We start from the raw sequence: 66,291 nt of genomic DNA, 5'->3' as shown, positions 1-66,291 counted from the left end.
AGCTTTTATCCAGTTGTTAGCCACATCCAGTTGTTTTTTGTTTTATTTTTTTGCACAGCGCCACACGGCATGTAGGCTCTTAGTTCCCCAACCAGGGATGAGACCCGCGCCCTCTGCAGTGGAAGTGCCGAGTCTTAACCACTGGACTGCCAGGGAAGTCCCACCACGTGCATTTGTGTTCAAAAGTTTTAAATGTTTTTTTTTTTTGACAGGGTCATATTAACTCTGATGACATTCTTCAATAAGTCAACAGATATTTTTGTGAGTACCTTCTGCTAAATACTGTGTATTATACAAATATGAATTACTAATGGATACTATTCTCTAGGAGCTTGTCTTGTAGGGTGGATAAAATAAGCATGTTGCTACAATATGAAGTAGAGAGTGATGTCTTAAACACAGTTCTGAAGGGGCAGTAATTACCAAGAGGAATGAAGGAAATGCACATTTATTGAAGGCCTGTTATTTGGCAAGGGATAAAGAGCCTTCACAGACGTTATCTCCTGATCTTCAGACCAACTCTGCAAGGAATGTTATTATTATTCCCATTTTACTGATACAGAAACTGAGCTTGAGTAATCATCCAGTATAACACAGGGAGAGTTGAGATTTGAACCCAGTTCTGCCTGATTCCAAAGCTCATGCTCTTTCTCTGCTACATATATTACCTCCTGCGAGCTTGAGTCAGAGAAGGCTTGATGGGGAAAGCGGCATATGAGCAGGTGCCTTGATGGGTAGGCAGGTTTCCAGGTGGGAGTAAGAACTGCAAATCCATGCCTAGTATTTTTCTCAACTGAGGGACAGGTGGGTTTTAAATCTACTGTCAAGAAACTTCTCGTTCATTTGGAGATCCAGTTCTGAGGGGGTAGCTATTACCGAATACTGGAAAGAAACACCACGTAGCCCTCGTTCTTGAGTTTCCTGGCATTCTTTTCTTTTTTTTGGCCGCACCGTGCGGCATGCGGGATCTTAGTTCCCCAACCAGGGGTTGAATCTGTGCCGCCTGCATTGGAAGCTCGGAGTCTTAACCACTGGAACACCAGGGAAGTCCCCTTCCTGGCATTCTGTGATCTTGGATATCTACTTCCTCATCACCCCTCTACACAGACACACAAGGATTAATGCTTCCAGGTGCAAAGATTTACCCTTCCTCTTGGACATTTCTAGAATAGTATAAGCTCTTCAAAACAGCATGGGAGATAGAAAGTAGTTTTCAAACTTAAATTCCATGCCATCAGTGCACTTCAACATTTCAGTGAGTCAAAACTACCATTTTTTTAAAAAAATAAATTTATTTTATTTATTTATTTTTGGCTGCGTTGGGTCTTTGTTGCTGCACACGGGCTTTCTCTAGTTGCGGCGAGCGGGGGCTACTCTTCGTTGCCGTGTGTAGGCTTCTCATTGCGGTGGCTTCTCTTGTTGCGGAGCATGGGCTCTAGGCGCGTGGGCTCAGTAGTTGTGGCGCACGGGTTTAGTTGCTCTGCGGCATGTGGGATCTTCCCGGACCAGGGTTCGAACCTGTGTCCCCTGCATTGGCAGGCAGATTCTTAACCACTGTGCCACCAGGGAAGCCCTACCATTTTTTTTTTTTTTAAAGGGACAGAATAGCATAGAAATAGCAGAAAGCATTGCATACAGTAAGGGTGAGTACAGTTTCATGACACATAGTTATGTGTTTGTGTTTATGTACTGGGCTATGATGTAAAATATATTTCTGATAGTGACAGACATTTCTTTAGCAGTAACAAGGCCTATTTACAAACCTAGTACACCAGGGAGGCCTGAAAGCCCCTTCCAGCTGGCATGGAGTGGCAGCTGGGGATACGGTCAAGTCTAGGAAACAGTATGACAGACTGCTTGCTCACAGCAGTTTAAAACTGCCAAGCATTCTTTCAGAAATGTGGAGAGAAAAGAACAAAACAATGATCTCTTAGCAGAGGAGCTGCAGGGAGGAGCAGGCTTATCCAGCTGAAGGATACCCACGGCTAAACAGTCCTTCTCAGAAGAGAAGGCAGGCTGCAGGGCCTCTCTAGATCAAAGGTTCCTATCCAAATGGGTAAATATGTCGCCAGGCCTCAAAGGACAGAGTGGGAAAATGCCTTTAATCAGCAAATTTGAGTCCTTATAGTCTTCCTTCTTATTCCCTGAATCTGTCTCTTGCCCGGTTTTTGACAGTGTTTGGAAAGCTGGCGGCTATACTTGATAAGGTTCAGCTGTGGTAATATGCTGGCGCTGTTTCAAGAGCTGGTAGGGAGAGGAGGAAGCTGGGATTGTGTGAGGCTGGAGTGCTAATCAAGCTTGAAGGCCGATCACACAACTGACTCCAATAACCAGAAGTCAAGAGCCTTGGCTAAACATCAGGCTTGTTTTGTGTGTGCATCAGTACGCTAAGAGGTCCAAAACTGCCTCATTGACCCTATCGTCAAATCTCCAACCCATATTTATACGTAATAATGAAATTGTAGCTAACATTTAACACTCATTTAATAATGGGCCAGCTGCTATGCTGTTATCTCATTTAATCTTTACTATTAACTTAAGAAGCAATGAATATAGTAACTACTCTGGTAATAATAACTACCATTTAATGAGGGCTTACTGTGTGCCAGTAGGTACTAAGTGCTTTAGCTAGAAAATAACATTTAATTCTCACAACGACCCTAAAGGTAGGTACTATTATTACCCCCATTTTACAAATGAAGGAAGTCAGCCACAAGATTAGGTAATCTGCCTGAAGTCTCACAACTGTGCTGGGCTTGGAACCCACAGTTTTTAATGCCGAAGTCCATATATCTAACCACTATAGTCTACTATGTTTCCCATCCATTTCTACTTACCAAACTTGTTCATGTGTAGTGGACACCGTCCTGATCAGTTCTCTTATTGACAGTTCACTCACACTTGCTGGCATTTTGGCCATCACAGGGGGTCTCTGGCTTCTTGGTCAATTCTTAAGTGTAATAGTATTGATTCCCTCCTACCCAAATTTAAGATCTGCTCATTGTTTTTGAATCTATCTTGCTGGATTGTGTTGTTTATATAAATACATCATGCTAGGTTTTGTTTATATGCTCTTTCTTCACTGTTACTCTGAACGCTTACTTTCCAAGGTTCTCTACAATCATACCTGATTTTATTTTTCAGTGCTCCCAAACATGGATCAACAGTACCAAGTGAAGCTGACCACTGTCCTGTTCAGAGCTATGACAATTCTCACACCCGTGCCCTTGCTCCTTCTTGTTTGATGCGCCTCTTTCATCGCTCTCCTCATCTTCAAATGCTATCCTGTTCATCAAGGGTCACTTTAAATCCCTCCGTAAAGCCTACCTAACTGCCCTCAGCTCTACTGCTCATAATTTGCTCTGAATGTAGGTAGCACTGCATTCTCGTGAAACACTTAGACTGTAATTCCGTGTTTTAATTATTTCTATAAATGCTAGCCTGTATGGTCCAGGATGTAGGGACCATTATTTATACAGTTCTTGCCTTCTGCAGTCTCAGGCACTACAGGGTGATAACAACTAAAGGAGTATTAAGGAGGGACTTCCCTGTCAGTCCAGTGGTTAAGACTCAGTGCTTCCACTGCAGGGGCTCAGGTTTGATCCCTGGTTGGGGAACTAAGATCCCACATGCTGCACGGTGCAGCCAAAAAAAAAAAAAAGCATTAAGGAGATGAAGGTTATTGCCCTGATCTGGTATTTAGGAGTCTCATACAAGCTCTCTGATATCCATCCTCTGTTTTTTATAGGTAAACAGTGCTATGTAAATGCAAGGTCATCAAACACCTTGAAGAGCGTTAGCTTATAATTCATAGGCTAGCAGATGTCTATCAGTAAGATGAAAATATGATATGCACCTTGGTGTTTCCGATAGTCCACTATGATGACGTTTCATTTTTATAAACCTTAGGACAGTACCAAGCTACAAAATAAGTATAAATGTTGACTTTCAATAAAGAAATTGTGACTGATTACAGTACACAGGTTACCAACAATGGATACCAGAGGGCAGTAATAAAATATAAGTCTATATACAGTTTCACTTATCAATTTAGGTGAAGAAATTAATATGTCACTCTGCTACTGCACTGGTACAGTGAGGCAACTACAGTTAAGGGGAAAGTGAATATGGAGCACAGGTGCTTAAAGCAATGCATAAAAGCAGCAGAGGTCAAATCAAATAATTCAACAAATGTTTATCTAACATTTTATCAACAAGAAATCTAAAGTAAGTGAGTTTCCTTTCAGTAAATTTTCATAACTTGATGCACCACAAAATGCTGACACAACTTCTGACTTACATATTATATTATGTAAAACACAGTTTGCAGGCTCTTTTTTTATTCTAATTCTTTAAATATTAACATCAGCAGACACTAATATTATTATTCTGAACCTGGATTTGCATCATCTGAAGTATGGCTGATAGGCTAAATATGAGGATAGGAAAAAATAAAAAGAGCACTTCTTAGGTGAAAACTACCTTCTTTTATACCCCAAATTGGTGAAAAATGCCTGATCATATCAGCACTGTATTTAGAGAAATAGGGAGGAATGGGAGAAAGGTTAAGCTTCCCCCAACCTGCAAAAGAAAACAAAAAATGCCCAGCAATTGAAAGCATCTTGAAAACCACTTAGTAATAGAGAAACTTACATTTTAACAAAAGCAGGAGTAATGTTGATTCACAATTCTCCTTAGTTGTGAATGCACCTAAAAACCTGTTTATAAAGCTGCAGATATAGTGGGAAAGTCTTTAAAAAGATCCCAGTAAAACATTCAGCAGATAACACAGAATACTTATAGGATTATTCATCATATTATTATTCAAAGCTCTTACTGTTTAACTATACAGATAGAGCACATCGCTACACATACTTTATTCGAAATTCAGCACCATGAAACCACTTCTCTAAGAGGTCAATACAATAATCTCTGATTGATCCAGGAACTCTGGCACTGAAAGCGTGCATAACACAAGGTAATGATGTCGTCACCGAGGGACGACAAGAATAGAACCCAAATCCCTTGACTCCCCAGCTTGTGTTTTCCACTAATTGTGCTCCTTCCTACTCATTCGGGAGCATCAAGTGTGAAGGGCTGGAGAAGGGAGTGGACACAGATGCGCCAGGGTCGCGAGGTAGAGACCGCCCTGAAGGTCCTCAGGAATCACTCTTGGGCATTTGCCTTTTGTTTCGGCTGAGGACGATGCAAGCGGCAGCAACCACCAACCCCTGGGACCAAGAACTGGAACTAGGTACTGCCCGTGGCGGTAACTGTCTCTTCCTCATTTTAGGCCTTTCCTCTTTTTACCGCTCCCTCGCGGCCAGCCCTAACGTGCTCTCCCCATGCTCAGCTCCGCTCTGCACTGGAGTCCCCGCTGTCTCCTAACAAGACGCGGCTACGCTGCATCCATCCTCCACCTGGCCCCGCGTCCAGTCCTTAGGAGGGGTGTTGTGTGTGTGTGCGCGTGTGTGTGTGTGCGCGCGTGTTTGGTGGGGGAGGGTTTCTAGCGCCACAAGAGCTTGCCCTAGAAAATGAGCGCTAATCAAGCGTTAGAAATGGGCTTCAACTGGTAGCAACTTTAGAGATGGGAACGAGGGTAGATACCCGTCAGCTCTGCCTGGGTCTATGCAGCTTGTCACGACAAAGCAAAAAGGAGAGCATATGCACAGAGCCTCTCTCTCTAGCTGGGAGCCTCATACAGCTCAACCATCCCCCGGGCAACCTCCCGCTGGAGGACGCCTTCTAGAGCGCGCGTGTTTACACTTTTCCTGGCCGGCGGGGGGGTCGGGGACCGTAGCTCGCGGACTCTGGGGGATTCCAAACCGTTACTCCGCCCGCCGAGGTGGGGCCAGCCCAACGGCCGAGCCTGCGCAGTGTGCCTGGCAGGCTCCAGGGTCCCGGCGCACTACAAGTCCCAGAAGGCAATGCTCCGCGGGGCCGGCAGCCGCCTTACCTGCTGCGAATTAGTCCTACGGATACTACCGGCTTTCCCCCTCCCCCGTTCCCGTCGGTCTCCTCTCCACAGTTAAAGGCTACTTCCTTTAGAAGCACATAAAAGGAAGCCTTAGCAGCCTCCACATTGAAGCTCTCCGCGTATTCGTTCTTTCTTTCTCTGCTCGAATTATGCCTGACTCCCTCACCGGAGTCGGCTAGCGGACGCAAGACAAGGAAGCCTTTGGAGGCCCCAACCCGGGGAACCTGGTCGCACTTCCGCCTCCCAGGCTCCGGAAGGTATCGCGCACGCGCTCCCTGCGACTCCGGCGCGGTTGACTTCCGCTCCCACTGTGCCCTGCGAGCCGAATCATGGATCACACTGGTAAGGAGGCGGAGGCAGTGGGGGTCCTGGTTCCATGCCCCCTGGCCGGCCTGGGACTGGTCGCCCAGCGAGCATAGAGGGTTTACGCTCGCTCTACAGCATTGGGGTGTGGCGGCGAGAAAGAAATCTCACAGACCCCTCCGCGTGTCCGACCAGGGCCTGCTACTTCCTGGCCTACCCTCCGGTGTGGTACCTACAGCCTCGGTACCGGCAACAGCCGTTCCTTCTCTGCTTCTGCCGGTCTCTGAGCCAGGACGGCGGGCGGCGCGGGCTTCGCGGGGAGGAGAGAGCGCCGGCTCCTTTTTTCTTCATTTTGGGTGCTCTGCCCTACGTTATGGGGACTGGCGGGTAGATTCCAATCTCGGAGTCGGGGAAGCCTCATTACGCTGGGAGTCGATGCGCGAGAGTGGGTTGGAGACTTCCTGCTGTCTCAGTCAGCTTTGGGCGGGTGCTGCGGTGGTCACCGCCTGTCGTTTTTGTCTCTCCGGTCTTTCATGGACTAGAGGTGGGAGAAGGGAGTCAGATACGGTTTTCGGAATCATACCGAGAGCAGCTTTTCTGCTTAAGCCCAAAGCATGCCCCGCGCTTCGGCTGTGGTCCTTAACCATCAATCTTGAGCTTAAAATCAAGATAGTCTCATTCCTTTCTCCAAGTAAGAATGGCTTCACTCTTTGTTATGTGTTTTTTTGCTTTTGCTTCTTTGTGGTTTTTGGATATTGAATGAGTGCATTTGGAGTTAGATACTGCTCCATTCAGTTGTATCAGCCATATTACAAGTAGGGGGGGAAAGGCTTTTTCCAGTATTAAGTATTGTTTAGGATTCCTCAGTCATCAACTGTCTACCTAATTTTATATATATATGTATACTTCTATATATAAATACGTTATGTGTGTATGTATACACACACATAGATATATATACATACTCTTCTAGGCTTGGAGATGGAATGGTAAACAAGACGGACTGAGTCCCTCTCTACTTGGAGGTTACGTTCTATTGGGAAAGACAATAAACAAGTTTTTAAAAATACTTAAATGTTTACAAATTATGATGAGTGCTTTGAAGAGGGTAAACGGGTGCTCTGGTAAAGACTATTAGGAGGAAGCTTCAGAGAGGGTGGTCAGGGAAGGTCTTTCTGGAAAAGTAACATTTGTAAGCTGAGATCTGATGGATGAGAAGAATCCAGCGTGGAATAAATCACGAGGAAAGCATTTAGAGCAAGTACAAAGACTCTGAGGGAGGAAAATTTAGAGAAGACCAGTCAGCTGCACCTAGTTAACTAGAGGGAAAGAACCGGAAGATGGGATTGGAAAGGAAGGCAGGAGTCGGGTTGTGCAAGACTTTGAAGTCCATGGTAAAGATTTGAATGTTATGTTAAGTGCAATATGAAGCCATTGAACAGAAGTAGAGGAGGAACGTAATCTCTTTTTAAAAACATAATAGGTTATTTTATGGGGAATGGTGTAAGAGAAGGCAAGAATAATAGAAAATAGAAAATTTAGGAGGTGATTGCGATAGATCAGAAGGGAGGCTTGGCTTAGTGAAGGTGGCTGGTTTAGTGAAAAAGGGAGTGGGCAGATTCAGTGAATCTTCAGGTGATAGAACTCAAACAGGCACTGGTGGATTGGTTTGGAAGCATGTGAGAGAAAGGAAAGGTGCCTAGGGTTCTAGTTTGAGTGGTGTCCATTACTGGAAGACTTGGGAGAAAAACACTTTTTTTTTAAAGAGCAGAGGTGAGAAATTGGAATTTGGGAACAAGATTTTGGACTGCTAAGTAAGAGATGTGTGTTGAGACATACAAGGGGAGATGTCAACTGGAGATCAGAGGGAAGTTTGTTTGGGACTTAGTACCACAAATCACTTAAGGCAGAAGAGAAGAGGGCCTAGAACCAGGCTCTAAGGAACTCTAGTGTTTGGAAATTTTATAGAATCGAAACTCTGGAATTTTGGTGTTAGGGTAGCAAACATGCCACATTAGCAAATGTTTTTCATTTGAGCCTCTTACTGGAATTTTGGGAGTCAAGCAGCTTCCACAGTTTAGAGAATGTTACGTTAGGAAATTGTAATGTGGGTGTGTGTGTATCTCCATATTTATTATCCTAGTTCTCTAAGTTAAAAGTTTGCCTAAGTAAGTAAAAGTCATCTGAACATGAAAATATTCACTAATGAACTGACCACTTAAAAAATTAGTTCCTGCTCAGATATTCCTGCTTAACACCAGCTTCTTTTTTATTCTTTTAGTTAATTTCATTATAGGGCAGTGTCCTTAGTGTTTCATATCAGGAAATGGTATAAAATGCTGTACATTGATTGTGATTACAAAAGATTCCGATTTTCATGAAATTCGTAAATGTGAATTCGGTAATTATTTGAATCACAAATAAAATCATTGGCAAGTGAGGAAATGCCAGTTAGCCAGTGAATTGAAGACATTATGACAGGATAGGCATCTCAAAAGGATGTTTCTAATATCAAAGGATTAATAGAGGCCCTTGGGGAAATGATGAAAACCTCTAATGTTATGCAAAAATGACTGGTTTTGTAATCTTGCTGAAAAAGTCAGTCATAAAATAAAGGCTATCGTGTGGTGTTTTTATAATAGAATTTTGCTGGAAAAATTACCCCAGGAAACTCCTACTTAACACTTGATTCATTCTTTGGCTATTCTAAGAATTAGCACTTAGTTGTAACTATAACCTAAATTTTGTAAAAATATTTCTTGATTCCTTTAATTCAAGATAAAATTCTACACAAATCTTTTAAAAACCTGTATAATATAATATAAAAGTGTTATGCCTTTTTAAAGTGGATTTCACTTTATATGGCCAGTTCTATCCTGAATTCTCACTTTGTGTAATATCCAAAGACTTTTGTTGTTAGGGCTTTATGTTTGTAGTTGTCTTATTCAAAAGGAAATTATGCTGTATGTTTTGATTCTTAATAAAACTCCCAAAACCCTAAGACAAACCCAGAGTGATGTCACTATTAACCGCTGTACTTTGCTTATGAACTTGCAGTCTGAGGCAGGCTGCAAGGTGTTAGAGGGCAGCAGGCTCTGGAAAGCCGTAATAGGCTAAACAAGCCACAGTAGTGACCACAGGTGTCCAGGGTGGTGTGAAAAGGACTTGTAGTAATGAAGTGTTGGTATTTTGATCATTCATCAAGGTGAAACCGTTAAGAGTCCTTTTAATGCCTGAAGGACAGCACTGAACTGTCTACAACAACTTGCTTTTTTTAGTTCATTGGAAAATTAGGAATACCTATTGAGCAAAAAAAAAAAAAAAAAAAAAAAAATTCTGTCTTATCTGTCTTTTTGCTATTACATTGCTTGTAGGTATTTTTACATAAATAAGCAACTAGAGTGAAAGCAGATGAAATACATTATTCAAATTGTTAATACATTTTGTGAAGTGTTGAGAGTTGATCAAGTTGGATTTATCCTAACTTGACTTTAACTATCCATGTTAAAGTTATCCACGTTAGGGCTTCCCTGGTGGCGCAGTGGTTGAGAATCTGCCTGCCAATGCAGGGGACACGGGTTCGAGCCCTGGTCTGGGAAGATCCCACATGCCGCGGAGCAACTAGGCCCGTGAGCCACAACTACTGAGCCTGCGCGTCTGGAGCCTGTGCTCCGCAACAAGAGAGGCCGCGACAGTGAGAGGCCTGCGCACCGCGATGAAGAGCGGCCCCCACTTGCCGCAACTAGAGAAAGCCCTCGCACAGAAACGAAGACCCAACACAGCCATAAAAAAAAAAAAAAAAAAGTTATCCATGTTAAAGTTAAAATCCCTTTTCCATTAATTTTTTTTTTTTGAGGGTTAGCTATTATGAAAGTAATAATAGAAAGTAGACTGAAAGATATTTAAATTAATAATTAAGGACCGATTTTGAATTTTGTTCTGTCCTTCAGAAAGAGTGCAAATCGATGTGAGTTCAACATGTGTCTGTAATTCTAGTACCCTTGGCGATCATTAGTACTAATTAGGATACTACTTCCAAATTTGGCTTTACTGAATTTAATGTGGACAGTTTGGCTATCACTCTGGATTGTACTGTCTAATGCAGTGGCAATTACACAGCCTTGTTCACTAATTGTCATGTTTAAAACATTGCTATTTAAAAAAATTATTTGCATTTCCTATTTTAGGGCATTTCCCTTTCTTCTTTAGTAGGTAAAGGTAAATATTTTCTGGATTGTAATATCTTGTCATGGACTTGAAGAAAAGGTGGCTTTTAATCTTCAAATAGAGTCAGTTCTATGAAATAATGCTCCTATTACTCATGGGATATGAGTGAATTTAATTCATAAGCTAATAACAGACAGGGACGTAGAAAGTTTCAGTTATTTAGGCCAAGTACAGAAAACTTGCATCCTCCTAAACTGTAATTTTCCATTACAGTGGTGACCAAGAATAACACAGTCACATGTATACATCTAGAAATGTTATAGCACAAGTACATTAGTGCGTGTTTTTACTACTAAATGGTGCAATAATTTTTACTATATTCCTGAATGCTTTTTAGAAAAACAATTTTACACTTATTTAATTTTACCATTGTCAGTGTTAGTTTTGTGTTTCCAGTATTATTGATTGTCCTGATATCGATGCAGATTACTAAATTTACTGAGTGTCTACTTTGCATACTTGATGGAGGTAGTGATGGTTTTCTTTCTTTTTGTTCTTCTTCCTTTACTTTTCTTTTTCTTTTTAAAAAAAATCTCTTATAGTTCCAAGACAGAGGTTCTTATCTTAGGCTCATGAAGGGTTTTACGTTTCTGTAAATCCCTCTGGAAAAATGGAAAATTTTTTTGTCCATTTTTTTAGGGAGAGGTTCTGTAACTTTTGTCAACTCTTTAAAGGTTCCATATCTCAAAAAGCATTGCTTTAAGGGTTTGTCCAAAATAGAGAAAATTAGTACTTGAACTTATATAGCATAGTATTTAAAATCAGAAACCAGATATTCAACCCTTGATAATGTGGGGTATGTTGCTTTAGTACCTGTGGCAGAATAATCTTCAAAAAGAAAAACTAAAAGAAATTACAACTTTTTTTCTAACATAGACAATGAGTTACAAGGCACTAATAGTTCTGGATCATTGGGTGGTCTTGATGTTCGAAGACGAATTCCTATAAAGCTCATCTCCAAACAAGGGAACAAAGCCAAAGCTTCACCTCGAACTCCAAGGACTATAAACAGGATGCCTGCAAAGGCTCCAGCTGGTGATGAAGGTAATTTGTTTAAACTAATAGATCCAAAAGTCTTTCTTTTATATCTGATTCCACCAAATAAGCCATGTGATTTTATTTACCTTGAGTCACCTCTTTTTTTATCTTTTATACTCTCTTCCTTCTTCAGTCTTTGACTTCTCATTTTGGCATATTTTACTTTTCTCTCCCTTTATAAATATTTTTGGTTTATTTTCTTGTTGAAAGTAACACTGCTTATTGTTTAAAAAAAAATCTAAACAATATTGCAGAAAACATAATATTGAAAGTAAAATTGTCCCTCTCCCCCCATAATTATTCTCTTCCCAAATAATCCCTGGTATGACTTTTTCATAGTTACTTTATAACTGCTCTTTTTTCATGCAAGATGCATGTGAGATTTTGCCTTCTCAGTACATACAGTTGTATCTCATTTAAGAAAGTAGGTTTAGGTATTTCACTTACGGATATACCATAATTTATTTAACAATTTTAATAATTTTTTGCTGTTAAAAACAATTTTGTAGTAAATATCCTTGTATATGTACCTTAGTATGTATATTTTGTAGAATTTAAACTTTGCATGAATTTGGGCATCTTAGAACTTGGTGGATTTTAGAATTTGTACATTTTAGAATTTGACAGATGTCACCAAATGGCCCTTTAAAAACAGTACATCAGGGCTTCCCTGGTGGCGCAGTGGTTGAGAATCTGCCTGCCAATGCAGGGGACGCGGGTTCGAGCCCTGGTCTGGGAAGATCCCACATGCCGCGGAGCAGCTCGGCCCGTGAGCCACAATTACTGAGCCTGCGCGTCTGGAGCCTGTGCTCGGCAACGAGAGGCCGCGATAGTGAGAGGCCCGCACACCGCGATGAAGAGTGGCCCCCGCACCGCGATGAAGAGTGGCCCCCGCTTGCCACAACTAGAGAAAGCCCTCGCACAGAAACGAAGACCCAACACAGCCATACATACATACATACATACATAAAAAGAATGTAAACAGACAAGAATAGCATTAAAAAAAAAACAAACAAAAAAACAGTACATCACTTTATACTCCCACACCAATATTGGTACTATTAACTTTTACAAATTTTTGTTCTGATACACATTTCTTTAATTATGAGTGGGATTGTATATCTTTTCATAGTACTGGTCATTTCTTTTGCCTAGGATCTACCTGTTCATTTCCTTTTCCCATTTTTTTTTCTGTTTGATTGTTTGTCTCTTGATTTTTATGAGTTCTTTCTTTGTAAATTAATACAATTGTCATATATTGTATATATTCTCCATTTGTCTTTTGAGTTTTATATATAAAATTTTTATTGTAGAAAAGCTTGACGATTCTATGTAGTCAGATATCCAGTCTTTTCTAGTGTGACTTCTGGGTTTTTTGTCATCGTTAGAAAGGCCTTTCCCCATTTCGTGAGTATAAAACAGTTTTCCCATCTTACCCTTTAGTACAGGGTCAGCAAACTATGGCCTATTGGCCAAATCCAGTCCTGTTTTTTATTGGGACACATCCATGCCCATGGCTGCTTTTCACACTATATTGGCATAGTTGAGTAATTTCAGGTATGGCCTACAGAGCCTAAAATATTTACTTAACTGGCCTTTAAGCAGAAAAAGTTTGCTGACCCCTGCTTTGGAACTTTTATAGATATGTATTTGGGTATTCAAACAAAAAGGGGGTATGGGCTTGAAGTGGAAGGGAATGAAGAGATAACTGAGGAGAAAAGGATAGAAAGGGGATTTTAGCTTTTTTGCATTGTTTTACTGTTACACAACAATTTATTTATACATTACTGTGTAGTTTTAAAAAAGTATTTAAAAACCAAAAAGGCCAAAGCGGGGGTACACTAGGTTATTGATAGAGCAGCAGCAGCTGGTATGTTATCTATACAAATATGTATATAGCTTCATGATGGGAGTACAAGTTGAACTACTCTGAAAAATGATAATGTGCTCCTAACTTTCTTGGCTGTTGTTCTGCTCAATAATTTTTTGAGTTTTAGATAAGTAGAAAAGTTAACTTTCCTTATTTTGAGTTTTAGATGACAGCAGCTTTTATAAGGTATAAATGGACCATATAAGAACCTAGGGTCACTCAGATGTAACTTATAAGAACTCTACATTTGTGTTGGAGATAATTAGATAGCAGTACACTGGTATGTATGTCTGTATCAGGTTAAAAAAATTCTTGCATCTATGCGTGTGTGTCTATCTCTGTTTGTGTCTGTGTGTCTGTATGCAGATGCTGTAATGTAGCCATGTGGGTAAAGTTAAAACTTCTGTGCTTTGGGTACTCTGTTTACCAGTTCTAGGGCCAAAAGAGTCGTGAGAAGCCTGGCACCTTGGAGGGATAGATTTGTCTTCTCAGCTTTACTTTAGGTAATTGGATTCTACCTAGAATCCCCATAAGACTGTTTGCTGGTTTTCTTTCCTTTTGTATGAGATGAGAGGATTACCATCAACTTTTTAATTAGGCCAGAGAAATTGAAATTGAGCCCATTTGATCTTCATATTGTTTTAAGTTTATTGATATTGATATATGCAGTGTAGGGGAGGATACTTGTAAGTAGATATGATATAAATTCTGCTGTTTGCGTGATTAACCAGGGAGAGGTTTCAATGGAAAGGATGAAGTATGAATATGTTGGATGTTTCTAAAATCAGGCTCAGTTTAAAGCTGAAGAAGAGGATACCTAATTTACTAAGTCGTAAGAAGGAAGTCTGCAGAATTCTTTATGTTTTCATTAATCCTTTGGCAATAATATCAGTTTCTTACAGCATAATACCACTTTTATAGATAGATCAGAATAAATGGTGATAAGTATCTTTTATTTGTGTAATAATCATGATGATGATAATTAGTAGTTTTATACTAGAAATAGTTTGGTGAATTAATAAGAGCACTTGAATGGGAGTGAAGAGATCTGAGATCTTTTCCTAGCTCTGCCACTCCACTGATCTTCTCTGGGTTGAGTTATTATGATCTCCAATACTGCAGTATTCTCAGTCATGAGAGTTAGACTACATGATTGCCAAGATCATTTCTAGATGGTGCTTTAAACTAGAGTTGATTATCTTGTTCTTAGAAGAGCTTTGAAAGGTGTCAGTGAATAGGTCTGTTTGACCATGTACATGTACTTCCAAAATGAAATTGAGATGTGAAAAGTTAATAGGTAACACTTTCTTCTCTCAGAAGGATTTGATTATAATGAAGAAGAACGGTATGACTGTAAAGGGGGCGAACTGTTTGGAAATCAGCGAAGATTTCCTGGACACCTTTTTTGGGACTTTCAGGTATAACTAAAAATAAAAAATTTTATTAGAACAATAAAATATTTTAAATACTTTATTAGAACAATTCAGACTACATAAAGAATGGTATGAACTTTTATTATAGTTATATCTTTCAGTACTCATAAATCATTTGTTTATTAATGCCCTATTTCACTGTTTTGAAAGATAATCTGAAGTAATTTTTAGTAAAGTCAAGTAAAATCAATAACCATTAACACTGTTTAAGGGAATAAACCCCCAAGACTGATGGTGGCCCAACTAATGTGGTATATGTGGGGATTATACCAAGAAACCTTTATTTCTAATTGTTTTAATAACTTTTATAAAATACTAACCAATTCATTGTGTAAATTATGGACATAAGTTTTAGAAATGCTTAAGGAAAATTTAATTATATCATTTCAACAGATAAACATCTTAGGTGAAAAGGATGATACACCAGTTCATTTCTGTGACAAATGTGGATTGCCTATTAAAATCTATGGGCGAATGGTAAGTATAAATTAAATTCTGATTTTGTAAATTAAATATTTGTGTAGAGGTAGGATTCTGAAATTTAAGTAGATAGATTTATTGCTGTTTAGTGATTAAGTTTATATCATTTTAAATAAGTGTAAAATAGCTAGGGGAAATTTGGGAATGATATGCATTTAATAGAATTATCTTGACAAATTCTTTAATTGCTTGTAAAATATTAATTACGGAAACTAATGCTGAAAACTAAATAATTTCCTTGGACTGTTTGATACCTGTTTACATTAATTCTAGTTTATTAGGGAAAAGTGATTTTTTTTCCCTTGTTAACAATAAAATCAGTTATTCATTTCTGAAGGCTATAATTTTTAATATAAAACTGAATTAATAAAGATTATTTATGATTTCTGAGAATTGAATTCTAAACGTTAAAAAAAAAACAGCCCTAACTGTAATTTAATAGTAATTTTGACATATAAAAAGATAGTTTAACATTTTTGTTGGAAAAAAATTTGAATTCAGTGATATATCTGTGATGGTGGAGGGTGTGGATTATGCACTGTTGCTTTGCTACATAACACAGCTAAATAATGGTAATGGCCTCTGAGTTTTAAAGTGGTGTAACATCATTTTACTGTGTCCTTCTGATTTATTTTTAAATATTTGTAAGTTCATTAACTTAAGACTACCAGGGAAGAAGGCTACTTATATTACATTAGAAGATATTTGTTCTTTTCCTGCCTTGGAATACTTTCAGGAGATACAGGATTAGATTAAACATTATGCAGTATTCTTCAGGAGCTTTTAACCTGTAGGGACCATGAATGTGTAAGCAAATATGCATGTATATGTTTTTTGAGGAAAGGGCCAAAGTTTTCATCACATTCTCACAAAGAGCTTTGTGACTGAAAGAGGTTAACTGTTGCTTTTATGTAATTGGTACTTAATAAATGTTCATTTTGACAAAACAGTTCTCAAGTGCCTTTTATGTCTAGGTCACTGTGCTGTTTTTTTTTTTTATGGAAGTATTTTAACTTGTTCTAGTATGCTTAACTGTAACATGTCTCTGTTCACAGATTCCATGCAAGCATGTTTTTTGCTATGACTGTGCTATTTTACACGAAAAAAAGGGAGATAAGATGTGTCCAGGGTAAGATCATCATTAAATTTTTAAATAATAAAGTTTGTGATATAATGATTTATAATCTAGGTTAAAGGTCAGGGTGTGCTATAGACCGGTGGCAGGATATCAAATGTGTAGACATGGCTCATGTTTCTCTGTGAGCCTAGAGTTGGCCTTAGCCTTCTCCTTAAGATAGGGCTAATTAGCTATTATCAATCAATTCAAATTGGCCAAAATAACAAGTATATTTGCCATCACAAAGTTAGCGTTATAAACCAAAAATAGTTATTTTCTTGTTTTAATGGGACGCTAGAGAGGTAGTATCACGTAGTGATTGAGAGCAAAGACTCTCGAATTAGAATTCCTGGATTCAAATCTCTATTTTCTTATTTATTAGCTGTGTGACATAGGTGATTTCTTCATCTGTAAAATGGAGCTTATAATAGTACTTACCTCCCTGGGTTATTATTAGAAGTAAATGAGTTAATACATATATAGTACGTAGCATATAGCAAGTACTATGTAAGTATAAGCTCTTATTTATTACCTTCAAATCTGATTATTATGTCTTGAGTATATCTTAAAACACCATCATGTTCTAAGATAGACTCAGACAAGTTATGACAATCTAGAGGTGTTGGTTGATAGTGATCTATTTGGGGATGGTCTTGAAGGATCCAGAATAAACTATGAATTTTTATATCAATTTAGAACCCCTGATAGAAGGTTTGAGGAAAGCTTTGAGAGAAACTTCTTTGGAACAACTGTAGGCTTCCTAGATTCCTTATAACCTATGTCAGAACCTATCCCAAGGGTTATAGTATTAGTTGATAGCAAAGCTATGGACAATTGTTAGGGATAATTTTCTTTTATGGTGTAGGAAGATTGGCATCACTGAGAGAGAATGGATGATTCATTGACAAACCAGTGCCAACTAATTCTCTTGGCATATTTTTATTAGCCCTTTAAAGTCACAGATTATAAAATTTATAGTGTGAGTTTAAAGAGTATTTCCTTCCTAGAATTATAATTCAGAAGAGTTATGAAATTAAAAATGCATATTCACTGTTTGCCTTATTTTCTGTAATGCCTGATTTTCCAACACGGTGTACATCCACTGTATAGTAAATTTGACTGCCTCATTGGGATAAGGGATTTTGGATGTTGTAAAACACCATGTAGAGGACATCAAAAGGTTTTCTCTTTTATGTAAGTGTTCTAATGTTAATATTTAAAAGGGAATTTAGTTTTCAGGGTATTCAGTGTAACTCCGGTAAGCATCTCACTGGTTGGCCCTTAGGTATATCAGAGCATAAGCCTATCTGGATTAACAGACCCAGGTTAGAAAGTGAAGAAATGGCAATCCAAATTAATGTAAATACTATATACTAATGCTTAAACATCACCCAAAAGAAGTGCCTCACATCCCGTTAACTGTGGTGATATTTCAGAGCTTACAGCAAGTTAGAAGCAAAAAGTAAGAAGTGTGCCAAATGGCCACTAAAGGGACGCCTCCTAGTATCAAGAAGGAGTACCAGCCTTCAGTGAGGAAGGAAAAACAGACACCACTCAAAATCAAGAATATAGAGCCATGTAATATAGTGTCATATGACCTGACACACGTATTTAATGATAACAGCTTATACATGTATAGTGCTTAACTAGTCATTAAGTCCTGTCATTTTCACTGTTTCGTTGATGTTATAGATACTCCTTTAAGTAGGGTGAAGTAGATATAAAAACACTGTGAGTTAGGTTAGATGTTTGAACCCCATTTTACAGATAAAGAAACAAAGTTTAAATGACTTCACTGAGATCTCGGAGCCAGTACTAGATCCCAGTTCCAATTCCTAGCTCGGTCCTCTTTCTGCTATTTCAAGAAGACTCTAAAGGCAAGAGTGGATTAAAAATAGTGAATGAAGAATAGTTACAATTTGACCCTGACTCATTAAGAAAATATTGAGTTAAATTTAGTGGTTATAATTTAGAGAAGCAGGAGTGTGTAATACTTTGTAGTAGTAAATTTGTCTGACAGTTCAGAAAGACCCCTTCTTGAAGGGACTCTTGGTGTTCAGGGTTTGAATTTAATTTGTTTATGTTGTTTAATGTTAAGAACCTTGATGATTAGGATGATCCTATTTATTTTTGTAGTTCTTACAGTTCTTCCACTTGGTGTCTTCCACTTAGTATTATTTGCGCAGAAAATAATACTCAATAAATACGGTACAAGTTTGAATTCCATGATTGTGACAGATGCTTTGGTTTGCCCTTCCTGGATTTTTCTTTGCAAATGGATGCAAAGCATAGAATTGTTTGAGAAAATCAGATAAATTCTAGGTCTTGGGAAGAAAAGGTCTTTTCTTAAAACATACTCTGTTTGATAAACACTTTGAATTTTTTTCTTAAGCGTTCTGATGTTGAAAGAAATGCTGATGCTTAATAGCGAACAGACCACAAAGTGGAAAAGATTAAAGGTTCACTTGCAGTAACTATAACTTGTAATTGTGAACTTCTGTAGTATTTTCCATAACAAAATTTAAAAGTAGTCATATCTGTGAAATTAAGTGCATTATTTTTATAGTCTGTTTTTAGTAAATCAAACTTTTTTCCCCTTCTAATTTAGCTGTAGTGATCCTGTGCAGCGAATTGAGCAGTGTACACGAGGTTCTCTCTTCATGTGTAGCATTGTTCAAGGGTGCAAGAGAACATACTTGTCCCAGAGAGACTTACAGGCTCATATCAACCACCGCCATATGAGAGCTGGAAAACCTGTTACCCGTGCTTCACTTGAAAATGTTCATCCTCCTATTGCCCCACCACCAGCTGAAATCCCCGATCGTTTTATAATGCCGCCAGACAAGCACCATATGAGCCATATTCCGCCAAAGCAGCACATCATGATGCCACCACCTCCTTTGCAACATGTGCCCCACGAGCACTATAATCAGCCACATGAGGATATTCGTGCTCCTCCAGCAGAATTGTCCATGGCTCCACCTCCACCTCGCTCGGTCAGTCAGGAAACCTTTCGTATTTCAACAAGAAAACACAGCAATTTAATAACTGTCCCTATTCAGGATGACTCAAATTCAGGTGCTAGAGAACCACCACCTCCTGCCCCAGCACCTGCTCACCATCATCCTGAATATCAGGGTCAACCAGTGGTCTCTCACCCTCATCATATTATGCCTCCACAGCAACATTACGCACCACCCCCACCTCCTCCACCACCAATAAGCCATCCAATGCCACATCCTCCCCAGGCCGCAGGTACTCCTCACCTGGTGTATAGCCAAGCTCCACCTCCACCAATGACCTCTGCTCCACCACCAATTACCCCTCCCCCTGGACATATTATTGCCCAGATGCCACCTTATATGAATCATCCTCCTCCAGGACCTCCCCCCCCTCAACATGGTGGTCCACCTGTAACTGCACCCCCTCCTCACCATTATAATCCTAACTCTTTACCCCAGTTCACTGAAGATCAAGGAACTCTGAGCCCTCCATTTACACAGCCAGGGGGAATGAGTCCTGGTATATGGCCTGCACCGAGAGGGCCGCCTCCTCCTCCACGAATGCAGGGTCCGCCTTCTCAAACCCCACTTCCTGGACCACATCATCCAGATCAGACAAGATATAGACCGTATTACCAATGATAATAGTATTTTGAACTGAAGATATGATGAGGAAACAAACTTATGTATAGTCAATCTTTTAATTAAGCTTTGACTGTTTGGGGAAGGGAAAGCGCCTCTTACTGAGGTGGCTGTAAAACACTTAGGGTCTTGTCTCTTAAAATGGTTTTGAATCTTGACCTTAGGAGTGATTTCAAGTACTATATTGTAGTGCAGATAAGTGGCTCAGTTGAGCACAACTATATTTTAACAACTTTCTTCCCCTAGTGTGGTAAATTGACCCAGAGGTGACCATTTGTAAAAAATTTGAAAAAATTTTTTCGTCGTTCCACTTTCAAAAGTATTGCTTTTGTTAAACCCAATGTTTAGTTTTTCTTGTGATACATTTTGTTAACCTGTGTAAAAGGATTAAATTTCAATATGGTTGTAAAAATGCTATTTTTATGTGAATTTAAGTGCAGCCACATACTGTTTTTTAAACCATATGTTTTACCACTAATTTCCCAAAGTTATAATAAAATCCTAAAAGTAAAAATCTACTAGAATTTACTGTAAGGCAGACTGTTAAATGGTAGGAAATGATTTCACATGTTAGGCACTGAAATTTTGAAGTATATTAGGTGTATAATGCACTTCACTTGGATGCCTTTTCATTTGTAGGCAGCCTCAGGAACACCAAAATACATTGGAATTCCAGTACTAAGAAATGTTTATGTTTGTAATATTGAAAGGCAGTGTTCGTTACTTGGAAAGTTACGGCCAAAGTAATCAACTGTAGGCTCCAAGCTGTTGGGGATGCTGGTACCCGTTAATGCTTTTTACTGAATGGTTGGAATCACATGATGCACCACACTGATTAATCTTAAGTAACGTTATTTTATAGAACTGTTTAAATGGTGTGCTTTAGATGAAGTGTATTCCTCTCTACTCATTGTCTTAAACTAAATATTTAGGGCTGAATAGGCTTTATGTAATTCCTCATTTCATGGTAGAATTTGATCCCGTGCTTAAGTGGGTTCTTGTTTATTGGGTTTTAAACTATAATTTGAATGCCGTGGAGGAATTTGAATACTGTATTAATGAAGGACATTCTTGTAATCACATACTTGTGTTGCTCAGGTTTCATTACTGTGTGATAAGGTTTTTTCTCTAACTTGACATTTAAAAACTATTAATGATTTCCTGTTTCTTTTATTGGTTAAGCATCTAAAACTTGGGAAGTTTTAGCTTGGAGTCAGCAGTGAAGACTACCAGATGATTTTGTATTGGAGAAAAGAAAAGTAATCTAAATTGTGAATTTCAGTGCTTTATAAGGTGTCTTCGGAGTCAGCTTTTGCATTATAGGGGCTTCTTACAGTCCAGCTGAGATGACCACTTACAGTTTATACAGAACTCATATGTATAAATCAACACTCTTAGGATATTACTATGTATCCTTTGAATAAACCCCTGTGAAGTACTTCCTCCCCCCTAAAATGGTGCATAACTTATAAACATGAAATGTGTAGTATGCAGATGCCATTTATTAAATAGTTTGTAGTGTATAAATTTAGAACATTTCTTTTTGACAAAGGGTGAACTGATTGCTAATTTACCATTTAATTCTGTCAGGAACAGGCAAAACAACTTCTCATCTTGGATAATCAGATGCAAAGTCATCTATGAACTTAGAGCTGAAGTTAGAAATTATATAAATGGCCCTTTCAACCTTGACCAGCTGAAAATAACTAATACACTTTTTTTTTAAGTGAAAGTACGTGATTTTTCACACCTAGCAATTCGAGAGTCCAGTTGTTAATGCAATATTTCTAGTGAGAAATTGTTATTAGAAGCATGGGAGTGAAATAGTATGAAATGGTGGTGAGTGCGTCTATCATATTACTGTAGGTACTTGGACTGTGCAAACTTGATTCCGTTTCATGGCCCTATTTAGGAGCTGTTAAAATACTCTTGTTGAAAATCCAGGACCATTTTTTGGATTCATGTAATAGGAAATAGCCGAATTCACTTTAAAGCTTCTCAACTATTTATGAAGAGCTCACCTGTTTTAATGAAATTCACTAGAATTGAATGTGGCATGAAACCACTTAGCCTATGTATTGGACAAAAAAATTAATATCATGATAAAATTCCACATGTTAAGAGAATTCTTGTAGGCTTTTAAAAAATGATTTCTTTTTGGTTAGGTTTAAGAAATATGTGTTATGCAGGAAGGCAGATCACATGAAATGTGTTGTAGCAGACAATTTTTTAAAATGGTGTTAGACTTGAATTCATCCAGTTATTGTTTGAATGAGGGTGGGTGGGTAGAAGGATAACAAAATTACTGTTAGTGTTTCTTTCCTTAAGGAAAAAGATGTGAATCCCAGCCTTATTTCAGGGAAGCCTTTGAAGCTATGATGGACATAAGTCTAAATTAAATGTATGTATATTTCATTATATTGCTCTTAAGACTACTGAGGTGGCAGTTTAATTCTTAAAAACAATAAAATGAAAGCATAAATACTATTTTGCCTAGATGAATTTTTACCTAATGATGACACATTTGGGAGAATGCAGAGTTTTTCATGTTGATACAGCTTTTACAGTAAAATAGATTCACGTTTTTGGAGATTGAAACCAGCAAGTTGAACGTTAATATTTCTAAAGTATGATTGTTCAGAGTATTCTATAGTATTTTGGGGAAATATCAGTTGCAAAGACTAAGAAACTACTTAATATCCATCTTGCCCTGTAAAAACCACTTGCTCAAGTTATCGTATAAATACTACCACTGAAATATAAATGTAAAAGATAATTTGACCATATTTTTAAACTCAAAATAGGTGACTTTATGAAGTATACAGAGCTGCTTTACGCTTTGTTCTTACTAACATACTGGAAGAGTAGCTTTCATACATCTTTTTGGAAAAACTGTATAGACATATCGTAACATTCTTGAAAAAGCGTTACAAGTACGTGGAAAAACCTCACAAGTACCTGAAACAAAAATAAACTTTTCTGACTATTAGATCAGCCATCAAATTGGTATATTGATGTTAGCTGAGGTTTGACATAATCATACTATATTCTGACTGAAGTGGATTTATTTTTCTTCACTGGTTTTTGTAAGTGTAATCTGTTCAATTGTGGCCTAGACCAAGCAGACTTTACTTATTACAATATATGCACAACCTAATAAAGCAATATTGGATATACTAGGTTTAAAGGGGAAAGAGAGGTAAGCCAGTTAAAATACTTGGTAATGATACTAATAAAAACATTTGAATTTTCAAACATTTTTTGTTTTGATTCATGCCCCTTCAGTTTTCCATCTTTGAGGGAAAAAGTATTAAGGCAGAATTTTTAAAGCAACATTTTAGTATCAAACTTTAATTTTCTCATCTCCCTTAGAATTTGAATTTTTAGGCATTACAGAATCACAGGATTTAAATGAACAATGGTGGGTCATGGGTTTAGCTCTAACACTTGGGTGGAACCATGTCTTTTTAAAAATCTACCATTTTGAAATGTTAATCTATGTCCTGAGAATGTCTCATTGCTATTCCAAGTAGTTGTTAGCACCAACTTTCATATTGTATTTAAGCCCATTCCTATTAATCTACATTTAAAATTGTTCTCCCTTTGTCTTCCTTCAGATTGAAAAATCTTGCTCCCTTTACTTTTACTTTACTTTCCTTCCTATGTGTTACTTTCAAAATCTTTAATTTTTTTGTTTTAAAATTTGCACTCATTTCAATTATACAAGCAGTAAGTCTTTTGGGAGAAATATGTCGTGTTACAAATAAAGATCCCCTTGACCACTACCACAATTAACATTTCCCTTCCAGAGATAACTCATGTTATAACTTTGGTGTGTGAATTGTTTTAGTTGCAGAGCTGACAACTAGGTAATAGGCTCCATCCTCTGGTTAAGCACCCTAATCCATGGTAAATGTAGTATTTCATGGCCTATACTCAAATAGGTACTGAGCACCTACCATGTGAGATATAAAGATTCATTTATATGCTAGATGCCATTTTTAAAAAATTTTTATTTTATATTGGAGTATCGTTGATTAACAATGTTGTGTTAGTTTCGGATGTACAGCAAAGTGATTCAGTTATACATATATCTATTCATTTTCAAATTCTTTTCCCATTTAGGTTATTACAGAATGTTGAGCGGAGTTCCCTGTGCTATACAGTAGGTCCTTGTTGGTTATCTATTTTAAATATAGCAGTGTGTACGTGTCAGTCCCAAACTCCCAATCTGTCCTTCCCCCCACCCTTCCTCCCTGGTAACCAAAAGTTCGTTCTCTGTGAGTCTGTTTCTGTTATGTAAATAAGTTCATTTGTATTAATTTTTTTTAGATTCTGCATATAAGCAATATCATGATATTTGGCTAGACACCATTCTAATCACTTTGGATGCACAAGTCTTTAGAGACATGACCATAAATTTTGTTAAATTATGTAACATGTTAGAAGTGTGATAAAATCCTAGAGAATAAAGGGAAAGTAAGGATAATGGGGTGTTGGTAGGTTTGCAGTTTTAAATAGAGCAGTCTGGGTAGAATTCATTGAAAAGATGACATTTGAGCAAAGATTTGAAGTAGGTGACAGTTAGCCACGTATATTATGTGGGGAAGAACTTTCCAAGCAGAGGACACGGTCTGTAAAGGCCTTAAAGAGGGGGTTGCACCTGGCGTATTTGAGAAATAGCAAGGAGATTGGAATGGAATGAGTGAGTAGTAAGAGGAGGTCAGAGAGGTAATGACAGCAGGAACGGGGAGATCACAGGCTTCCTAGGCCATTGTAAAGATTTTGACCTTACTCTGACATGGAAAACCATTGTGGGGTTCTGAGCAAAGGAGTGGAATGATCTGGTTCTTTTAAAAGGATTATTCTGGCTGTGTGTTGAGAACAGATGAGGGAAGCAGAGATTGGAAGGCCAGTCAGAAGGCTGTTTTAATCATTTTCACAAGAGATGATGGTGGTGACATAAGTATCAAGAAGTGGGTGAGGGACTTTCCTGGTGGTCCAGTGGGTAAGACTCCACGCTCCCAATGCAGGGGGCCCAGGTTCGATCCCCGGTCGGAGAACTAGAACCCACATGCATGCCGCAACTAAGAGTTTGCGTGCCACAACTAAGAGTCCGCATGCCGCAACTAAAGCCCACACGCTGCGAGTAAGTAGCCTGCATGCTGCAACATGCAGCAAGATCCTGGGTGCCACAACTAAAACCCAGTGTGGCATGCATGCATGCCTGCATAAATAAATAAATAATAAATATTTTAAAAAAGAAGTGGGTGACTTGTGGAAGGATGGAGATATATATACATATAATAAAAATTTATGTATGTAAATTAAGCACTTATGTATGATGGACATGGGTATATAATGATGAACCAACTAGATATGATCCCTGCTAATTAGGAGCTTACATTTCTAACTTACCCAGGAATTGTTCTTGATAGTAACCCCTGAATTTTCCTCAAAAGATTTTATTATGTTCTTTTTCAAAGTATAGTGGCCAGGGTGGGGAAAAACACTAAAAAATGTATTACAAAAGTATACAGATATACAACCATAATGAGAGAAATAATTTATTTGATTCTGAAATTAATAATATATTTCCTAATAGCTTTTCTGGGTATATTTAATTGTGCAATGCTAAATAAGTGACTTTGGAACAAATCTGCAGAATGCACCTATCTTGTTCCTGAGTTTAGTCCTGCCTTGTGCTAGATCAGTTTTTAGATAGGTTTTTATTTCTTTGAAGAGGTAGTATTTCCTAATGATTAAGAGCCTGGGCTCTGGAGTCAGACCATCTAGACTGAATTCTGGTTCTACTACCTATAGAACTAGCAAGTATATATAACTTAGACTAATTACTTACCCTCTTTGAGCCTTGATTTATTTTGCTTTTCTAAAAAATGAGGATAAACATAGTACCTACCTTAGGGGGGCTATTTTGAGAGTTAAATGAATTGATACTAGACATATTTAAAAGGTAGAGTCAATAGAATTTCCTAACAAAATTTTCAGCCTGAGCAGCTGGAAGGCTGGAGTTGGCATTAACTGAGGTGGAAGGGTGCTAGTAGAACAGATTAGGGGGAGAAGATCAGTAGATCAGTTTTAACATGTAGTTGTCCAGATGAAGATGGCAGACAAATATGAAATATTCCTCTCTCTGCTCTTGTTTATGCAGTGTATGGTCCAGCTTGCATTTAAGACATTTCATTTACATTTCTAACTGGTAAGTTACTGTGTTTAAACAAGAATATGTATCAAATGCATAAATTAGCATTAGAAAATGATTTTGAAGATAAACTACTCAACATGTATGTATGAGCTCCAACCTTTCTTAATTTCAATAATATATGTTTCTTCACAAGTGGTTCTGTCTCCCAGTTCATCACTGGATATCTTCTCCCCTTCAGTCTCGCTCTGATTTGTGTAAGTTTTCTTTTTTGTAAGTTTTCTTTTTTTTTTTTTTTTTTATAAATTTATTTATTTATTTTTGGCTGCGTTGGGTCTTCGTTGCTGCGCGCGGGCTTTCTCCAGTTACGGTGAGCGGGGGCCACTCTTTGCGGTGCGTGGGCTTCTCATTGCAGTGGCTTCTCTTGTTGCGGAGCATGGACTCTGGGTGCGCTGCCTTCAGTAGTTGTGGCACACGGGCTCAGTAGTTGTGGCTCGCAGGCTCTAGAGCGCAGCCTCAGTAGTTGTGGCGCACAGGCTTAGTTGATCCGTGGCATGTGGGATCTTCCCGGAGCAGGGCTCGAACCCATGTCCCCTGCATTGGCAGGCGGATTCTTTTTTTTTTTTTTTTTTCCACTTTTGGGGAGTGCAGAACAGAGAACTCTCTTATTTTTATTTATTTATGTATTTATTTATTTATTTATTTATTTATGGCTGTGTTGGGTCTTCGTTTCTGTGCGAGGGCTTTCTCTAGTTGTGGCAAGCGGGGGCCACTCTTCATCGCGGTGCGCGGGCCTCTCACTGTCGCGGCCTTTCTTGTTGCAGAGCACAGGCTCCAGACGCTCAGGCTCAGTAATTGTGGCTCACGGGCCCAGTTGCTCCGCGGCATGTGGGATCTTCCCAGACCAGGGCTCGAATCTGTGTCCCCTGCAGACACAGGTTCTTAACCACTGCGCCACCAGGAAGTCCCATAAGTTTTATTTTTATCTTCCAACGCAATCTCTTGGCCTCTTCCTAAATCAGGGATCAGAGTCTTTGCCCTGGTCAATTTCCGATATTTGCTCTGAGGCAGGCAAATAGAGGCCCAGCCCCATGCATACCCCTTACTCAAAGCATATCCACCTTAGAGGCCTCAGAAAAAAAACATTTAAGGATGAGGATAAGTGAACCTCACTCAAGATGTTAAGGTTGAATGGATTGTGATGGGGGCACAGTAATTGGAGTGCTTCTTCCTGCTCTATGACATTTTGGTTGGCAAGAAGAGGGTAGAGGGCACCTTTGCTTGGGAAGATGCAGACATCAGTGACAATTCTATGTAAGGCTTTTGCCCCACCCCCAAGCCAAATGACCAACTAAATAGGCTCATGCTTTCAATTTCTACTCCCTGCCCTCTGTAAAGGAAGAGCTCTTAACCTGAGATTCATAGGGCATGCTATACAAAGGTATATGTGTATGTGTATTTTTTTCCCGAAGTCCATAGGGTACATGAGGCTCTCTAAGGTGTCCGTGACTCAAAAAGTTTAAGATACGTTGCTATAAAGAGTGCTGACATTCTAGTTTTTAATTAAGAGTAGCTATGCAAATAAGCCTTTTGTTTTATTTTTCTGTAATTGGTTTTAAGTCCAGTAGACAAGCCCTCTCAGTAAAGACATTAACAAAGGATAGACGGGTACTTTGACAATAAACATTCAGAGGTGAGATCTAAAACAACTGGGGCAACTTTTCGCATTGACAAAGTGGTTTGATATTGAACAGAGGCCACTGAATCTTTTTCTGTTGGTGATGATGTTTAATTTCTATTACATAAAATAAATACAAATTTGCACCAAGAACAGTTCCAGCAAAAAAGAGAAACATGCTGAATCTCATTCTCCAGCTGAATTGAGCTCTAGAGCTGTTACCCTGTGAGTTACAAATAATGACCAGCAGTGAAGAAAGAGTCAAAAACTAGTTATAGTTACAGATAGGGCATTAGAAGGATTGTATCTAAATCTGGATAGGAGGTTGAGTGCTTTAAAAAGCTATAGTAATCATAAAATCTGGGCAAAGAAGTCTCATTGCAGGGGGTTTAGAAGATTCTCATGTAGCAGGTTTCCAGTCAGATCACTATAAAGAGGACCCACAGCAAGCATGTTTCAGAAAGCTAACAAGAAATTTAACAAAGCAAGACACACCCACTGTACAATTGATTTTTTTAAATGGATATATATTAGTATGAACTATACAAATTACAATATTCAAAGCAGTGGTGCAAATGCACTGCAAAATATGCACAAAGGTAGTGACTTGGATGGAAATCTGTCAGTGCTATAAAAATACGTACAAACAAAATAATTTTCCTTTGATAAATCTACAAGGTATAAAATTAAGAGTATTTACATAATTGCCTACTAGATATGTGAAAAATACACCATGCTAGAACAATCTCGTTCCAAAGTTTGAAACATAATTTCTTTCAAACAAAAATATTCTTCATACAATGTATGAACTTATCAATAACTTTCTGGGTATAAAGTTGTTCTTTATGTGACAGTCAGATGAGGATCCCTCTGAATTATATTTTGATTAGAATTTTGTTTCAATGGGTACCTGGAAGAAGACAGAAAGTTCTTGCTTTAAAAGACTTGTTAAGTTCTATCCCTCTTAATAATCATATCTTGTATTTAAAAAGAGTAAATGTGGTCAATCTGATTAAAATTGGGAGCTAGAACTTACCAGAGTCACCAACAAGTTTTTTGTCTTCAATTTTAATGATCAAATACCTTTCACGACTACTTGGTTAACGTAGAACCATGTGATGCCATGTTGTAATAGAAGTGTACTTTCAAAGGCCAACTTAACTTAACCAAAATAACAATATAATGTGTTGTAGTAATATATTTCTTCACATTTGTTACAGGGGCCATACAAACTCCAAGGGGCTATGTGTGCTGGTCAGGGACACTCAGCTTTTACATGAATCACCACTGGTGGCCTAACCACGACTGCTGATTTATCTTCCTCTAAGTAATGCAAAGAGCTCATGTTAAATGTTTCTTTTTTTTAAATATAGGGAAACAGGTACAGGATGGTATTGACTACATTCTGTTTGACAGTTGGTTCTAAAGCTTTGATTGGACATCAGATTTAAATTCTGTTCCTATACTTGATCCTTTAAAACTTGGTGAGAATTCTGAATCCAACAACTGGGCAGAGGGTTTCTGGTAAGGCTCTGTTTATGGGGGCCTCAGGCAAGGTGCTAGATGTGGGGTTTTCTGGAAAACAGCCCTGGGAAACAGAATCATGGCTCTCCTCTCCCCCACCAGGTCTAATTTTCTGGAATGGCTTTTTCATCTAACCTTTTTCTGTTTGATAAAACTCTTAATAATCATCCAGGCTTATCTTATGCTATACATTGCTTCATTTCTAATTTAAATTCCTTTTTGCTATTCTTCTTAGACCTTTCTTCAAATAAGAGAAATACCACCAGCCACTTCCCGTACTTGAAGACAATCATTAGATTCTTTCCCAGGACCCTCACATCCATTAGTTTTTCACCAAAGAATACAGCCCGTGTAACATAATGTGCAGAACACAGATCTTGACATCAGACAGATCTTGCTTCAAATCCTGTTGTTGTCACTTTGGTGTGTGACCTTAAGCAAATTAGTTAAGCTCTCTGAGCCCTTCTAATTTCCTCATTTGTGAAATGAAGATATCTTCTTTGCATATTGTTGTAAAGATTGAGATCATGAATGTAATGCACCTACCATATACTTGCCTTACAGCAGATACCCATTTTGATTTGTAGTTCTGCTTTTCCCAAACTAGAGACAGTCCCTTATAGTAGTGAATATTCTAGAAATGAATATTCTAGAATGAAATGGCACTATCCAGTTAAATGATGATTTGGCAACTCTTTCAAGTAAGCAAGTAAAGGAACCTAACTTTCAGTGCTGGGCTAGGCACTGTCTAGGGGCTTCCCATGCATCTGGGGGTCAGGAGGTGTACATTAGCTTCTCAGCTCCGTCCTGAATTCATCTGTAGATGGAAACAGTAATTCCTTCCCTGCCTCATGGATTGACAAGACCAGAATAAGATCTTTGTTGTAAGTACTTTGAAAACATAAAACGTTCTCTCTCTCTATGCTCAATATTGTGCTAAGAGATCGAGTATCACTATTTTCCATCCTTTTTTTGTACTGGTCTGAGCTTATTTCCCCGCAAAGTCCCTATGAGATTGACGTTGCTTCAGTTTTCTTTCTTTCTTTTTTTTTGTTATCGCTTCAGTTTTGTAGGGATGAGGCACAGAGGCTCAAACAGGTGCTGGACTTCCTGCAGTGTGCTGGAAGAGGCCTCACTATTTTAAAAAGTTTTTTGTCCTAATGTCTAGATACAGGTAAACCTGCTGAGGAATCTTACCTGACATTCCCGATTACGTAATCCTCCATTTGTGTTTATGGTGAAATCAAGTTTTGCTTCTTTTTCCTGAAAAACCAGGATGGAATTATGGATTAGGAATATATTTTTTTAATGTTGAAAAATAAAGGGAAATTTAAGAAGCACAGATGGTTGGTTATACAAATGTGAAAGTCGCCAAAAAGCTGGTACCTGACTGGGATTAAACTTCGAAGTACTGTAATCTTTCTTCATCAAAATATGCAAAACAGCATCATGGATTGTTAAGAAGAATATTGAGTCCTTGACTTCATCATCAAAAAATTCACACCGTGCAAGCTTCTCAATGAAGTCATCTGAAGAGAGGAAAGAAAGAATTAGAGGAAGAAGTAATTGTTTGGCTATGGGTTTCTCCTTGAGGTCGGGGATTTGAACTTCCATTTGCAAATGTGCATTTCACTGATGTTTGGTTAAGTGTTTAGGGGTTGCAATGGTACGATACCAGTGTACCATTAGTACAATGTCTTCTGGAACTAAAGGACACCTTTCTAAGAAAATTACACATATAATGTGTTCATGTAAAAAGAAAGAAGGAAAAGGTTCAAATGAGAAAAACTTTTAGGCAGGAGCCTTGTGAGTTAATCTCCCTCGTTAATGACTGGAGCATCAAATGTAGCTTATTACTAAAAGCTGAGATTCTGCCAAAATAGAACGTATACTCATGGACCAGTGCCATGGTTCTGGATTTACTAGTTACTTACTTTAGTCCATTTTCCCAAAGCTGCTGGGTGCTATCAGAAAACATCTTCCTTGGCACCGTACATTACCTCTCCAGTCATCTTTGAGGAATTCTGTTCTTGTAGGCACTAACCAGCATTGTTTGCACAGATAACCAAATATTACATCATGTCTACTATATGCAAAGCTCTGGCTGGGTAATATGAAGGATCAAAAGCTAAGTTAGGCATGAATCTTGTCCTGGAGTGAAGGTAGAGAACTTATATACTATCTTAATGAAAGGGAAATTGTTGTAGAATCATAAAGGCAGGAAGCAATCTGATTTTTTTCTTTAATGTTTTTTTGGGGTCTTAAATAATGCCTAGCACAAGGTAGGTCCTCACATTTTTGAAGAATGAATAAGAGAGGCACAGATCATGTGCTATGGAAATTCAGAGAAAGAAGGGTAAAGGTTGTTTCCTCTTGGCAGGATTCTGGGAAAACTTGATGAAGCAGATACTGTTTAAAAGAATGCCTAGGATCTGGAGAAAGAAGGATGAAGAGAAGGTATGAAAGGGTGGAGGTGGGAAAGTCTGTTCAGAGGCAAACTTTCAACATCGACAAGACCTAGCAGTGTCTGAGGGAGAGGGAGAGAGGAGGCCATTGTGGTTGCCAGAACCCAGGATGCATGTGGGTGGTGGTGTGCAGTGAGAGGGAAGGTGATGATCTTAGTTAAGGACCAAGAGGGATGCCAGGCAGCAGAGGCAGCAGGAAAGGACAATCTTAAAAAACCTGGGATGATGGAGAAAGAACAAAATTGTTTTAAGAGGTTAAAGGGTTACTGAGATTAAGAGAATATTTTTAATTATAAGGAAGCCTTGAAACTAGAGTATATCTGTAGATTTTATGGATAGGAGCCAGTAGAGAGCAAAAAATTAAAGATGCCAATTTCACGCCTCCCTCAATTTCACTTGTCCTCCCCCTCCCTAAAATGCTTTCCCCCAAGATACTGTCAAGGTTGACTCCCTCACTTCATTCCAGTCGCTGCTCAAATGTCGCATTACTGGACATCCTTGATCACCTGTCTAATATAGCACTACCCCTGTGGCTCTATGTCTCTTAACCCTGCTCTTTTCTTCACAGTGCTTATCATTACCTGAAATATCTTTTTATTTGTTTATTATCAGGCTTTCCCACTAGACTATAAGTTTCATGAGAAAGATTAATGGGATGAGTCAGAAAATGGGATGGGAGAATATTCTAGGCATGGACAAGGACACTGATTAGTTCTTGCAGAGGACTTAGATGAGAAATGATAAGGATCTGGATTAAGGCTGTAGAAATGGAGAGGAAGAGACTGATTCAGTAGGGAATATTTATGGTGACTCACTGAATATAGAGGGATGGGGAGGAGAAACTAAAGACGGCTCCAAGGTTTCTACTTTGGGCAACTGGGTGGGTATGTGGTGATGCAGTGATCAAGATAGAAAAGGAGAAGGAGTAGTTTTGGGAGGGAAGGTAATATATTTAGTTTTGAATACATGTATCTTAGGTACTTGGAGGACATCCAGATGGTTGAATACGTGGGTCTGCAGCTCAGAAGAAAGGTCTGGGCTGAAGGTGTAGTCAGCGGATTCATTAACCTGTAGACATACTTGCAGTCATAAGCATGCTAAGAGATTGACTTAGAAAGAGTTGATAGAATTAGAACTATAGGGTTTAGGTTTGAACCTTGGGCAAGACTGACTGCGGCGTGGAGAGGAACCAATGTCAGACACTGTGGAGCTCTGAGAGTGGTGGGAGAGGACTCAGAAGAATGGTCTTGCAGAAGTCAGGGAGACAGAGGCTAAAGAAAGGGTCAATGCTAAAGTAAGCTCCAAGAGAATGAGGCTGGGATGGGGATGGTTGATCTTGACAACCTGGACATCACTGATGACCTTGGCAAGGGCAACCTCATCAGTGAGGTGAAGCAGAAACCAGGTAATTATGGGCCGATGAATCAAGGGAGGTGAGGAAAAGAGAAAACAAGCCTACTTTTCTAGGAAGTTTAGGGTAAACAGTGGTTACATATTCACTCCTTTGCTGCCTGTTAAACTAGGATTCAAACTGTAAAGTTAATTACATATTGACACAACTCAAATATAAAGATGCTGTTTCCTTAGAGATTTCTATTGGAAATCTACAAATTAGATTTCCTTCTTGGTGATCATAAAAAGTGCCTGTTCTTTGGAGAAGCTGTCTAGATTGAGAGTTAGCAGTGAAGAAATTGTCAGAATATAAAAACAAAACAACTTACCATCAGTTCCAACAATATACACATCTACCTGAATCCTGATAAATTCTTGCAAGATCTGTTAAAAAGAAAGTAGATCTTCCTTAGGGAACAGTTTCACTTGTCAGAATCATAAAGAAAACTATCATAATTGTGCCTTAGGGTGATATGTTGTTTTCAGAGCCTTTTACATTTTGAAAAGAGACAATAGTATAGAGATACTAAAGTTAATAACAAGGCTCTATGACAGAAAGAAAGAAATCCGAAGGAAAGAACTCTAAGGAAGGATGATGGGAAAATGTTCTGCCTTGACTCACAAGATGAACTCTGATTTAATTTTAAAAGTTTCTTCTATGGGATGATCTTGACTTAGAGCTTTCTATCTATATAAAAGTTAAAAAACCCCATGACCCATACACATTGTTCATTATTCCTGTCCACAGTGCCTGGAGGTATCTAGCACCAATGAATCTTTATCCGTTTTCCTGGTCTCTAGGCTAAGAACAAAGACCAGTAGTGATATGAGAAAGGTCATATAAGGTTAAGAAAAGTAGCTTGTACTGTTGATCAATTTAGTGATCATTAATATCACTATTATCATCAGTAAACACTTTTAGAGCCTCTACTGGGCTGAAGTAAGAATTAGGACCTTAAGGAAACCAAGGAAACCTAAGGCAGAGTCCCCGTCCTTTGTGCTATACTGCCAAGATCAAAACATAAACTTTATGTGTATTTTCTCCAAAGCTAAAATAAACAGACAGAAGCAAAGAAAAAGAAAAGGCAAGCAGTCTCAAAAGTTATGTGATGTTTAGATTTTCTTTTAAAGATAAGTTTGAAGGAAATAAAATTGATCCTATTTTTGAATTTTATATCCAGTTCACCTATACTTAATAGATCTTAGGTCAGTTTTTATGTAGGCAGATATCTATTTAAAAAAAAAAAAAACAAGCAAAAGAGGGGGACTTGGAATTCTTAAATTCTCTTGATATCTGTTTCTGCATTTCTGTTAGAAACTCATTATTTTAGAAATGCTGACGAAACTGTGCGAAGAAAACAGCCTTCAACCTGATTGTTACAAGTTCTGTTTTAAAATCACATGTGACATTTATTCTTTTGCATATCTACTTAAAAAAACCCACACATTGTTATATAGTCAAGTGAAATCTCACTGGCTTATGACAGATGAGGATAAAAACAAAAGGCCCACTATTTCACTTTTTCCCAAAACCTCCTCTATTTCAGGACAATTTAGATACAACACCCGCAAGGATTTGAAGGCACTGCAGAATTGGAATTTAATAGGATTATGAGCATTGTTGTCTATAAGCATACATTAGAAATTATATGCAGTCTCATGGGAAATGCACTTTTAAAGAGTTCTCTGAACACTCCCTCCATGAAATATTCTAAGATTAAAATTTACTTCTACTTAAGCATGTGTTATCTAAAGGAGCATCCTTCCAAAAATACACCTTTTTTACCTTTAGTGACTGATTAGCTGTTTCCATTCAGAAAAAAGAAATTACCATTTTGAGACCCCTCATTGAAGAAATGTCAAGAAATGACACTGCTGAAAAGTCAAGAATGAGGCTGTGGAGGTTGATTTTAGGGACCACGATGTTGACAGGAAGATCAGCATTCCAGTCTATCTGGAAGGGCAGGTCTGTGGTATTGATGGGCTGATCCAGTCCTTCTATATTATCATTGTCCAGCTCTTCGTCAGAATCTTTAAAGCCATCAACAGTACATATATATCCTTTCTGCAAGAGAGGAAGGATACTAATATGCATAAGAACTGTGACCAAGAAAAACACTGTAGGCAAAGATGTCACAAAAAAAGAAAACTACAGGCCAATATCGCTGATGAACATAAATGCAAAAATACTCAACAAAATACAAGCAAACAGAATCCGACAGCACATTAAAAAGATCATACACCGTGATCAAGTGGGGTTTATCCCAGGAATGCAAGGATTCTTCAATATATGCAAATCAATCAATGTGATACACCATATTAACAAATTGAAGGAGAAAAACCATATGATCATCTCAATAGATGCAGAAAAAGCTTTCGACAAAATTCAACACCAATTTATAATAAAAACCCTCCAGAAGGTAGGCATAGAGGGAACTTACCTCAACATAATAAAGGCCATATATGACAAACCCACAGCCAACATTGTTCTCAATGGTGAAAAACTGAAACCATTTCCACTAAGATCAGGAACAAGACAAGGTTGCCCACTCTCACCACTATTATTCAACATAGTTTTGGAAGTTTTAGCCACAGCAATCAGAGAAGAAAAAGAAATAAAAGGAATCCAAATTGGAAAAGAAGTAAAACTGTCACTGTTTGCAGGTTACATGATACTATACATAGAGAATCCTAAAGATGCTACCAGAAAACTACTAGAGCTAATCAATGAATTCAATGAAGTAGCAGGATACAAAATTAATGCCCAGAAATCTCTTGCATTCCTATACACTAATGATAAAAAATCTGAAAGAGAAATTAAGGAAACACTCACATTTACCACTGCAACAAAAAGAATAAAATACCTAGGAATAAACCTACCTAAGGAGACAAAAGACCTGTATGCAGAAAACTGTAAGATACTGATGAAAGAAATTAAAGATGACACAAACAGATGGAGAGATATACCATGTTCTTGGATTGGAAGAATCAACATTGTGAAAATAACTATACTACCCAAAGCAATCTACAGATTCAATGCAATCCCTATCAAACTACCAATGGCATTTTTCACAGAACTAGAACAAAAAATTTCACAATTTGTATGGAAACACAAAAGACCCCAAATAGCCAAAGCAATCATGAGAAAGAAAAATGGAGCTGGAGGAATCAGGCTCCCTGACTTCAGACTATACTACAAAGCTACAGTAATCAAGACAGTATAGTAGTGGGCTTCCCTGGTAGTGCAGTGGTTAAGAATCTGCCTACCAATGCAGGGGACATGGTTTGAGCCCTGGTCCGGGAAGATCCCACATGCCACAGAGCAACTAAGCCCGCGTGCTGCAACTACTGAAGCCTGCGTGCCTAGAGCCTGTGCTCTGCAACAAGAGAAGCCACCACAATGAGAAGCCCACACACCGCAATGAAGAGTAGCCCCTGCTCGCCACAACCGGAGAAAAGCCCGCGCGCAGCAACGAAGACCCAATGCAGCCAAAAATTAAAAAAAAAAAAAAAAGACAGTATCGTACTGGCACAAAAACAGAAATATAGATCAATGGAACAAGATAGAAAGCCCAGAGATAAACCCATGCACATACAGTCACCTTATCTTTGATAAAGGAGGCAAGAACATACAATGGAGAAAACACAGCCTCTTCAATAAATGGTGCTGGGAAAACTGGACAGCTACAGGTAAAGGAATGAAATTAGAACACTCCCTAACACCATACACAAAAACAAACTCAAAATGGATTAAAGACTTAAATGTAAGGCCAGACACTATAAAACTCTTAGAGGAAAACATAGGCAGAACACTCTGTGACATAAATCACAGCAAGATCCTTTTTGACCCAGCTCCTAGAGAAATGGAAATAAAAACAAAAATAAACAAATGGGACCTAATGAAACTTAAAAGCTTTTACACAGCAAAGGAAACCATAAACAAGACGAAAAGACAACCCTCAGAATGGGAGAAAATATTTGCAAATGAAGCAACTGACAAAGGATTAATCTCCAAAATATACAAGCAGCTCATGCAGCTCAATATCAAAAAAACAAACAACCCAATCCAAAAATGGGCAGAAGACCTAAATAGACATTTCTCCAAAGAAGATATACAGATTGCCAACAAACACATGAAAGGATGCTCAACATCACTAATCATTAGAGAAATGCAAATCAAAACTACAATGAGGTATCACCTCACACTGGTCAGAATGGCCATCATCAAAAAATCTACAAACAATAAATGGTGGAGAGGGTGTGGAGAAAAGGGAACCCTCTTGCACTGTTGGTGAGAATGTAAATTGATACAGCCACTATGGAGAACAGTATGGAGGTTCCTTAAAAAACTAAAAATCAACCTACCATACGACCCAGCAATCCCACTATTGGGCATATACCCTGAGAAAACCATAATTCAAAAAGAGTCATGTACCACAATGTTCATTGCAGCTCTATTTACAATAGCCAGGACATGGAAGCAGCCTAAGTGTCCATCGACAGATGAATGGCTAAAGAAGATGTGACACATATATACAATGGAATATTATTCAGCCATAAAAAGAAACAAAATTGAGTTATTTGTAGTGAGGTGGATGGACCTAGAGACTGTCATACAGAGTGAAGTAAGTCAGAAAGAGAAAAACAAATACCATATGCTAACACATATATATGGAATCTAAAAAAAAAAAAGTTCTAAAGAACCTAGGGGCAGGACAGGAATAAAGATGCAGACGTAGAGAACGGACTTGAGGACACGGGGAGGGGGAAGGGTAAGCTGGGAATAAGTGAGAGAGTGGCATGGACATATATACACTACCAAGTGTAAAATAGATAGCTAGTGGGAAGCAGCCCTATAGCACAGGGAGATCAGCTTGGTGCTTTGCGTCCACCTAGGCGGGGTGGGGAGGGATAGGGAGGGTGGGAGGGAGACGCAAGAGGGAAGAGGATATGGGGATATATGTATACGTATAGCTGATTCACTGTGTTATAAAGCAACAACTTACACACCATTGTAAAGCAAATATACTCCAATAAAGATGTTAAACAAAACAAAACAAAACACTGTATGTCAAGGATAAGTAGTGAATTTCTGAAGCATAGATTCAAAGTTGGGTCAAGTGATGGGATTGTAAACTGTTTTATTTGGAGAATAAAAAATTTCTTAGGAGAATACAATTTTAAGGAGACCCTTAAAAACATGACACTAATTGACACACAAAGTACCTTGTTTACCCGGCATTTCATTTAAAGGAATGGAACCAACCTCTTGAACTACATTTTACTAAGCTTTTAGCTATAATACGCAGAAATGTGGGCAAGAAGCTTACCTGTGTCACTTGCAACAGGCCTTTCTTCTGCAGTTTTCGGATTTTCTTCAAAGCTTTGTTGCGCTTGCGAAGAATTCGAAGTGGACTAAAGCCAACCTGAAAAGCCCATTGCTGTGTTACAAGAATGCTGAATATTCTGCTACTTATATAGCATAATTCTAGTTAATAGCATAATTCTACTTATATAGCATAATTAAGTGGGATGGGTTGAGGGATTGGGGCACATAAAGCAGATATTCGAAGTAAAATTTAAAAGTGGTCCAAACATCATCATTGAGAGCATTGTATCAGACCTATGGTCTGCTCAGCCTGTATGCAGTTAACATTCAAAAACCTCTGTACCATCCAGGTTTTATCCCTAAAGTATCCATTAATGGGTCTAAATTCTATTTCAAGTTTTTGTTTTTGTTTTTGGCCCACACAACCCTTAGGGAATTTTATTTTATTTTATTTTTTCTATTTGTTGAATATGAGTGGCATCTAATTAGTATCCTGCTTCTAGATACTTTTTATTCTATTAAAATTTATATGATTATATTTTATAATATCTACTATTATATATCTTATTTTATACTTTTAGTATTAGATCTGAGGGTAACGTTCATTTTTCCCCTTTTCAAGACAAATGTGTTCTTATTGTGGTAATATTTAGCTCCAGAGTAATAAGTAAGGAGTATCAAATGATGTAATAAAAAAATCATTGACAAAAAAATGTAGTGAGATGGAAAGATGAGTGAAAAGGATAGTATCTAAAGCCAGATAGACAGTATGATCCCATTTTTGTAAAAAAAAAAAAATTGTTGGGTAGAAAGATATTTGATGCATAACAAATGAGTAAAAATAGTTAGGGTTTAAGGCAGAAGCTCTATGCAAGGTACAGAGTGGACCAGAAGCCATGTGAAAGAGTGAGTGCTGAGCTTTTGTTTCTTAACCTTGAAGTCTGCTTCTTTGTCAGCTTCTCTCCAGTCTACCAGGGACACTAGTTGTTATTTAGTGTTAAATATTCATTTATATTATATTTATTCATTTCACTTATAAGTATTCATTTGCTATCCTGAATCTCTTCAGTGATGCAGTCAAATATTAAGGACTCGTGTTGTTTCTGAAGTTGATTCCCAAAGAAAATCTGTAGGAGACCATCTATTAAAAACCAGCAGCCCAAAATCTTGTGGTAAATCTTTTTACTTTATAGCAGAATTTAATAAAAAGGGTCTCTATATTGGACCTTATACAAAGAGTCTCATTTCCCAACATATTAATGGACGCCTTATAATGTAGTTCCACCTGCACTGGGACATAGGATACAAAAACACAAACACAACCCAGCCTCAACATATGTGAAATGAATGACACTCCTGTTACAGAACAAGCATTTCTTTCCTAGATATTCAGCGGAATTAAAAAAAATTAATAACCCCAAACCTTACAGCATCGATAAGTTTCTGCTTAAAGAAACTAATGTTTGCAAAGTAAATAGGAGATGGACATCTGAAAATCTTCACACCGTCTGGTTCATACATCTGTAAGGCAGAGAAGTCATATTAGATGGTGCCCATTAGATTTATATTAATATCATTCAGCAAATCAAAGAAAAAAATGAATTTTCCTTACTTCAGAGTAATCTTTTCTATTCTTATAGATGTTGCTCCTTCCAACATTAGCCAGCGTGCTGCATTTGGGACTGTAGGGAAAAATCAACACCAGGTGAATCATTCATGCATATATGTTAGGCCTATGAGGCTAACGTCGATGTTTTCCCAGCATCCCAAAGCAGGCTCACTTTTCCAAATTTTAAAGGTTGGGGAATCCTCACGCCATCATGCCCTGGAGGGCAAACACCTTCTTTGACTGACCATCCCACAGCTCCTGGAACTGTGCCTCTCCTCCCATTTACCACATCCAGTTTACAAAGCACTTCCATATGCTTTGCCATTTTGATTCTGAATATCAGTTAGTGGGTGAAATAAGGCAGATACAGTCACCTTGTTGTATAGATAAGGACATGGAGAAGTATTATGATTTGCCTATGACCACTCAGTTTGTCTCTGTGTTTGATGGGTCCCCAAGAAATGAATGAAAATATAAGTGAATAAAAAAGTGCAGGAACATTTCAACGTAAATGTGTTCCATCAGTCCAGGATCAACCTTAACTATGATAACACCTTCTGTTCTAGAACACCTTAGATCCCAACAAGCCTTATCTCTCTGTCATGCCATGTAATCCAACATAGGCTGAGTGACCACACGGTGGTGACATTACATGGCAGAGATTTAAGAATCCAAAGATGTTTGGACTGGAATTCTGTTTGGAATTCTGTTAAAAATCAAGAATTCTAAGTAGCTTTTGTGGCATTTTGGGATGAGAGGGGCCTTTGAGAAGTTCTCTAATCCAGCTCCTTGATTTTCAGGTGGGAATCCAATCTAACAACCCATCCAGAGGAACAACAACCCTCCCCCAGACACGGAGAATCTCAGAATCTTCTCAGAAACACTTGCCCATGTGTAACAAGTCTGAGACAAAGACAGTAAACCTGCTCAGAATAGAATTACCACCAGTTTACAGCTGGGCAAACAGACTCAGAGATTTATGACTTCTTTGAATTGGTGTCAAAGCAGGGAGCAGACCAGAAACTGGCGGGATCTGGCTGATGCTCTAAGGCTGGGCCATTCTTGCACCTTCAGGCCTTGGGGTGAGGCAGAACAGATTGGCCCATCTTCTCTTCTTTTTTTTTTTTTGGCTACACCGCACAGCATGTGGGATCTTAGTCCCCACCAGGGATAAACCCTCGCCCCCTGCAGTGGAAACGTGGAGTCTTAACCACTGGACCACCAGGGAAATCCCAGACTTAGCCAATCTTGATAGATTTGCATACCTATCAGCTAAACTGCTTTTCCCTTAACAAGTGACAGGTTCTTTTCTCCTCCGACCTGGGCAGGTCAAAGCCTGCAAGGATGCAGACTACAATGAGCACTTACAACTGGGTCCTGAAGACGATAGTCAGGAGCTGAAACGCCACACTAGCAGCCAGGCCTAAACCGAGGCCCAGGACAACGGCAAAGATGAAGGTCATGACCCAAATTAGCTGTCAAAAGAAGGCAACACATACACTACAGTTTACTCTCATTTAAGTACAGTGTCCTAGGTCCAGAGCTATAAGAAAGCATGAACTTCTAGGGCCCAAAGCAGAAGTTGGGAGTGCACAGCAGAAGGGACCTGCCTTGAGGTCATTTCTGCTGGCTCGGGTTCTGAGCTGCAGGAACACAAGCAAATCTTTTCAAAAATCCCAAGAGAGTGTATCCATTTCTAATCCCTTCCCTGAGCCAGTTAAGGAAATGATCGAATCTGTCACAGCGAAAATTCCAGAACCAGCTGCTCTTTGTCAAAATCAGCAAATTAATTGGTAGAGCCTGGACTAATCTCTTACTTTTGGCCTGCTGATTTAATTAAAGGCTACTGTCTCTACCAGACTCCTAGCATGGCAAAAAAGTGTTAAAATCCCTAACACTGATCTATCAGCAGCGAAACTAAACCAAGTGTGGTTTATTACTTTATGCTTGTTAAGTACCATAGGCTATGTTAACAAGCCTTTTTACACCACAGACTTTGACCCTGATATAATTAGGGACATGGGCTTCTCATAGCAAGGCATGTTGAGAGCGAGGGGAGCCTTTATAGAGTGTTTCCAAAAGGAATGTTCAGAATTTTTCTTCACAGATTCTCTGGAAACTAACATATGATGTAATGAAGAACAGAAGCAATGCATACCCTACGATTCAGAGAGTTTCTGTGGTGTTAGAGGTGACTGCAAGAATTTTTAGAACAGATCTAAGAAGTTCTCTCCTTGTGTTTCATGGACCATTTCCTGCTTGTAAGTAGCTCATCCTTTTATATTAAAATCCCAGAGAATAATCATTAGAGTATGTAGTTTCAAGATAGCAAATAAAACAAACTCAGGTTATTTGAACAGATAGATAGAAACAAAATTTCACTTTGTTTACCATATAAATATGCATTTTACATCAGCATTAAAATGTCATTCTGATTCCTCTCTTTCAAATACCATCGCCCCTACTTACACAATCATACTTATCCTTTCGCCACAATCTTCGTATTTCTGTGAACTGCATCAGCATTCCTTTCAAGTTTCCAAGCGCTAAAGCTGCCAGGACAGACTGTGAAAAACATAAAGAGCAGATGTACTTTGAGATAATCCAATAACCATATAGAAGCAAAGGTGAAGGTTGTAAATAAGTGAGTCCTTTCAAGGGCCTCAAGGCCTATCAAAGGATACACCCTTTTCTGGTGTGCAATGCCATGCACGATACACCAGCCCCGGGACTGTGAGCTGTCCCCAGCCATGATTTTGTCCCCACCACAGTGACAGGGACATGCCATAGATGATCTGATAGCATTTACTCGCCTGTACCTTGGGTCAGAGAAAGGCAGATCTGAAGACCTATGACCAAAAGAAATTCTTCCCAAGCAGAGGTGGTCTAGTGTATGTCTATTTACTGTAGGTAGGGAGAGGGGGCTGCTCTTTGTTTAAAAAAAAACTTGGGGGGACTTCCCTGGTGGTCCAGTGGTTAAGACTTTGCCTTCCAATGCAGGGGGTGCGGGTTCCATCCCTGGTCGGGGAGATAAGATCATGCCTCGCGGCCAAAAATCCGAAACGTAAAACATAAGCAATATTGTAACGAATTCAATAAAGACTTCAAAAATGGTCCACATCAAAAAAATCTTTAAAAAAAAAGGAACTTGGGGAGCTTGGGGTCTTGGAATCAGAATTCAAACCTTGGATGATGATCAGTAATCATGTCATTTAGTAAGAGGAAGCCGAAGATCACAGAGAGGTTCGCAAAGATTTGAGGCCGACTCTCTGGGACAGTGTGAACCTTATCTGTCTTGTTCCCTGCTAGATCCCCAGAACCTACTGTGGTAAATGCACTTGGGAGGGGCTTCATAATTATTCAGCGAATGAGTGGGTGAACTAATGAGTGGAAGAGGCAGTAACACAGCCTCCTTTAAGAAGCCTGATGGTGATACCGCTGAACAGTAGAGTCACGAAGAAGGGTCTGGGTGGTCCGCTAAGCTCAAGTTTTTGTTTCGTGGCATGCCAAAATGAGATAATTTGTCTTGCAGGAATTATGATAATTAAGGTGAAAAATGCTGAATGGCACGCTCTCTTCCTTATTTGGGTTTTAACACAATGGTAGGAACAGGCCCCCAACCCCTGCCCCCAATTCAGCTGTTCGATTCTGAATGGACTATGGAATTTGTATACTGACTACTTTCACACCGTAAAAGAAATGTACAAAGAAAAACCAAACACAGTTTGTGTTTTCCTATCTCAAATATAGTTTAACTGATCTAGACATTTTTTATTTTCACAAGTTATGTTTAATTTAATGCCTGACTAGCTCATTTACTCACTGTGAGAATAGAGGTTGTTGTTTAGAAGACTAAATATTGTCTTAAGTGACTTTAAAAAGGAAATTACACACAAATGCACACCAGTTAAAAAATGGGGGAAACTGGATAAAGTCTGTAATCTGGTTAACAGTACTGTACTGATGTGAATGTATTAGTTTTGATATTGTAGTGTAGCTATGTAGATGCCCTGCCCCCCCGCCATGGTAGCTGTGTGAAAGATTCACAGTACTCTGTACAATAAGCCTGCTGCTTTGGGGGACTTTACTATAAAACATGTTAAGTACCACCTGCAGAAGAGACATATTTTTTCTTTTCCTTAGGCATTATTTACCACCTGGTCAGTATTCCATGGAAAAACAACTTGAAAATGGGTAAACAACATGTATATGTATAACCGAGTCACTTTGCTGTACACTTGAAACTAATACAACATTATAAGTTAACTATACTTCAATTTAAATTTTTTAAAAATTAAAAAAACATTGAAACAATTTACAGTGAAATACATACACAATAGAGCCCTTTAAAGAAAAATAAAGATTACAGAGCCCTGAGAAGCCATAGACAGGAAAAGGGGAATCATTTTACCAGGAACCAGGTATCCATACTGTAATTGATATAAAGGATTAATTGTAAACAAAATGCTTAGAACTCTGCTGATGCTTAGTAACCGCTCAAGGAATGTTCATTCTTAGCTATCATGAAGGGTTATTTTGTCCTTATATGATAAAAAGAAGCAGACCAGTTATTCAGATGAAACAAAAACATTACAGACACAATGGTCTAAGAAGGAATTGTCACATGGTTCCTTTACAAAGTAGGGCCTTTGATTAGCATCCTGGACAGTGTCGTTGGTGTGGTTTATTCACGAAAGAGATAGGATTTTAAATGGCAATTTTTTTTTAGTTTCTCCCAATTGAAGTGGGTGAGGTAGAGCCCAGGGATACACATGGGACGAAGCACACAGGGCAGAATTCTCTATGTTGGGGAGCTGTGCGTGCATTTATTTTTATTGAGATATACATTCTTATACACATTATTTCTTTGGTGGTGACTTTTTGACCCATTTTATGCCATTCCTCTGGAAATCAGTAGGTTAGCATAGGAAGAACGCATAATTTTAGCAAAGAGTACTGTGCTCTGCTTGGCCACATTCGGGATAACTGCACTGGGACTCCAGAAACCTTGGACAAAACTCATGTTCCAGCTACCAACCAACAAGGAAAAAGGCCTAGATAACAACCAACAGACTTTGGTGGGCTGTGTCCTATCTCTATGTCCTTTGTAGTCAGAGGTATAATAGAATGTTTGTAGAATAAGAATAACAACAACAATAATAATCTTTACAATAAAGGCTAGCATTGGGACTTCCCTGGCGGCGCAGTGGATAGGAATCCACCTGCCAATGAGGGGAACACGGGTACAATTGCTGGTCCGGGAAGATCCCACATGCCGCGGAGCAACTAGGCCTGTGCGGCACAACTACAGAGCCTGTGCTCTAGAGCCTGCGAGCCACAACTACTGAGCCCATATGCCACAACTACTGAAGCCCACGTGCCTAGATCCCATGCTCCACAACAAGAGAAGCCACCACAAGAAGAAGCCCATGCAAGGAGAAGCCCACACACCACAACGAAGAATAGCCCCTGCTCACCACAACTAGAGAAAGCCCCTGCACAGCAACAAAGACCCAACGCAGCCAAAAATAAATAAAATTAAAAAAAAAAAGGCTATCATTTATAAAGTGTTTATCATGTGCCACACCCTGGGCTAAATATTTCACGTGCATTATTTCATTCAATTTTTGCAACAACTCTGTGAGGTGGGGACTATTTCCCTCCCTATTTTACAAATGGGCAACTTGAGGTTCAGAGAGGTTAAGTAATCTGCCCAAAACACACAGATAATAAGCGGCCGAGCCGCTTAGAAGTACATCTACAGGACTAGAGCCAGTGCCCCCTGTACTCCCTCAAAGTCAAATTAACACCACAAAGAACAAGGTATTGACCATCATCTGGTTTCCTACAGATCCTGTATTTTCTAGGGCCCGCTGTTAATTTTGTAACCTGGATGCTGCCACGGTGGACAAAGCATTAAACTACACCCTCAAAAAATTACAGTTCAGGAGAGATGGACAGAGGAGCATGAGGTGAAGGTACAAGGTCAAAGTCTAGCTGTTTGCTCCCATCCAGCAATCTGACAGCTTCGGTCTTGGAGTCAAACCAAACTCTGGGAGCTGCAGGGCGTATTCCTAAGAACAGGTTGTGTGGCTGATAGCACCATTCTCTGAATTCAATAGAGGGCCTGATGACCTCAACCTTTAAGAAAATCTTCACTTTAGTCAATCCATATCGAAGCTGCAGTGCCAGGATGCCTTCCTATGTAAACATTAATTATATCTGGGGCTACAAACATAGCGGTTGAAGAGGAGAGTTGATAAGGCAGAGTATGAGTTGCAAGGGTAGAGTTGTTGGATATTTGCATTCCTAACATTCATAAGATAGTGCCAGGAGAAAAAGAAATAGTTTTGGCCCATAGAGTATTGGCTAAGAAGAGTACCTGAGAGTTTGCAGATACTCATTTTCCCTAGTTTAGTTTGTGCTTCCTCAGTTTAAGAACCAGGGTCCTTGATTCATCACCCAAAGGAGAGAGATGGCAGTCCGAGAGAGGAGTGCTACCTTTTGCAGAGGCTCCAGAAGAAATCCAATGGCTAGGATGACAATCAGCACGATGACAGCAGAGAGAAGGCCAGCGATCTGTGAAGATGAGAGCATTCTCATCACAGACTCAACTTCCCCCCGGGCTCCGCATCCCCAGTGACTCATGCTAGGATAACCCTCACAGCAAACATCCTCCAATACCTGGGTTTTGCCTCCTGTACTCTCTTGGACCCCTGATCTGGAGAGGGCTGTACTTGCTGCAAATCCTCTGAACGATCCACCGAATATGTTACCCACTCCCAAGGCGATTAACTCCTGATGGGAGAACAAGGAAGAATCTTCTTTAGACGCGGCACCATTGATATTATGCATGCAGAATAGTATATAAAGTTGCCTAATTAGACCCGGCGTCGGTTTATATTTACCTGATTGCCATCAATGGGATAATCGTATTTGAGGGAATAGACGCTGGCCACAGAGAAGGCCACTGCAAAGCCAACAATGGCAATGCCAAAGCAGTCTCCGATGGTATCTCGGAAAGTCTGCACGTTAGGTGTGATAGGGGCCTGAAACCTGAAATTGAAATTAAGCAAGTCAGAATGTCACCAACCTGCTTATAAACCTTCAACGGTATCCATTTGTTCTCAGGAAAAGTCCAAATTCCTTAGCGAGGTCCCAATTACCCCTCCTCCACATCTTGATTAATTACTACCATTTTCCCAGAATTTATACTCCAACTATACCAAGCTTTCTTTGTTTCTCATCACCCATCATCTCTCACCTTGAAAGCTTCTAATTTGCTGTTGCCTCTCCCTGAACCATTCCCCTCGTCCTTATCCTTCCCTCCAGAAAGTCTTTTCTCACCCCCAAGGTCAGGGTTAGGCAAGATTCTCTATGCTTCCCCAGTTCTTGATGCCTCCTGTTTCCATCCCTGCCCCTCTCTCCCCCAACTCTCCATCCAGACCCAGAGCAGGGGCTGTAACTTGTTCATTATTCTATGACCAGGACCAACAGTGGTCCTTCACAGCATATATCAGGTGGTCAGTAATTGTTGGGCAAGTCAACGAATGAATGAATGCAATCTAGGCTGAGTTGTGCCTTTGGAGTATGACTAGCAAGAATTTAGCACCACTGAAAACCTTGGAATCTGTTACCTTACTGTTGAAAAGCAATGCTGCCTGTATTTGATATGAGTGTAAATCTAGTCCAGTGATAGTGATAAATCTGATATGATTTTGCTAGCATAGCCACACTATAGTGTACACTTAGATCAATATAAGCTTTGTGCAAAATGTCTCAGATCCTACTTGTATTGTTACATTGGGTTGCAAAGTATCACCCATTATGCCTCCAATAGCTATCCATGGATGAAGGCTCTTGGAGCAAACACAATTCTGAGAGAAGAAAAGCAAGAAATTCTTCCCTTCATTGATAATGATAACCTTTCATGGAAAACTGTTAGCAAACAGATGGGCGGTAGACTCTGCCCCGCACTCCACAGAACTTCTAGAGCCAACTGTGGCCCTGATGGAGGGCGGGTTTCCATTTAAAGTGAGATAGTGTCAGGGAAACATTCAAGTCACAGAGGATACTCCTGTGCCTGTGCCTCATGAACTTAGAGCAGTTAAATAATATTTACTAATTGTATTATAAAGTCCAAATATCCCAAACTCAACATCAATTTACTAAAATGCTCAGCTCCTATAAACATCTGTTTCTGACCTAAAACTTATTGGAGGTAAGTTAATTGGGTCCATTCAACTCTTTTTTAATTGCTATTCATGTTTTGTGAATGTTAATAAATTTTTAGCTCTAATTTTGAAGAAGTACTATTATTTCATATTCTGCAGCTTTCATAAATCAGAAAGTTAGCTTGGAACATTATATATAATCTAAAACCAGTGGTACAATTATAATTTGCATTTTATACCAAAATAACCAGAAGCCTGCTATTATTCTTTTGTTCTAGCCGCTAATCACCATAGGCAGAGTGGTGTGATGGAGATTTACAGTCTGAAAACTTGATTCATTTCCTGGCTCTGCTACTTACCCTGGTTCCTCATTTGTAAAGTGATGATAATAACACTTGTTCTCTTTTCTTCATAATTTTTGTGGGAGGGTCAAATAAAATAATGAATGTGACTACTGTTGACACACTGTAAAGTACAAAGTACCTGTAAGCTACTATTACAGGGTCCCTCTGGAATCTGAATATATCTTTCGTGTTTCCTTTACTATTTCAATGATCTCTTTCCTTCAGCCAAGTTATTTGCATTCAGTGTATGTGGCTTCACAAAGTCACTTCTAAGGTGTCATATTCATTAATAACAGATTAGCAATAATTAGCAATCGTTACCTTCCAGTTATCTTCTATTTGCAATCATCAGAAATTTAAAATGCTCACTCGATTATCACTCAGAAAAAATGGGACTGTAGAAAGCATGTAGGGGCTTCCCTGGTGGCACAGTGGTTAAGAATCTGCCTGCCAGTGCAGGGGACACGGGTTCACGCCCTGGTCCGGGAAGATCCCACATGCCGCGGAGCAACTAAGCCCGTGCGCCACAACTCCCGAAGCCCACGCTCTAGAGCCCACGAGCCACAACTACTGAGCCTGCGTGCCTAGAGCCCGTGCTCCGCAACAAGAGAAGCCACTGCAATGAAAAGCCCACGTACCGCAGAGTAGCACCCATTCGCTGCAACTAGAGAAAGCCCAGGCGCAGCAACAAAGACCCAACACAGCCAAAAATAAAATAAATAAATAAATTAATTAAAAAAAAAAAAGCATGTAAAGTGCCTAGTACCTAATTTAGGTGCTAAATTAGGAACAGCAGTAATGCAGTTTGAACACTTACAGTAGGCCAGGCACTTCAGGACATCACACATATTAACTCACTTAATCCTTACAAGAACCCTATGTAATAACCTGTGCTATTTGTAGCCCCATTTTTACAGCCAAAGACATTAAGGCACAGAGTTTATTTGCCCAAGATCAGGAAGTGAGTCTGAAGTAAATCCTAGGCACTCTGCCTCTAGAAAGCATGAGTTTGCTTACTGGGCTACACTGCCTCTCTGTAGAGTGTAATGACCTATAAATGTGAGTTACCCCTTTCCCCACCCACACACACTATGGAGGGAGGTCCACTGACATTTAAAATATAGTTACTAAGTAATGTCTCTAAGATTGTAACTCAGTGTTCTTACCTTTTATTTCAAAACCTTTCTGGCAAGATCCTCTTTAATTTTGTATCTACTTATCTATCTAGTTTGTGTCTCCCAAAATGTTTAAATAAAGCGTAATCACTTGAAAGTTGCAGAGTGGAGAGAAACCCTAGAAATAGTCTTTCAGCTTCAGCCTAATTTCTACCATTTAAATTAAAAGTGATATTTGTGATCCAAATATTACAAGTGTAACAATTTTATCTGATGATAAAAATATTTTTTGTTTAAAAATATATATTTGCTTTTAATAGAACTTAGTTAAAGTCAACAATGCAATGCATATAAATGCTGATTCCTGGAATAATTCTCAAATACTCCTAAGCATGGGGAGGGAGGGAGGGTTTGTTTTTTTTTTTTACAGGAATACCACCTTTCCTTGGTAAGCAAGTTGGAAGAAATTGATGCTATGGCCAGAGGGCAGAGAGAGGAAAGAGCACAAAACTGGATCTCCCTCCTCAATCCAATAAATGCAATGGAATACGTTTTCAAATTCCTTGTACAAGCTGTGCCTCCCATCCTTCTGCAGCGCTAAGAGTTGCTCTGGGCTTGTCTTAAACTTGATCTTCAGAAAGGACAGAGTGTGCCCATCTGGATTGCTCAAGCAGCGTGTGGCAGGTATTCCTTCAGTGTCTCCTTTGAACTGTCGGAACTTGGCTCCAGTAACCTCAAACAAAACACTACATATTGTTTATAGTAATTTATGGCCAAGGAAATCTGGTTTCCCTCCGTTCCTTTTAAGGGGAGGAGCAAGTTTACTTTGCCTATTTTTCTACTTTCATTATCTCACTTTTCTTGCGTGTGAGCCCCTTCTCTTCTGGTTTGTGAGTTCTTCCACACAGAGAAACTTTCTGATGTTAAGAACTGCAGACCCTATGTCCTTTGTGACACTCTCCTAGAAGGAGAGTAGTGAGCCCTCCTCCTGGATACATGATGGATGCCAGATACAGGGAGGGTTCTGAGCTGGGTTCATGCATTTCAGCTTGGAGTCGTTCGTCACTACTGCTTACTCTCTAATTAGTGCTTGGCGATGCCATAATAAGAGAGACACTTACCCACTTTTCATCTCCCCAACCACGGCCACGTTAAACCTGTTTTTGAGGTCAAAGCCATAGGACACACCTGTTGCGATCACAGTCTGCAAAGTTGCAAATTGCCCAAGTTAGAAATGGGAGATGTAACTAAGAGTCTTGCTTTGAAAAAAAAATACCATTGCCAAAAGCCACCCCTTGACTAATTAGATAAGAATCTCAAGCTCAGGTTTGGCTACTTTTTAAAAAGTCCCAAGGCAATTCTAATGTACCACCAAAGCTGAGAACCACAGCTCCATTCCAATGGGTCTCTCACTAGGATTCTCAGAGGTCTGCTCTCTGCCCCATCCTTGTCTTACATGGAAAGAATAAACCCCAAATCATCAAAGCAAGTTATTAAATTCTGAATAAAGAGAAAACCATACTAAATATGATACCCAGAAACTGCAGAGAGGTCGCCGGTCCCACTAAAACATCCTGATCTACAGACGGTGAAGGGCTTTAGACATAAAAACACAAGACTAACGAATTATGAAAGAAAGTCTTGAGACAATCAGTTACCATGATGAGTTCAATTGGAATGGGCACTGGAAGTTTGGCTTTGTAGCGCTGATTTATTTCTTTAACCACAAATACCACCAACAGGATAATCAAGGATGTCACAAGGTCTGCAATATTAGTCTTCTCTATTTGTGAGAATATGGAAATTAGTACCTAAAGTATAAAAGTAAAAAACACCCAAGTGCTACATTAATGTGTAATTTGGATATAACACTTAATTAATTCCAAATAGATAAAAATAAACATTGACGTGAAACGACTGACAGATTGATAGCAATTCCCTGTTCTGCTCATGTTAGCCATGAGTAATTGTAGAGACTAGCATGGAGATATGAGAAGGGTAAGTCAGCACAGCATTGTCACCACACTGGTTTAGGGATGCTCTTCGTCTAGTGTTGAATTTTCTTGGATGTTTTTCACATTTTTATAACTGGTCTCTTCTGCTCTTAGGTCTCGTTGCCATCTTTTTTATTTCACAATCAACACTACTGCTCTGTCCAGGGAATAACCTTTGACCTCTGGTAGTTTTTCGTAGCATGTATCCCCTTAATTCCTGGATTTTTTTTTTTTTTTTTAATGTTCAGACCCCTCATATTTCTTCGTTGACTCTCTCTGTCACTTTTGGAAACTAGTTTCCTGGCTAGCTGTGCAATTCTCGAAGCCAGTTGGGTGCCATATCTGTGGGATCCAGACAGCTCAAGCAGGTCCAAACTGGATCCCAAATGGTTCCCAAAAGACTCCACTTCTGGAATAGCTCTGGATGGGAGTGAGAGAGGGCTGGTTCCAATTTGGAGGGAGTTTGTCTCTGATTCCCAAAGACTGTCTTGACAGAAGCACTAACAAGCCCAAAGTCAGTAAAAGGAAGGAAATAACAAAGATCAGAGTGGAAAGAAATGAAACACAGACTAAAAAGACAGTAGAAAAGATCGATGGAACTAAAAGCTGGATTTTTGAAAAGATAAAAGAGACAAACCTGTAGCTAGCCTCAGAAAGAAAAAAGAATGAGGACAAAAATACATAAATTCAGAGGCACTAAGAACACTCTCTGTTCTACAGAACATCCTTTAGAGGAGAGAAGAAAGAACCACTGTTCTATTTACATATTGGCCAATTTCCTTTTGTTTTATAAACAGGGATGCATAAGAGTCAGAAGAACTTCAATTCTAAGAGAACAAGACCTGCTTTTTAGAAATAGGGAAGCACTTCCACTCAATCAGCACATTTCTTTCAAAATAAGATTTTGAGAAAGATTTTAAAACTTGGGACAAACTTTTAATAATGGGCATCGATGTTTTTTTCTTTTTAAAAATACTGAAGACTCAAATCTAAGAGAAGTGGTAGTTAATTTCTGTTATTCACATCAGCTGATGTGGTATATGGTAGCTGTGGTAGAGTTTCAGCGTTGTTCTCCTTGCCACTTTTTCTTAATGTGAATACATTTCACAGCCCATTGATTTCTTGGAAGTTAGAGGTAAGTCCTGCAGCAAAGGCACGAAAGGAAAGTTCTCCTGGAAACATGATAGTGAATTTCGTGTATTTCCGTATTTTTTAAGCAAAAGGAATACTTACTTTGAAAATTGAAAAGGGATCAGCATGTGCTGGGACTGTCAGCTGAAGAATAAATTTGAGCTGGGAAACCAAAACGTGGACAGCGGCAGCTGTGGTGAAGCCACTGATTAAGGATTCGGACAGATAAATCACCACGAAGCCCAGCTGCAGAACCCCCATGAGCAACTGCAAAGAGAGGGCAGAGCCTTTGTTAGTGTAGATTCAGAGAACACCTCGGCAGACTGAAGGATCAGCTACTGCAATGATTCAACATGTGGAGGTTCAGCCTCCACGCCTGTGTCTTGAAGAAGCAAGTGTTGTTGCCTCCTGGAAAACCTCCCATGCAAGGTACCACCCTCTGCTTCCCTCCCCCATCCCAACACCAACCCCCCCCACCCCAAGGTGGAATGTTACATGGTGTTCAAATAGCACATCAGTCCAGTATATCCCCAAGAACTAACAGGTTTCTTCTCTTCCCTCTTTTGAAGGCGTGGTATCTTTAGGAGACTCACCCATAAACCTTTCATAGCAGAATCTTATCTAGCATCAGCCCTCATAAATTTTCCCAGGGAATTTTCAGTTACCCTTTACAACTGCTGTCACATGCATGGGCGAGCATCCATTCAGGTTCCCTCAAACAAGTTGCTTGACTTTCGTTAGGAAATACGTAACTGCTCATGACATCAAAAGTGCTTGATTTTAAATGAGGGCAAAAGTGGTTCATTCCCCCAAAGCATCAGGATTTTGCAAGAAAGTAAATGGATAGATGCTTGGCCTACCTCTCCACTCCTGTCCCCGGAATGCAAACTGAGCTGTGAGTTTGCAAAGGCACTAGGATCAGAGATGCACTCGGACCCCATTGTTGAATTGACCCCATTGTTGAATTGACCCCATTGTTGGTCAAGAAGACCCACCACTTATGTCTTGGTTTGAATTGACTCTTTTTTTCTTTTTCTTTAAGGAATGGTCTTAACTACTAATATCATTAGCCGTAAACTTAGGCAACATCTTGAGGAGTCTGACATTTTCACTACTAACATCTTTAGGATAGGGACATTTTCATAATCCAGGCATGGTGACAGGGGTGTGGCTTGGGAGTGAGGCTTTAAACCCCTCCATAATCCTTTTCAGCTTTCTCCAAATCTTTGACACAGGACAATTCAAAGCGCTAAGCGCCCATCCCTTCCAAATAGACTATAGTCAATGAGGAATTAGAAAAAAGTTCCCAAGCTGCCAGTTTCTCTATTGCATAGAGTTCTGTTTAGTGAGTATATAAATTCCCAGGTATATTATTGAATTCAGCATTTCACTTGTCACCACATGTGCCTCCCCACTCTCATTTTTCCTTCTCTCTAGACCCATGTTCAATCATCTTTGCAAAGTAGATCTGCACTTTCACTTCTGGTTGTGGTGAGTGACTCTTCTTAAATTATTTCTAATGGGCCACTGAAGGAGGCATGTAAACTAATGGGAAGAGTCGAGAGGGGTGGCAGGAAGGAGAAAAACCACAAAGATGTGTACCAGTCAGGACACATAAATTGGGGAGGGTAGGTTCTGTGACAGAGTACTCACCTGGATGATTCCAGAAAGAATTGTGACCGTTGCAGCCACCATCACCTTATGCTCATCTAGTGATGAATCATTAGCCACTGAGCTATTAGTGACTGCCGGATCAGCTGTATTGGCTATTGGGGTTAATCTCACAACTACTGCTCCCACCATCATACTAAGAACTGGAAATGGACCTAATAAAGAGAGGGCGAGTTGTAGTCATTATGTCTCCCTATAGCACAGTTGTCTTTCAGCCATAATGTAGCATATAAAAAGACTGCTGTCTGGAGTTCTGGTCTACTTCCCCAAGCCCCAGTCCTAATTCTTACAAGAAACTATGACTCCTCTCCTGGATTCTGCACAATTTGGAATTGATACAATGCGTGGCTAATGGCATTCATAAAGAAAAGGAATGTGAGCATTAATTAGCCCAGTAGTTCACTTACCCACTGATATGTGTCTAGAAGTGCCCAAGAAAAAGTAGATTATGACTGGGAAAAAGGCTGCATACAACCCATAGCTTGGGGGGATGGTGACCAGCAGAGCAAATGCTAAACCTGTAAATATACAAGCATCAGTGTCCTTATTTCATGCAAAGGGATCATAGAAGTTTTCATTAGGTTCTTCAAGTATTTAAGATTGTACCTTAAAAATTATTTTATTAACTCAAATGTATCAATGATGTAAATGTAAGAAGCTATAAAACTCTCAGAAGAAAACTTAGGTGTAAACCTTTGTGACCTTGGATCAGGCATGGGTTTCTTAGAAGTGACACCTATAGCATAAGCAACCAAATTAAAAACAGATAAACAGGGCCCCATCAAAATGTAAAAATGTGTGCTTCAAAGGATACTATCAAAAAAGTGAAATGACAACCTACAGAAAGGGAGAAATTATTTGCAAATCGTATCTTGGATAAGGGTCTATTATCCAGAATTATATAATTAACTTTTGCAATTCAACAATAAAAAGACACATAACCTAATTTTAAAATGTGCAAAAGATTTACACAGACATTTCTCCAAAGATGTACAAATGGTCAGTAAGGACATGAAAAGATGCTCAACATCATTAGTCGTTGGGAGAATGCAAATCAAAACCACAAAGAGAGGCCATTTCATGCTCACTAGGATAGCTAAAATAACAAAAGCAGACAATAACAAGGGTTCACAAGGATGTGGAGAAATCTGAACCCTCACCATTGCTAGTGGGTTATTATATGACACAGCAATTACACTCCTAGATATATACCCAAGAGAAATGAAACATGTTCACACAAAAACTTGTGTACAAGTATTCATAATAGTATTATTCATAAAAGCCACAGCGTGGAAACAACCCAAATGTCCATCAACTCATGAATGGACAAACAAAATGTGGTATATCTATACAGTAGAATATTATTCATCCATAAAAAGGAATGAAGTACCCGTACATCATGGACGAAACTTGCAAACATTATGCTAAGTGAAAGAAACCAGACACAAAAGACGACATATTCTGTGACTCTGTTTGCATGAAATGCTCAGAATAGGTAAATCCATTGAGACAGAAAGTTGTTGCCGAGGGATGGATGGAGGGGGGATGGGAAGTGATTGCAAGAGATTTTGGGGGATGGTTGTAGTGAAAATGTCTTGCAATTAGTTAGTGGTGATAGTTGCACAACCTCGTGAATACACAAAAAACACTGAATTGTGCACATTAAAAGGGTGAATTTTATGATACATGAATTATATCTCAAAAAAAAAAAGTTACCTTGCAGTACAGCCACCAGCCCTGTGCTGATTCCAGAAACAATGTCACTGAGGAGCCATTCCTTTATGCGATACGCTGGCAACCAAGATGCTATGGGGAACAAAGAGAGGGCAATTCTCTTGGCCTTTTGTGCAGAACAGCTGAAAACATTGAAAGCCACCGTTCAGTTATTAATATCCAATTTTAAGTTTAGTACCTATTGTAAATGGAAAATTGGTAAAGATAATAATATATTATCATTTCACTAACTTTCCCACTAACATTCACCTCCTTACCCATATCAACTGCCCCCAAAGGATTGACCACCACAAAAGGATTTTTTTTTTAAGAAAAATGTTGCTTTTCTTTAGCCACAATAGAAATTATTTGTCATCCTCAGCTTGACTTTACAACACTTTGATGGAGAATTTTCCTCCGTCCTCATCTATCAGTCCTCTGATATGGAGAGATTGTGTTGAGAGCCGAGATTGGTGTTCATTTCAGAGACTACTTTTCTAGCCCTGGCAGGAAGTAGGAGGTTTGGAAACCAAAGATAAAAAGACTTTGGAGACTGTGGGCTAGAAAGAAGAGCTTGGAAGCTTAAAAATTTCAGAGAAAGTGCTTCATTTACTCTTAATGCCAGTACCTTAAAAAAATATCTTACCGGAACCACTTTTTCAGATGATCCAGAAGTGTCTTATGATGTCTGTGTTTCTTCTTATGTTCTTCCCCAAAAGCATTTGCGGAATACACTGGCCTGGCCACGACGTACTGATTCCCGATGGGTTCGATCATTCTGCTTTCTCTGACCGTTGTGGTAGGTGGAAGACCTTTGGAACTGTGTGGCAAACCCTTCTTGCCTTTAGCAGGTTAAAAATGCCTGAAACCAAACAGAGCTTGCTTCTTAAATAACTCGGAGATAATGTGATGCAATTTACAGATGAGTGAGCTCTGAACTGAATGTTACCACCTTTTGAGATCAAAAGCGGCTGGATTAAGGGACCTAGATTGTGTTTTGCGACTGTGATAATCGCTTTTTACTGCAAGGAGCTGGACACAGCTCCGTCGGGTAAGTAAGCAAGGGCTTTGATTGATTTATTTTTAAAAGATTGCCAAAAAGCAATAGAAATTGACTCAGTCTACTAACCAGTGAGTGCATTTTTGACTTGTAAAGCGAGATCTCAAGAAAGGAATTTATTTAAAAAAATTTTTTTTCAGCAACGTTTCCAAAGTTATGGCACTGGGGGTACTGGGACAGGTTAGATTTAAAGTCTATTCATTTCCCCTAACTCTAGTCAAGGCTGTTCCATTTGACCCATCAGAATTTTTGTAATACATTATAAAATGTTTTTAATTTGTGAAATTCATGGATATTGCCCATTTAAGGTATTTTCTTATTATTTCTGGGAATTAAATAGAGTTTTATCATTTGTAGTTGAGGAAACTACTCAATTTACTTAACCTTTTTGAGCTTCACTTGTGTACTTGGAATAATAATACTCGTTTCAAGGGGATGGTGAAAATTAAATGAGAATGTTTTCACAGCATCTAGCATTGCTTCAAAGCATCTAGCACACTACAAGCATTCACTAAATGGTAGTTCTTATTCTAACTATTTGCATTTTCTGCACAAAATTGTTAATTTGTTGGTTCTTATCTCAATCCTTTTTATTACAGTTAAAAGATCAGTTTTGCAAAAGTTTTTTTATGCACATTATCTATTTAGCCCTCACAATTCTTTGAGGCAATTATTATTATTATTCTTGTCATCTTCTTACAAATGAGAAGATAATAAATAGCTCATAAAAGTCTCCATAAAAATCTAAGAATCTTTTCCTCAGGTCATACAGCTAGTACACTGTCAAAAATGGGACTTCTGTTTTCAGACTTTGCTGTTTCTTCTACAACATGCAGCTTCTCTTTTGTCCAGTGTGAACAGAATTGAAGAACCTTCTGACTAACTGTTAGCATTTTGCCCTCTAATCTTGGTTCTGTATCATAGTTATTAATTGAATTATCTCAAACTAGACTGTACCTTGTTACATGGTGCTTTTCCAAAGCTCAAGGGATTTTTAGCATGTTTGCAGAGCTCAAGTTATAACCAGGAATCAGATGCTGGCCTCAATTTCTGACCCCACCTGATCTCTCTTTGACACCCATTTCTTTCCCCACCCCATTCCCTGGCTTCCTCCAACGTCCTTTCTATTGACCTTCTCTGACCACAGTGTGGTGTTTCTGCCCCAGCCTCTGGCTTGACCTCCAGCGTTTGAGACCCCGTGAACTTTGTTATGACTGTGAGACCGCCGTTGCTATTCTTTCTGAGCCTCCTCCAACCCCAAGCTGCTTGTCCTCCTTGCTTCTCATTTCTATTCCCTCTCCCACCTCTCCACACTCAGTTCCAGGTGTTATATCCCACTAAATATATAGTACTTTCCATTATCAAAAGAACTTGTACGTGAAGGGGGGGGGGGTTGGCTTACTCATTGCTGTGCATAGCGCGGATTTTTGTCCTTGTTTGCCAACTACCAACCATATGGTTGGGACGTTTACACAAGATCTATCCCACGTTAGTGACTCTTGACACCTTAGGTCTCTTGCAAAGGCTGTCGTCAAGAAGAGCTTTAATCCTTGAGGTATGCAACCTAGCCAACATTATTATTATTATTAGGCCGTGCTGAGCAGCTTGCGGGATCTTATTTCCCCGGCCAGGGATTGAACCCTGGCCCCCATATCAGTGGAAGCATGGAGTCCTAACCACTGGACCGACAGGGAATTCCCCAACGTAGCCAATTTAGGATGAAGATGACTCGGGTACTGTGCATTCTATTTCTGGCAGATGCTGCCGTGGACAGAAAAAAAAAGAGATGCTGCTATTTTGTTACTTTACTCATATTTTCATCAAGTTGTTCACGGAAACTCATTAGTTCTCTTCCTTAAGAAAGATCCTGAAAGTGCTTTTTTTTCTTCCTTTTGCTGCTGTACATTTTCTCTCTGCTAAGTCGCAGTCTAATTTTTTTGGCTAGTGACAATGATGGCAGATATAACTACAACTCTCTGAAGTTTCCTTCCCTGAGGATGACCATGCCCTGGCTCTTTAGTGGGTCAAAGGCCTGAGCTCTGGCCATCCTGCCACAGCCTGGGAAATGCCACCACCTCATGCCCAAGCGCTGACTACAAGGGGAGTGCTCGAGGGCCGGCGTCAGGGTGGCTTAAGAAATCTTTCCAGAATTTAGAGCGAGAGAGCTTGAGGGCCACAATTCCAATCTTGTGGTTTTCCCCTAGCTACCATCACTGCTCCCAAAAGCTACTGCCTCATATTCCACATGTAACCAGGGACTTCCCTGGCGGCCCAGTGGTTAAGACTCCATGCTTCCAAAGCAGAGGGAACTTAAGATCCCACGTGCCATGTGGCGCAGCAAAAAAAAAAGCTTATAAAAAAAAAAATTCCACATGTAACCAACCATCTGAGCCACTAAATCGACCACCCCAATGGTGCCTCTGCTGAGAAAAGCTCCAGATACTCATAAATTAATGTCATTCTCCAGTTCATCATATCTGGGATTCTTGAGAATGACCTACTTTAGTTAGGAATTCAAAAGTGATTTTTCTTAACTTAAAAAAAAAACAAACCTGAACATGTTACCTTTTCCCCAGAAATTCTTGGAAAACTTTTTCTTGGTTCCTAGAATCAATTCCAATTTCAAATATTACACCCTTATTAATGTACACCTTTTCATGTTCTGTTTTATCTTCATGCCTCAAATTTTTCTCTGGGTTTCTTAGGGCATCAGTGGCTTTTGGGGGATTGAAATTCATTCTCAGGCACTTTTCCTCCTAATAATTTTTGAACTTTAAGCCTTGTTTGTGTACATTTCCAGTCTTGCTTCCTTTCCTATGATGTGTTCTTTTTAATTTTTTGGCCTTTATTACATATAAATTACATACATAGACACATGCACATACATACATATACCTACATATCTTGGTCCTGTGACTTAGTCATACACGTTTGTCTTTCTCTACTTCTTTTTTTTTTTCTGAGCAGAAATTTAGTCCTGGGATTAATTTCTGAAGTTCAGTTTTTTCCATTTTAACTATTCTGATTTATTAATAACATTTTGATATTTCTAGGAATTAGGGATAGTCATGTGCATTACCCACCCCCCAACCCCCCTAAGCTCCACCCATCTGCAACCTGCAGCGCAGCACTGAGTGTCACCACCTGGCTTCCAGCTACCTGGGCACCTCCATTCTGCCTGCCCCACTCCCCTGAGAAGTGTCGATGGCCATGACCTTTGCATGTCTCGGCATTTATCCATTCAGTGTTCTAGTCTTTCAGGGGTCTGCCCCTTCTGTGGGAAACTAATTTGAACCAAGATGCTCATAAGCAATGCTAGTATTTTTCTTTAATTGGTGGTAACTTGAAACCAGGAGGGAAGCAGGTGTGCGGAATATTTCCCAGCCCCTCCCCAGTCACGGTAGATAACCTCTACCACCCTTGCACAAGGTTGGCTCTCAGTGACTCCACCCCTCCGTCAGATCTCAAAATACCCCTGCGCCAGTCAGTGGAAAACCAGAGGTAAGCCAGGCCTATTTCATGAATTGGTCCTTGGACAATGGGAAAAACAGCCGTGTCTTGATAGCTACATCTGGGGGAGAGACGGGAGAATAAGCAGAATCACGGCTCTGGTGAGCACCTTCAGAGGGACCCCACTCCGCAGTCAAAAAGGAACCAGAAATCAAGGGCACGTAGATCCACATTCTGGATGATGTCAAGCTGAATGGAAGCGGGGAGATAATGGCATCAAAATCGTAGAGGGACAGAGTGGTGGTTAGGAGTCACTGGGCTGGGGATGAGTGGGAAGGATGCGGGTGAAGAGAGCTCGAGGCGGAGGCTGATCCTGATGAAGAAAGGTCAGAAGGGTCAGAGGCGGGGCAGGCTATACTTTCTAGTTAAATGTTGTGGTTCTTGTGTGCTTCAGCCACTTTGGAAACACAGTAAAGTAATTAATTAAGCTATGGTATAGATGTGAAGTTGAACCTGGTAGCTCTTTGGGAGAAATAAATGTGTCCAGTATCATTTAGAACATAAAAAGCACTGCTGTTTTCCTTCCACCCTTCAGTCATGATCCTTGGAAAGCTATGAGCATCTCACAAACCCTTCCAGATTGCTTTTGAAGTCAGAGTCTTCCCCTGAAGAGGGGATGCGCTGACATAGAAGGCAATTAAAGGTGGTGGGACTGGAATGAGAATCCTGAGGGTGTGGGGCAGTATCTCCAAAGAGTCCCAAAGATTTTTTTTTTTTTTTTGGCCACAATAATATGGATGATTCACACAGCTCTAGTTCAGTGTCCATAGTGGGCAAGAACATAACAGGTATTTTGTATTGCTTATTCAAGAAATCTGTGTATGTGACACAGATTTATAGTGGTCTTATCTTCTAGGAACTTAACTCAGTTTTATCTTAATCTTAGTTCAGGCACTATAGTTATTATTGACAATTCTTTTTGTTGGCAATTATTATTCTTGACCATCTGCTGAAAAACTCAGTCAAACCTAAATGAGTTGGGAGGTGCAACAGAAAAGATTGGGAATTGGGCAGCTAAGTAGACCTGCCTTCACATCCTTGCTTTGCTATTGCTTCACTGTGTTGCTATGGGCAAGTGCTCCAAGCCTTAGTTTTTCTCATGGTGAAAGGGGATGTCATTACCTCCCCGGTAGGACTGTTGTCCAGACTGAAAGTGAGGTATGTAAGGAGAGACTTCTTAGCTTTAATTGCACAGATAATAGTTTCAGGATGGAGTTTAATAACTGGGTAGACCTTACATGACAGTCAGCTGGAACCTGTCTGAAAATGTTAGTGCCACCAACTTTTCTATAATTTTGTGTTTATTCTGGACTTCTCCAGAATTCGAGCTTTTCCATTCCCACCCATTTACTTTAACATAATGTTAAAGCATCTCCTATCTAAGCTTCTTAGCATGGTATACAAGGCACTGCATATCTTGGCTCTGGCCTACCTCAAGACTCTTCACTCCTCCTTCATAATTACAGCAGTTTCTTAACAAACCATGATATTTAACACCCCCTCCCCCCATTCCTTTGCATGCATTGTTTTCTTTATCTGTGTTCTCCTCCAACACCTGGTAAATTCCAATTCATCCTTAAAAATACTCAGCTGTCCCTGACCATTGATTTGTTCCTTTGTTCCTTCAACAAGCATTTATCATCCTATTGTTTGTTAGGAACCCTGTTCCTAACGTAACTGTATAAGATAAGACAATGCTGTAAAGCCTTCATGGCATCCCCTAAAAAGAGTTAATCATTTCCTTATTGTACACACCTGGTGTGTATTTCTCTCCCATAGTGTACTGTATTGTCATTATTTGTTGATAAGTTTCTCTTTCCAATAAGACTCAGTTCCTCAAGGACAAGGTCTAAATCTTAATCATTTTTTCCCTTTTGCATAGTACCTGTACCATAGTAATTACTCAGAAAGGTTTGTTGAAATAAACTGAACTATAAGCAAAAGATATAGAAATGATGTAGTCCTAAATTCCAGTTTACTTGCATAGAAGGAGTGCCCAAAACGATTGGTACAGATAACAAATTGTAAGCAGAAGGGATGTGAGTGTGGGTTGGCGTTGAGGAAGATTTCACCAAGGGACTGTGGGTCTTGAGTTAGACCTTAAAGAACAGGTAAGTTTGAAAGAGATGATGAGAAAGCAGTGGGGGATGAACACATCATGTTCAAAGGCTAGCAGCCAAATACTGGAACAGAAGATTTTGTTGGCCAAAAGGCTGAACTGCTAGAGAAATGTTAAGGTGTGCCATAGGAAGGAATCTCAGACCCACAAGGCTCTCAAAATAATAAAGAGAATCCCTTGACTTTCTCTGAGGCTTTGCATCTTTCTAAGCACTTTCACTTTTCTCTCTTGAGTGTTATCCTGTGAAGTAGGCAGAGAAGGTAGGCGTTATTATCACCAATTTACAGACCAGGAAATTGAGGTCAGAAAAGATATAAGACTTCCCAAGTCTCACAGCTAGCAAGTGACAGGGCCAGGATAAGAAGTCAGGTCTTGTAAATGATTCTCTCCAATCCACACTCTTCTCTGCCTTTTGATGTGGGGATGCCCATGAGCCGTGATCCCCAAGAGAGACAAGACAAGAGAACAGATCTCCAGACGAGGTACCTACAGTGCTCTTGCCCTTGTGCAGAAGAGCCCCTCCCGCCAGGCTCCTGCTCTCAACATCACATACACAAAATGTGAGCCTGGATAGCCTGGAGTTCAATCTCACTGAAGTGAACTGGTTTATTCTCCCCTTTATTACTCAACAAAGTGAAACAGAGGCTAGAGGAAGGCTCTTTTCTCCTTGTTTGGAGAACCAAGGACCTCCGTCATGGAGAGAAGCTGGACCAAGTTATTACTCATTTATTCTAGTAATTAAAAAACATCCATTCTCATTTTGTGAACTGTTTTGTTCCTTGGTGAAGTATAAGCTATTTAGTAGCTATTGAGACATTTGTTCATTTATTTATATACCTACTCATTCATTTATCCAGGTGGAGGAGGCAAGGTGTGTGTTAACCCACTGTAAACTATTTAATACTTTTGTCTGAAATCAAATAGTTGCTTCCTCATTTCTTAGTACGAATGATCTTTATGTGGCCAACTTTCACTACACTGTTTCTCTGAATGACACATTTTCTTTGGAAGAGAGAACTATCTAATCCAAAGATTTAATAAGTTGTTTTTCACACTCACGTTTAAAGAATATTGTGTAATCTTTTTTTTTTTTTGGCCGCACTGCATGGCATCTGGGATCTTAGTTCCCCTACCAGGGATCAAACCCATGTCCCTTGCAGTGGAAGAACAGAGTCCTAACCACTGCACCGCCAGGGAATTCCCTGTAATCTTCTTCTGACATTTTAAAGAATGAAATAAATTTTCCTGTTAGGACTGGTAATCCATAGGAAAAGTACTCCTGCTGGTATGATATTACTCATGGCATGTGACATTCTGCTACTTTCCAGTGGCAACTTTTTTCTCTTTCTTTTTTACTGTCTGTCCTACTTGTTTCTCTTCCCTTTTCTCCCCCTGCCACCCCGCCCCGCTTTCCCTTCTTGGACTTTCTGGAGTGTCTGGCAGTTAAATCCCTCACTTTTGGACCAAAAGTCTTTTCTCAATACCTTCTAACAGATCATTCTATCTCCTGGAAAAAAACCTTTCCTAAAATCTTGCTTTATTTGCCAAACTTCAGAACAGATGGTCTACTAATAAAGTCAGGTTTGAGTGCAGAATTAAAGGAATATGTGAATAATGAATGCAAAAAACCCTGCTATCATTGAAAAGGCTATTTAAGCCCTAACAGTGCATACAAACATTTACTTGGTCATATCAAAATCTACTCAGGTATTTACATCACATTGCTAGGGCTCCAGACTAACATTTTTAGCCTACTGTTAGTGGTATCATTCAAAATTTCCTGCTCATGGAATAAACTCAAGAATGCAACCCTAACTTTTGAATAGGCTTTGATCAAAAAATATAACATTTGCAAGAGAAAACCAGTTTGAGTAAAATGATCATATATTTGTTTCCTACCTGATACACACTCATTGAGGTCCTTCAGCGATGGTGGAAAATAACCCAGTTCTAAGAGGCAGTGTCCATCCACTTAGGTCTGCACGCATCCATATGTATAGAGATGTCTATATATAGGTTATGTAAGGTAGTGGGGAAATCACCTTTCTGTCAGCTTTAATAATTAACTTTCATTAACTTTTACAACAATGGAAAGACTCCAGTGTGGTCTTGACCTTTGAGACTCTGATCAGCAGATGGGATGATGACAACAGCTTCCTCAAGTTCCTTGTGAGATTATACCTCTCATTGCACTTGTATGTGTGTGTGTGGATTTCATTGGTCTGCAGAGATTTGCACAGCCTATGTGTATATAGAAGTAAAAAAAAAAAATCTCAGCAAGGGTTATCTTCCTGACATTTTACCTACTAGTTTAGATGGCAGTTGAGAGGTGTTACTTCTTGGCTGGATCACTCCAAAGAACGCTCATGAGATGCAAAAGAGCGGTGCACAGGCTAACTCATGGTGTGATAAAGGCCCTTCTTAGGAAGCTCTCCTAACTCCAGGCCACAGGCCTCTGTTTTCCCTCTAATTTCTGCCCCGACCACCGCTCCTGCTAAGGGCAGCAAACCCTACGTTGCTAACTACAATAAGTATTTTGAATCCTCATCTTACTTAACCTCTCAGCATTTGACTGTGCTGACTACTCGTCCTGGAAAACCTCTTTTTAAAATGTTAATTTTTTTTAATCACACCTCTCCCCATTTTCACCTCATGCTTCTTTGCCAACTCCTCCTCTATCCAACTCTTTTTTTTTTTTTAGGCATTCCCCTCTGTCCTGGACTGCCTTCTCTTCTTGCTACCAGCTTCAGTCCTTGGACTCTTTATTCAATAGAAACTGATGAGGCCAGACGAGAAATTCAGGCAAGGCTTTACTGGGGCCCCTGCTGCAGCAGCATGTGGGAGCAAAAACAAGTAACAGGTTCCTTTGCTCGCTCCCTGAGGAGGGCGGGCTGGCTCCTTAAATGGGACGAGGGTAAGGGTGAGTTGGTGAGTCTGGGTCGGACCGGAGGGGCGGCTTGGGTGGTCTGCCCATCCCCTTGGGGGTGCTGTGTGCAGGGATCATGCGCAGTACCCTGCTTTTATTCCCGGCACCTCAGAAGTGGCAGTTGGTTTGTGGCCTTTTTGTATCTTATTGTTCATAATTTGCCCCAACTGCGCATGCACGCGGTTATTTTTAGTCCCTTATAGTTTGTATTCTGTTGCTGGAGAGGACGTTTGTCTGGGTGCAAATGCAAGCACTCTGGTAGATACGGGTCCCAGGTCCCAGCCT

General features: G+C 39.4%; 2 protein-coding genes across 3 annotated transcripts; one reads left to right on the top strand and one right to left on the bottom strand.

Annotated features, from left to right (window-relative positions):
• Nucleotides 1-6,287: 6,287 nt before the first annotated feature.
• On the top strand, nt 6,288-20,443 carry CBLL1 (Cbl proto-oncogene like 1). 2 transcript variants are annotated; one of them, XM_061197594.1, is made up of 6 exons: nt 6,288-6,319; nt 11,384-11,551; nt 14,736-14,833; nt 15,242-15,325; nt 16,384-16,457; nt 19,054-20,443. In XM_061197594.1, exons 1-6 carry the CDS (start codon nt 6,307-6,309, stop codon nt 20,087-20,089), a joined length of 1,473 nt encoding a protein of 490 aa, XP_061053577.1. In that variant the 5' UTR covers nt 6,288-6,306; the 3' UTR covers nt 20,090-20,443. The 2 variants fall into 2 exon arrangements, with proteins under 2 accessions (XP_061053577.1, XP_061053576.1); XM_061197593.1 differs by having other exon boundaries at nt 14,733-14,833.
• Nucleotides 20,444-28,816: 8,373 nt separating this feature from the next.
• On the bottom strand, nt 28,817-57,168 carry SLC26A3 (solute carrier family 26 member 3). Its single transcript, XM_061197590.1, has 20 exons — nt 57,044-57,168; nt 56,395-56,534; nt 55,086-55,196; nt 54,661-54,833; nt 53,110-53,274; nt 51,541-51,693; nt 51,004-51,086; nt 47,158-47,305; nt 46,934-47,047; nt 46,751-46,828; nt 42,719-42,814; nt 41,618-41,724; nt 40,253-40,322; nt 40,069-40,161; nt 38,642-38,737; nt 35,143-35,376; nt 33,641-33,695; nt 30,841-30,983; nt 30,652-30,717; nt 28,817-28,840 (listed from the first exon to the last, which is right to left on the bottom strand). The coding sequence occupies exons 1-20, from the start codon at nt 57,166-57,168 to the stop codon at nt 28,817-28,819; spliced, it is 2,274 nt and encodes a 757-aa protein (XP_061053573.1).
• Between the last annotated feature and the right edge of the window lie 9,123 nt (nt 57,169-66,291).

The sequence above is a fragment of the Eubalaena glacialis genome, chromosome 8 (genome assembly GCF_028564815.1).
Source record: "Eubalaena glacialis isolate mEubGla1 chromosome 8, mEubGla1.1.hap2.+ XY, whole genome shotgun sequence".
NCBI lineage: Eukaryota > Metazoa > Chordata > Mammalia > Artiodactyla > Balaenidae > Eubalaena > Eubalaena glacialis.
This window is presented reverse-complemented; position numbering and strand designations above follow the sequence as displayed.

Bases quoted from the DNA above. Each gene is read 5' to 3' on its own strand.
- SLC26A3 (XM_061197590.1), bottom strand. From the start codon at position 57,168: ATGATCGAACCCATCGGGAATCAGTACGTCGTGGCCAGGCCAGTGTAT. The intron at 53,275-54,660 runs GTGAGTACTCTG...CTCTCTTTGCAG, and splicing joins TTCTTTCTGGAATCATCCAG to TTGCTCATGGGGGTTCTGCA. The intron at 51,087-51,540 runs GTAACTGATTGT...GCAACTTTGCAG, and splicing joins TTCCAATTGAACTCATCATG to ACTGTGATCGCAACAGGTGT.
- CBLL1 (XM_061197593.1), top strand. The intron at 11,552-14,732 runs GTAATTTGTTTA...TTCTTCTCTCAG, and splicing joins GGCTCCAGCTGGTGATGAAG to AAGGATTTGATTATAATGAA. The intron at 15,326-16,383 runs GTAAGTATAAAT...CTCTGTTCACAG, and splicing joins TTAAAATCTATGGGCGAATG to ATTCCATGCAAGCATGTTTT.